The sequence below is a fragment of the Sorex fumeus genome, unplaced genomic scaffold, assembly GCF_029834395.1.
Source record: "Sorex fumeus unplaced genomic scaffold, SorFum_2.1 ptg000015l, whole genome shotgun sequence".
Lineage (NCBI taxonomy): Eukaryota > Metazoa > Chordata > Mammalia > Eulipotyphla > Soricidae > Sorex > Sorex fumeus.
In genome coordinates this window covers 17,324,614-17,385,561 of record NW_026606072.1, presented here as the reverse complement: position 1 = coordinate 17,385,561, position 60,948 = coordinate 17,324,614, and the positions used below count along the sequence as shown (strand labels likewise).

The 60,948-nt window shown below is 42.3% G+C and overlaps 2 protein-coding genes across 4 annotated transcripts; one reads left to right on the top strand and one right to left on the bottom strand.

Annotated features, from left to right (window-relative positions):
* The first annotated feature begins 1,383 nt into the window (after positions 1 to 1,383).
* Positions 1,384 to 11,608, top strand: SETD9 (SET domain containing 9). Of its 2 annotated transcripts, XM_056112127.1 has the most exons (6): positions 1,384 to 1,504; positions 2,863 to 3,230; positions 6,407 to 6,530; positions 6,760 to 6,875; positions 8,497 to 8,602; positions 10,480 to 11,608. In XM_056112127.1, the coding sequence occupies exons 1-6, from the start codon at positions 1,407 to 1,409 to the stop codon at positions 10,565 to 10,567; spliced, it is 900 nt and encodes a 299-aa protein (XP_055968102.1). In that variant the 5' UTR covers positions 1,384 to 1,406; the 3' UTR covers positions 10,568 to 11,608. The 2 variants fall into 2 exon arrangements, with proteins under 2 accessions (XP_055968102.1, XP_055968103.1); XM_056112128.1 differs by lacking the exon at positions 8,497 to 8,602.
* Positions 11,609 to 15,309: 3,701 nt separating this feature from the next.
* Positions 15,310 to 48,939, bottom strand: MIER3 (MIER family member 3). Of its 2 annotated transcripts, none has more exons than XM_056112084.1 (13): positions 48,892 to 48,939; positions 47,294 to 47,318; positions 43,213 to 43,358; positions 32,776 to 32,910; positions 31,685 to 31,805; positions 30,242 to 30,327; positions 29,999 to 30,071; positions 28,502 to 28,650; positions 25,698 to 25,779; positions 24,132 to 24,226; positions 19,626 to 19,753; positions 19,400 to 19,542; positions 15,310 to 19,294 (listed from the first exon to the last, which is right to left on the bottom strand). In XM_056112084.1, the coding sequence occupies exons 1-13, from the start codon at positions 48,898 to 48,900 to the stop codon at positions 18,837 to 18,839; spliced, it is 1,650 nt and encodes a 549-aa protein (XP_055968059.1). In that variant the 5' UTR covers positions 48,901 to 48,939; the 3' UTR covers positions 15,310 to 18,836. The 2 variants fall into 2 exon arrangements, with proteins under 2 accessions (XP_055968059.1, XP_055968060.1); XM_056112085.1 differs by having other exon boundaries at positions 24,132 to 24,223.
* Between the last annotated feature and the right edge of the window lie 12,009 nt (positions 48,940 to 60,948).

The following is a 60,948-nucleotide window of genomic DNA, read 5'->3' as shown; positions in this document are numbered from 1 at the left end:
GGCGTAGTCCGTATGCCAAAAACAGTAACAAGTCTCACAATGGAGATGTTACTGGTGCCTGCTTGAGCAAATTGAACAACCAGAGGACAGTGCTACAGTGCTAATTTCAGTGGATTATACCTTGAGGACCACAAGGTGTGTCCCCCAAACTAAAAATCTCCCAAAAGAAAAAAGAAATTAAATTCTTACTAAAAACAAACAAACAAACCTGTAAGTACAGACAATTTCACTGGGGATTTCTATCACAATTCAAGAATATGGAATAACACTAATCTCATCTTTATATCTACACACATTTTGGGTAATAGAGTAGAATGGAAGCTTTCTCAGTTTGCCATATGAAGTCGATATAGCCTTAATACCAAATCTTGGAATAATACTATAAACAAGTCACAGGCCCCCAGACTTAAAAACACTTCAAAAATAAAGGGGTCATGACAACAAAAGCATGTAGAAACCTAGTGAGCATGGCCAAAGTGGGAATTATAAATGAGTAGGGTTATCAGAAATCCCAGGGATGGTGTAACACCGTTGAAAATCCAAAGAATGGGGGTGCAGAAAGAAAGGACACTTTCCTTCTCCTCTGGAGCCGGGCATCATCTCTTCTTTTTTTTTTTTTTTGGCTTTTTGGGTCACACCTGGCGATGCACAGGGGTTACTCCTGGCTCTGCACTCAGGAGTTACTCCTGGAGGTGCTCAGGGGACCATAATGGGATGCTGGGAATCGAACCCAGGTCGGCCGCATGCAAGACAAACGCCCTACCCGCTGTGCTATTGCTCCAGCCCCTGGCATCAGCTCTTAAATGTTTCTGCTAACTTGCTGCTGGCTGTGAGAATGGGGAATAAAAGTGACTTGTTCTGAAAGAACAAGAAAGCAGACTCTGCAGCCTCAGCAAGTAGAATCCGTGGTTCTGTTTTGGGGGTGATGAGGGGGTGACACACCTCAAGATGCCAGGTCGAGGGCAGCAGGGGCGGCTATGCGGTGTCAGGGAAGGACCCGGGGCATGGCAGGACAGCATGGCAGGGACAGCATGTGCTTCCAGCCCACGGAACCGTCTCCCGGGTCCCACCTGGACTGGGACAGACTTGGAGACTGGAAGGCGGTTCGTGGACTCTTAGCAATTTGGCCCCACTGGAACCGAGCATGGTCTCAGGAAGCCCGGGAAGCCTGCGCTAAAAGGGGAGACGGGAACCGGGAGCCTCCTCGATTCCGCGCGCCCACCGACTCTGCTAGCCACGGCCAAGCGGGAGAAGGCACGGAAGCCACGGAGGGCGGGGGCGAGGGGCGTCCGGAGGAGGGCGGAGCCGGGGCAGGGGCGGGCCGGCGCGGCCGGCGTCCCTCCCCGGGCAGGGGCGGGCCCCACGCCGGCCCCGCCACTCGCCCGCGTTCCCCTGCGGACCGCGCTATGCCGGGTCGCCTGCTGCGGGACCTGCGGCAGCGATGGCTCCGTTACAGGTACCGCTTCGTACCCTGGATCGCGTTGAACCTAAGCCACAATCCGAGGTGAGAGCGCCAGTCGGCGGTCCAAGGGGCGCCTATCCGCGGCCCAGGCGCGCCGGCGGCGGAACTCGGGGCCAGGAGGCCCCGGGCTGGGCGGAGCCGCGGGCCGGTGACGCCGAAAAGGCCAGAGAGGCCGGCTCAGGAGGGCGGCGAGCGTGGGAGGGGCCTGCGCTGACTCGGACCAATGGGAGCTGTACCTGGGCGGGCGGCACCCTTGGTGGGCGGAGCCAGAGACAGGCGGGGCCTCCGGTGGGCGTGGCGAGGCAAGTGGCATTTAACACCGGGGGCTGGGGGCGCCGCGATTGGGCGCGGGGCCTGTGGTGGGCGGGGCCAGGGCCTGTTTCCCATAGTTCTCCACGCTGCGAGGTCAGCGGGGCCCCGGGGTCTTCTGGCCCCCGCGGTGCGGTTTGGCGTGTTTCGCTGCGTTCATTTCAGAACGGAAAGTCGCCCTGCGTGGGGTTCCGTGGCCTGTACAGCAGGGGCCGACGTCGAAATACCCGCGACCCCCCTTAGAAAAAAAAAGCCCAATGTACTTTTTTTTTTTTTCCACAGTTCCTTGCTTTAATTTTTAGTTAGCAGCCCTTCAGTGCCGAGGGGTCGTTTTAGTTTGCCGACGCATAAAAACGGATGAAAAGTCACCGAAAGCGCTCGGAAATGTTGTCTGTGTTCATGCGAGGAGAGAGGGAGATAGTTGGGTGGGTCACGGGGGTGCAGGTTCCAGCGGGCTCTGGGTAAGAGATGTGCTAACCGGGTTTTGGAAGAAATAAACCAGTCGAAAGCTGACGGTCGAGCTCAGTGGAAGCCCATGCAGGAGCTCTCCCGAAGTTTTGTAAGGCAGAAGCGAAAATTAAGATGCATCGCTGTTTTAGAATTGTGAGATGTGGATTTCTTTTCCCAAGTACTGAAAACAGTACTGTTTTGGAAATTAAAGATGTACTCTGGGGCGAGAAGGCGGCAGAGACACACAATGTCATTGAATGGCACGAAACTGCAGGGAGCCTTTGCGATCTGGAGGGTCTCAGGAGGGACTCGGAGTGGCTGTGAATGTGGAGGGAGGAGAGCAGCTTCTCTTGGGTCTTTTTGTTTCTCCCATTTAGCAGCTTTAGGACGTTGGGCAGATTTCCTGATTCTAAAATCCTCATTTTTCTTGTCTGCAAATAGGACTTGAGGCGTTCAATAACAATTTATATAGGACGGACCTTTCTGTTTAGGCGCTTGTTAACTTTTTTTGACAGAAAATCCCTGCCTAGCAGCTCTGGTAAACTTAATTTTTATGTCCTTCCCAAGACCAGTAACCCAAAGGGATTAAAAAAACTTGTGTAAGATGAAGCATAGTGAATAGAAACTTTTCCCGTTTTCAGGACCCTTCGATATGTTCCAGAGGATTCCAAAGACAAAGTTATCTCAGATGAAGATGTCCTAGGAACATTACTGACAGTTTTCCAGGCTCTGTTTATTAATGATTTCAATAAGCAATCAGATATTTTGACTCGGCTTCCAGAATCCGTTAAATCAAAATACCAAGACTTACTGTCAGTTCAGCAGCCAAAGGTGAAACTGCTTGAATACAGACATCAACAACCAAACACCTTTAAACCAGAAGAAATTCTTTATAAGACATTGGGTTTCAGTGTTGCACTAGCAACTAGCTCGTTGATTTCTGCTGGAAAAGGGGTCTTCGTTACTAAAGGACTGATACCAAAAGGAGCGGTTGTTTCTATGTATCCTGGTAATGGCACAGTTAGTACAAGAGTTTCTTTAATGCTGCAATATATAAATGCAACAAAATGTCTAGTTCTGCAATCTTTAGAGTAAGAGGCTTGTTAGAAACTCAGATTTTTAGATTTTTTTAAAAAACTGACATGGAAATTAACTGTAAATCATTTTATGTGTTGGTATTCTTTAGTATTTTGGGAATTAGATAAATTTTGAGGAAAAAAATTCTAGTTTATAAATTTAGGAGAATATAGTATGGTCTACTTTAATAAAGATTACAAGTAAATTCTCATTTAACACAGATTCTTGGAAACTGACTTTAAACCACGCTGTATATAATGAAATCAAGTCCTTGAATGAGTTGTTTTATTCCATGTGGCAAGAATTTTAAAATATTAATCTTGAGCGCTGGAGTTATAGTACAATGGGTAGGGTGTTTGCCTTTCGTGCAGTTGGCCAGGTTTCAATAACCCCTGCATCCCATATAGTCTCCTGAGCCTGCCAGGAGTGATTCCTGAGCATAGAGCCAGGTGTAAGCTCTGAGCACCGCCAGGTGTGACTTAAACAACCGAACCGAACTCACCCTCCCCTCCCCCCCAAAAAAAACCCTTAATTTTTATTTATTTTTGTTTTGGAGCTGTATGTGACTTGGCTCTGGGTTTCTCCTTGCTCTACTCTCAGGGATCACTGGAGGTGCAGGAGAACCATCTCTCGGAGTCAAACCAGGTGGAACACATGCCAGGCAAACACCCTACCCTCTGTACTGTTCTCTTTGGTCCTAAAAATGTTTCTTTTTAATCCGAGTCAAAATACAAAAGAAATTTAAACAAAATGTCTATATTTGAGGGCCTTTGTACTTAAAAGCTAATTAAAGAATAAATTAGTTTATCTTAGGCAATTGATAACTGAAGGTAAATGGTAAGGGTTAAAACATTTTAGCACTATAGCACTGTCCTCCCTTGTTCATTGATTTGCTCCAGCGGGCCCAGTAAGGACTCCATTGTGAGACTTGTTGTTACTGTGTTTGGCATATCCAATACGTGCAGGGTAGCTTGCCAGGCTTTACCGTGCAGGGGAGATACTCTCGGTAGCTTGCCGAGCTCTCCAAGAGGGGCGAAGGAATCAAACTCGCGTCAGCCAGGTGGGCCGCATGCAAGTGTGTGCTATTGAAAAGATAGAATTTAAGCGTCCAAGGCATGAATAAGTACTTTCATGTCATTTCTCACCCCGTCCCTGCCACCTTTTTAGAATTTGTCTATAAATTATGAATAAATATCTTTTCATTTCCCGTGCTGCCCTGCTTTGTTTTTGTTTTTGCTGATGCTGAGGATCAAACTAGGGGCCTTACATGTGGAAGGTTATACTGCTGAACCATATCATTCACCGCTTCTTCCCATATCTATACTTACAAAGTACAACATCTCTTTGCAACATCTTTGATTAAAGTGCTCAATGAATATGTTACTTGTTAAATAATAATATTTGGTGTACTGAAAAAGTATACATATATATTTTTATATATACATATATATGGATGTTTAAATCACGAAGACTTAGGTTTTGGTGACTGGAGAGGTAGTATAGCAGATAAAGTGCTTGCTGGCCTTGGACACACAGGACTGTTTTAGTCCCTGGCATCCCATTCCTGGGCAGTATTCAGGAGTAATTCCTGAGTGCAGATCTGGGGTTATTTCTGAACGTTGCTGGATGTGACCCAAAAACTGAAAAAATGAAAGACTTAGATGTTGAAAATCATTCTGCTAGTTTTGTAATCTTAAATTCCTGAGTATGGTGTCTCAGTTTCTTCTCACACAACAACCAGATTCAGTAAAGACTAGAGGAAGCCAACAACAAACACATTAATGCTAATTTAAATGTAATAAATAGATTAACTTGTCTAGCATATAGGAAAATCACTATCACTATCATCCCGTTGTTTATCGATTTGCTCAAGCGGGCACCAGTAACGGTTCCATTCATCCCTGTCATGTGCTAGTGTAGTCCGGTGGCATATTGGGGGCTCTTTCAGGGTCAGGGGAATGAGAACTATCATTGTTACTGGTTTTGGCATATCGAGTACGCCACAGGTAGCTTGCCAGGCTCTGCAAGGAAATAATATTTATTTTCTACTCCTATTGCTAGTGAAAGGAGAAACAACCTGGTAGGTCAAACTCATCCATCATATAACTACACCATTTACTTAATTGGTTATTATTATAGATATATCCAGTGTCAGAATTAGATCGAGGTCTAATACATTTATGCATACAGTACACACATTTAGTCCACTGAAGCATATCCCCAGCCTAATAAACAACTTTACTTAAAAATGTCAATTCTCGGGAGCTGATAGTTCAGTGGTAGATTGTTTGCCTTGCACATGGCCAACTTCAGTTTGATCGGCACCTCATGTGGTCCTCCATGCCGCACCAGGAGTGATCCTTGAGCACAGAGTAAGCCCTGAGCACTGCTAGGTGTGGCCCAAACATCAAAAAGAAAGTAAAAAGTCAAACACATCTCTCTCTCTCTCTCTCTCTCTCTCTCTCTTTCTCTTTCCCACAGTCTCACTAGGCCCCCCCCCCCAATACACACAGACACACAGACACAAATTGAACTTAAATGTCATGTTCACAGTTTATGTTTAGTAATAGTTTGGTTAAAAAAATGGTACTGTGCTTCATCTGTGGTTGGAAATTCTTTTGGAAGGAGATGGATTTGGGTCACACCAGCAGTGCTCAGGTACTATTCCTGACTCTGTGCTCTGGTGACCAGGTGCTGTGCCAGGGATAGACCTGAGGTCAGCTGCTTGCCAGGCAAGTACCCTAACACACTGAATTATATCTGTGACTGGACCCTCTTCAAAAATGGAAATTAGGGGCTGGAAATTAGGGCATTTGCCTTGCACGCGGCCGACCCGGGTTCGATTCCCAGCATCCCATATGGTCCCCTGAGCACCGCCAGAAGTAATTCCTGAGTCCATGAGCCAGGATGGTCCCCTGAGCACCGCCAGGAGTAATTTCTGAGTGCATGAGCCAGGAGTAACCCCTGTGCATTGCCGGGTGTGTCCCAAAAAGCAAAAAAAAAAAAAAAAAAAAAAGGAAATTAGCCCTATAAAAACATGATAGTCTAGATTGGTGGTGAGATCTTAAGAAAGCTTTTTCATGTTATTGTTTTTGTCTTATGTAATAGGTACAGTGTATCAGAAGTATGAGCCAATATTTTTCCAGTCCATTGGAAATCCATTTATATTCAGATGCCTAGATGGGGTACTCATTGATGGAAATGACAAAGGAATATCAAAAGTTGTGTACAGGTAAGTTAGTGCCCATACTAAAATTTAAATATAGCAGACTTACAACAGTGACAAAGCTAAAGGCATCTGTGCTTTAAATAAAATTCTATTTAGGCAGCTGCTGTGTAGCAACTATTGATTAGACAAAATATTTTTAAGAGAAATTGTTCAATTTTATGGTTGATTTTGTATTTTTGAATTTTAAGTCACAGAAGAACAGTCCCTAAACACATGCGTTCACCTGTTTTAGATCTTGCAATGGGAGAGATCAACTTGGCCCTTTTAAAATGAGTGATAGTACATGGCTGACATCAGAAATTCATAATCCCTTGGCTATAGGACAGTATGTCAACAATTGTTCAAATGGTAAGTTGGCATCATGGGGCTGACACAAATACACCATAATGACACTCATTGCATTATGATCGAATGTCAGAGACATCTCAGCTATTCAAAATTCTTAAGTAAACTATATGTAAAGTATGCACGTGCTAGGCTAGTGCTTTATTGCTGAACCACTTTGTGAATGGATCACATCCCGGCCTGTAAGCTATTACTTTTTGGGGACAGGTATCATGTGAATTTGAAGAAATAATGTTAATAATAATAATGTCATTAATTGGAATTCTTTTATTTACCACTTTCCTAATTTTGTAATATAAGTGATACCAGCTACCCTTTTGAGCATTACTATGTTAGCTTTTTGTAGTTATTTTGTCAGTGCCTCAATATATCCTAAAAGATGACCAAATTGGTAAGCCCTTCTTTTCTTGTTTACCTTTCTTCAAAGTACAAGTGTTGTCGATGATCAGGGAGTATAGGCTTTGGCGTCAGGAAGACCAGACTCTTCTGTGAATCTGAATCCCTTCTCAGCCTGATCTTTAAAAAGAGACTGATAAGGGGATGGAGAGATGGTACCGCGGGTGAGGGCACTTGCCTTGCATGCAGCCAATCTGGCTTCGATCCTTGGCATCCCGTATAGTTGCCCTAATATGCCAGGTGCCAGGAGTTATTCCTGAGTGCAGAGCCAGGAGAAACCCCTGAGCATTGCTGGATGTGGCCTATCCAGCATGTCCTCCAACTCAGGCATTTTATTAATTATAACATTGTTTTATTATAAATTTAATTATAACATTCTTTAATTTTAACATCGATGAGAAAAAAAACAAGACTGGAAGTTGAGTGAAGCTGTATTATTTAAGGACCTAATTTTGTTTATAGGTTGTTTCACTTAAAGTTGCAGCTTTCAAGAATCAACTATATTAAGTGAAGGTCTTTACTTAATTGGGGGTGAGAGAGATAGTACAGTGGATAAGGCGCTTGCCTTTCATGCGGCCAATCCCCGGCACCTTCTATGGTCTCCTGGGCACCAAATATGGTCCGAACCACCAGCAGTGAACCCTCAGCAGAGGGCCAGGAGTAGCCCCTGAGCACTGACCAACCACCACCACCCCACCCCCAGCAAAAAAAAAGAAAAAGAGGAAGCATATATATATGTATTTTTAAATTAGCATATATAAATATAAATACAAGTTTATAAAAAGTTATGGGCTGGAGCGATAGCACAGCAGTAGGGCGTTTGCCTTGCACGCAGCCAACGTGGCCGACCTGAGTTCGATTCCTCCGCCCCTCTCGGAGAGCCCGGCAAGCTACCGAGAGTATCTCGCCCGCACGGCAGAGCCTGGCAAGCTCCCCGTGCCGTATTTGATATGCCAAACACAGTAACAACAAAGTCTCCAATGGAGACGTTACTGGGCCCGCTCGAGCAAATCGACGATCAACGGGAGGGCCTTTACCTACCTTTTATAAAAAGTTATGTATAAGTATACATTTCTAATGTAAGTTAGAAATGCCCAGAACATAATAGTGATTAGTAATTTGAGTGTATTTCGATGTTTGAAAATGATATATTAAGAAATACAACTCAGGGATAATTTCCATGATCTTATAAAATGGCAGTTTCTGAAAATTACGTATCTGTTCCTAGACAGAGCAGCTAATGTCTGTTATCAGGAATTTGATGTGCCTGCAGTTTTCCCTGTAGAACTGAAGCAGTATCTTCCAAACATTGCCTACAGCTCTGACAAACAAAGGTTGGTCTACTCGAAGTTTTTCTGTTCTTCTCTTATGCTAATATAACTTTAAAAGTGTATTTTCTAAAGAGAAGCTTTTTAAAATTTGGTAAAAGTTTTAGTAAAAAATTATAGGTTAGTAGCTGGAGCAATAGCACAGTGGGTAGGATGTTTGCCTTGCATGTGGCCAACCCGGGTTCAATTCCCAGCATCCCATATGGTCCCCTGAGCACCGCCAGGGTAATTCCTGAGTGCAAAGCCAGGAGTAACCCCTGTGCATCGCCAGGTGTGACCCAAAACAAAAAAATTATAGCTTTTTTTTTTAATTAAACACATACTTTTTAAAGTGTTAGTATGGGCTTAATTGAAATCCTAAAATATTCATTAGCTTCACTGTCACTGTCTTCCCGTTGTTCATCGATTTGCTTGAGCGGGCCCAGTAACGTCTCCATCGTGAGACTGTTGTTACTGTGTTTGGCATATCGAACACGTCATGGGTAGCTTGCCAGGCTTTGCCGTATGGGCGAGATCCTCTCGGTAGCTTGCCAGGCTCTCCAAGAGGGGCAGAGGAATCCAACATGGTTCGACCATGTTGGCTGCATGCAAGGCAAATGCCCTACCCGCTGTGCTCCAGCCCATTCATTAGCTTATTCTGCTTATTATTACTCCTTTTGGGCTGGAGCGATAGCACAGTGTTAGGGAGTTTGTCTTGCAAGCAGTCTACAGGGCCGACCCGGGGATCCATTCCTCCACTCCTCTCGGAGAGTCCGACAAGCCACCGAGAGTATCCCGCCCCCACGGCAGAGCCTGGCAAGCTCCCCGTGGCGTATTCCATCTGCCAAACACAGTAACAACAAGTCTCACAATGGAGACGTTATTGATGCCCGCTCGAGCAAACTGATGGACAACAGGAGGACAGTGCTACAGTGCAGTGCTCCAGAATCTTCAGCTCCGTTTTTAATCATTTCAAGGGTCACGTTCTCGGTCTCACATGAAAGCATCCAGTTAAAGACTACCTTGTCTTTTTTTTTTTTTTTAACTTTTAAAGACACTGAGAAAAAGGGAAATATCCAGAAGATAACATGCTTAATGAAACATTTGCACTTCACTCTATGGCAAACCATTGATATTGTTCAATTCAAAATTGTTTTTTATGGGGGTGGAAAGGCGGGTTGGGCCAGACCCAGTTTATTCCTGGCTCTTTGCTCAGGGATCACTCTCCGTGGTGCTGGGGATTGGACCAAGTGCTTTACTCAGTATCCTATTTCTGTAGCTCCAACTCAAAATTCTAAATCGAAGTCATTCTGTAGAACTTGATGTTTCTATTAACAATTTTGTCGGAATATGTAATTTCTCTCAACAGCTTCTTGCTAACTAAACTTCATATGGGCCCAACTAAATATCCCTTTTAATATGAGTAGCATTTAAAAAACTTAAACTATTTTCTGTACTTAAAAAACTTAGTAACTTTTGGCTATATATGTATACGTAACAATTGGGTTTTTGGCCATAACATTGAGCCTTTATATCATTACTGTTCAGTAACTACTGGAAAAGTCTAGAGTAGTAACACTGATTTGTTCATGCCTTAGAATTCCAGTTTATAGAATACAAAAATACAGATTAATTTTTAGAGGGGAAACTATCATGAGTGTAATTTTAAAAAATACTTTTTGTGATACAAGGTTTGGGAGCCTAAACTTATAAATAGTATCTTATAAGGCACATAAACTTAATCATTCGTCATCTTTTTATAAAGACCTTGGGGAAATCAAGTACATAAACTAAGATTGGAGTGAGGAATCTGAATAAAACTATGCCTGTAAGATCAGATATTGTATATTGAAAGTATGAGCATGCTAATATTTCTAAACTTTTGTCTCTCTTTTCGTTTTCAGCCCACTTCGATGTGTTGTTCTTGTTGCACTCAGGGATATCAAACAAGGGGAAGAGCTTTTTTCAAATTACTACACAATTGTCACCTAAGTTTGAATTGGGAAGTTTGTACTCAGCTCTGAAATTAATTCTGAATATTTTTTGTTAATCATTCTCCAAGTTCCACCATAGACAAGTATTTGGGAACCTAATTGAAGTGGGAGTTGTTTTGTTTTTATTGACATTATATTTATTTTAGTTCCAGGATAAAATCTGCTTCCATTGCAATTCCAGTTCAATTGATTTTTCACCTAAATGCACTATACCTAATTAAAATCTGTCAGAATATTTGTAATTTCAGATTTTCTTCCCTTTGTGTATGCTTCCCCTGGATATCCCATGATAACCACACTGTTGAAAAGTGTCCCCAGCCCAACTTTCAGATCACGTGGTATCTCCCATTGAAGAGATCTCCAATTTTCACAAGATGGTAACCTCCTTTACAGTAATCAATAGGATCTTCTTGTTCGTCATCATCAGATCCCAAAATCTCCTCCTCTTGCTCTGGTGGATCACTCTCAGAATGGGGCGCAGAGCCTCTGTGCTGACTTTCAGGTTTCCTTTGGGCTTTGTCCTTCGTGGCCTTGGTCCTCTTTTTGCAGGCCTGGAGCGCGAGCACTTTCTGCTCCATGGCGAGACCGGTAACCGCCCGGCGCCTGCACACTTGAGTGCCGCGGGTGGGGAAAGATCAGGAACGATCGGTTTGAGGCTCTTCGTGTTCCTAGAGTAAACAGACGCCATTGGGCTACACTCGCATGCGACAGGGACAGATGGAGACGTTACTGGCGCCCGCTCGAGCAAATCGACGATTAACAGGAAGTCAAGTGATCAAGTGATTGTATATGCTAGTTTATAAAACTTAAGCTAAATAATTACTAATTCCTATAAAGTTGATGTGTGCACACTTAGGCAAAAACTTTTAGATAGTACAGGTGTTAAGGCACTTTGCCTTGCTTCCAGCAAGATATGGCTGTGAGCACCGAGCCAAGAATCACCCTGCCAGGTGTGGCCCAATCCCATAATCCTATTTTTCTTATTTTATATATTACCTATATGTTACTCTTATTTTTCCCAAATAAAGCTACAATTTATATTGTACTGATATGCACGGTAGTGTATTTCTGTGTGTATGATTTAAATACTGTTCTAGCTGGGTAAGACATGGGGCCACTATATTTTCTCTACCTTCAGTATTAACTTAAGTGTTTATAAAGTGTGAGAGATTGCTGTAGTTTGAGAATGTTGTTTAAAAAGTGATACGAAAAAGAACACTATCCTGATCTCTCTCCATTAGAGGGACAATGATTTTTCTGGTATTCGTTTATTTATTTTTGGTTTGGGGACCATACCTGGCGATGCTCAGAAGTTGCTCCTGGCTCTGCACTCAAGAATTACTCTTGACTCTGCTTGGACCCTATGTGATGCCAGAATTGAACCTACCCATGTACAATCGCTCCGGCCCCAATTTTCTAATAACTTAAAAAAATTTGAGATTCTGGGTTTCAAATACTGTTAATAATGGTTTCTTATAATTTCAAAACCATACCCATCACCAGTGTAGATTCCTCTCTACACCAAGGATCCCAATGCCCCTGTTAGTGTCCCTCCCCCAGCTAAATTATGTGGATCAATTCTCCCTTTGTTGATCTATGAAAAGTCTAGTCATCAGAGACCCCAAAGAGATCATATAGGAGACCGGGCATGCTTTGCATGTAGGTGACCTGGGTTCTATCCCCAGCACTGAATGTAGTCCCTTAACCACACCACAGCTAGTGGTGCAACTCCCCCTACCCTCCCCAAAAGAACTAGACATCCAGATGCCTCTAGAACCTTCTCTGCTCTAGCAATGAATTTCTGTCCCTGTTTTATTAGGAGTGGATCCCAGAACCCCAATCACTGCTTCAGAGCCCCCCTCAAAAACAAAAAAAAAAAATATGTCTTCATACACATGTATTTATGTAGAACATGGAAACTCTTGCAGACTAGTTGGGCTAAATTATTTAAATCAGAAAAAATGCATGTTATATAGTATCCTTTTAACTTTTTTACACCTGTGGACCAGGAAAAATAGGAATATTTGGGGGAACTGGCTGATGGCCAATGTAGATAGTATTTTATCCAATTCAGTGTTATAAAATTAGTTTTTAGCTAGTGCGATATCTGATGCTGAACATGACTGGAGGAAAGTTTTGGTGGAAATGTCCACGGTCTGTCATGGGCCTGTGGCCACTGGTTGAAAAACAGAGTTATGTTCTGTTCTTTTTACTTCTGATAGTTTGATTTTTTTTTTCTAAAAATGAAGTTGGGAATGTCACCAGTAGCTGACAATCATCTATCTTACTACATGAAGGCTTCAAAGATTCACAATTTCTGCTCATAAACTGCTCATAAATGGAGTTCGTATAGTACCAAGACTTTTTTTTTTTTAAAGTAAAATACTTAGGTTGGAGAGATAGTAAAGTAAGTAAAGGCCCTCCCGTTGATCATCGATTTGCTCGAGTGGGCCCAGTAACGTCTCCATTGGAGACTTTGTTGTTGTTACTGTGTCTGGCATATCCAATACTCTCGGTAGCTTGCCGGGCTCTCCGAGAGGGGCGGGGGAATCGAACTCGGGTCGGCCATGTTGGCTGTGTCCAAGGCAAACGCCCCACCGCTGTGCTATTGCTCCAGCCCGGAGAGATAGTAAAGGGGTTAAGACCTTGCATGCAGTTGACCTGGGTTCAATCCTTGGCACTTGTGGTCCCCTGAGCACACTAGGTATGCTGTCCATCCTTCCACTCCCCCCATCTCCCCTCATCCCAGTCTCCACACACATATCTGTTGGTGTCTGGAGAATTACTATGAGTGTTAAAGCATTTGGTTTACGTCAGTCTACAAATTTTGATTCCCTGTACTGAATGGTTCCCCAAAGAGCTAGGAGTAGCCAGGAGTACTACCATGTGTGGTCAAAACCTGGCCACATCCCAACACCCAACCCTCAATTTAAGAACCATCCCTTATGAAACTGTAGAATGAAACAAGCATCAAGCAGAGCCAGGATTAGCCCTAACCCTCTCCCTGAACAAAACAAAATCCAAATACTTATCATTGAAAGTAATATTAATTACTTTCAATTAATTAATTCAAGTAATTAATTACTTTCAATTAATCCATATTAATTTGGGGGATTGGGGGGTCACACTCGGCAGTGCGCAGGGATATGTTACTCCTGGTGGGCTTGAGGGACCATATAGGATGCCGGAGATTGAACCTAGGTCACCCATGTGTACTCCAGCCTACACCATATTTTCTTCCTTTTAGATTGTTTTTTGGGGAGAACTGGGCTGTACACACGGCTGTCCTGGTTCTGAGCTTGAGATCTTGGTTTTACGGTGCTGGGCACTGAAACAGGGTGCTTACCCAGTGCTGTCTCCACACATACACCCGTTTTCTTTTTTAAAGTCTGATTTCATTTCTAACATGTAAAATGAATGTGCTTTTATGAATTCTGGAGATGACTTTCTGGCAGCATTGGAACTGTAAAGTATAGAGTATCAGAATGAAGGAACACACAGCCCATGGCTCATATGAAATCCAGCTAAGCCTAGAAAACTGGCACTTCTGGCCTAAGATCACAAACCCCTACAGATCCAGGACAGTGGAAGAGATTAAGGCACTCTTTTTTTTGGGGGGGGGGGTCATACTCGGTGATGCAGAGAGGTTAGTCCTGGCTCATGCACTCAGGAATTTCTGCTGGGGGGAGGGGGCATAGAGGATGCTGGGAATTGAACCCGGGTCGGCCGCAAGCAAGGCAAATGCCCTACCCACTGTGCTATTGCTCCAGCCCCTCAGGTACTCTTAAGCGACTGAGAAATCGACAACATTACAGCCACAGGGACAAGTTTAAATTAATATCCAAGTCTATGTGATGAAATGCCCAGGTTTAGATACTATAAGGCCTTTGAGAAATAGAGAAGCAGCATGTTCAAAAGTATACTCTTAATAAAAATTATGACCAAACAGGATCCTGTTATTAGAAATTCTTCTAATGGCCACTTCTCCCTGCCGCTTCCAATAGCTCCCATATAGCACTTAGCAGTACTCTCGGCTGCATTCAAAACACATGTATGTGTTTTGAAACACGTATGTGTGCTCATGTGTCCACCAGGGAGCCTGAACACTAAGGCACTCTGACGACTGAATGAATGTGGTTTTGCATAAAAATCCAAAGCAGCAAAGCCAAGGTACTTGCTTATATTTTTATCTTCTTCCTAATTTAAAAATCTATGCAGGTACCTGTAATCTGATAACTACGCATTACAAATGGAACTAGAAATAGAAAGGCTTTGGTCACTGCAGATGAACTATGGGGAGACAGATGCTCCGGGAAACAAAGTGGAAAAAACCGTATGGTTTTTAGCTGAAAAAGCCACGGGGTTGGGAGGTGTAACTAGAACCTGTGAAAAATCACAAATATTCAGACTAGTTTACCCTAAAGTACAGGCAACGGTAATATTAGATCAATTTTCAGATCTCAGACCTTACTCGAGTGGTGTTTGACATGTACTGGACATTAAATAAATATTCCCTAAATTAAACTATGATTCTTTGGGAGGGCTAGAATTTCATTATTGATGAAATTTTATTAGAAGGGTTAAAGGATAGCTACCTCGTCTATTATCTCCATGACTTATCTATCAAAGTTTATTACATCTAAAACCAATTCAAGAATGGTTAACTACCCATTTGTTTATGGCATATGATTCATTAAAAATCTACTTTGTAGCAAATACTCACACGAACCAAGAAAAAAAAAAGATTTCCAGATTTTTATTTCTGGAACTGTACACCAGGTATTAAAGTACAACAAATACAAAATAATGCTCAAAAAAATCAGTGTTTATGTACAAATATTAAAATCAATGCAACAATAGCAACTTCCTCTTGAACATCTGATACTAAATCTTGTTCTGATTGTCACTAATTAATCTCATACTCACAGGGTACTTATTTCAAACTGGGACAACTGGAATCACTGCTCATCTAAGAGGAATTTAAATATCTACCATATTAACAATAAAACTAATAGTTTCCTCCTTTTAGTGAAAAAATTAAAAACTTCTTACAAAACATAGTAATGTCAATATTTTTTATAAATTATCTCAATTTCCATTTGTAGACAATGTGCTTTGAAACTCTGGGCAAACAATCTCCTTGGTGGTCAGGTTTATTCATTAGTTTACATTCAAAGTTGAAATATTCACTAGACTTTGGTTAAATTAAATAGTATCACTATGCTCTATTAGCTCTAACGTTCTCAAATACCTATGACCCTCAATTTCAAAAATTAAAAAGGAAATAATTGCACAATTCTTTGACCTAATTGTATACACTTTAGTATTGTTTAAACAGTATTCTACATCCTTCAAGTAAATTCAGCAGTTGACCATGACAAGAGGAAAACTAAACATTTATAAGCTAGCATGAAAGAGATGGAAGAACTAACGAAGTAAAGTATTGCTATAATCACAGCACCAGTTACACTTCTAAATGAATCCGCTGTCCTCTTCAAATTCCCTGTACATAAAAGATAAATCAGCCAACACTGCAACTGCTCACCATGGATTTTTGGTTTGTTCATACAAAAATAATTCAGCAAAGAAAAAAAAAACCACAAAGAATTTATCACAGTTTGTTATAAGAATTGTGCTTAACACTTGATAATAAAGGCATTATTATTTTCTCATATTCTTGCAAACCAGTTATTTTCATGCTCTCAAACGCAATTCTTCTAATAAACAGTAACAAATTCTGTTTAAGATGCCTAAATAGAAGGGAAAAAACAGTAAATCCAGCTTTAAAACAAAATTCAATAAATAGCTATTTTACATGGATAAAGTCATGGTGGTACAATTATGAATGTCACATCAAGCATGCACAAAAATGGTATTATACATGGCAAAAGCAGTCAGAAAATATTGAATTAGATCTAAAAAGATGTGAAGAATTTACATATATATACAAAAATCTTGCAAATTATTGCCTCATTTTAACAAGGAATTAAAAGTAAACGTTACCAGCTAGTTAGCGCTCTGAGAGGCTAAAACCAGATTAGTATTAAAAAATCTATTAAACTAGCTGGAATTAATTTTTCTCTCATATCATTTTCTGGATTTTGGTCAAAAATCTTTATTTAAATAACTAAAGTGTCCATTCAACTTGCTGATAATCAAAACTTCAGATAAGAAACACTGTTTCCATCTTATATCAAGATCCCAGCAATGCATAGATAAACTGAATATATTACTGCATCAGCTACTAGAGAATGGGCATGTTCATTTAAGTGCAACTGGTATTAGCATTCAGTCATCTTTGTGTATATTACTTTTACAGACCAGCCACTGTAAACCCAGAGTGAAAATTAAAAAGTTACAACAATGGAAGATTATGGCCAGTATCTTTCTAAATTATAGATGTACTGTTTTATAACAAAAAAAGTAACGTTCCAAGTTTAGCACAACACCACAGCAATCAGAAGCTGACACTTGGATAAGAACTATTGTTAGCAACAGAATTCAGGCTACCCATTATTTACTGTGTGCATACAGGAATGCTAGACTTTTGATGTATAAATTAGAGACTGGTTTTAAGTTATTAATTTAACTACTTTCGTCCACTATGCTAAACTAAGTTTTATAGTGAATGTGCTATTGCGTAAACACTTTGAAAGCAATCTTCATTAAAATGCTGCAAAGAAAAACAAGAATACATATCATCCAAAATTAAGGATGACATTGCAGTTCACAGTTTGTATAATAAATACCCTCCCTTTCCATCACTACTAAGGTCACTACATCTTACCTACTCATCAGCACAACCTTGAAGCAACTTATACTTACAAATATCAGCAATGCAGTCAAACATCTAAGCTTTCTGCAAAGCAACACAACTAGCAGAAATCGAAAATTTTAATTAAGACGGTGCAAAAAATAAAAAAGTAAAATTCTATGTTTTAACTGAATTCTAAAAGTAAAGCTTATTATATCCTAATACTGTATTACATCTTGTTTGAATTCACCTTATAACTTAAAGATGCATGTCAATAGAGCAAAAATGGCCAAAGTTTATGACAGTGGCCTCTCATTCACAATATTCTGAATAAAGACAAAACTACGCTGAGATGTATTTGAATGTCTATCACTTTTTAAACTTAAAAGTGGTAACGTACCATTCTATTTCAGATAGGAACTCACATTTTTTTCCTTGCCAACTCTTCAGGCTAAATAAAAAGTTTAAATATACTTCAAGGTTCTACTGCATTATGTGTAAAATCTAGAAGGCCCTCTGAAATATCAACACTTTGAACTGCAGTGCTACAAATAACTTAAGAGGTGTCCCAAAATGTCATCACTGAGTGGCAACCTCCTAGGCCTGGCAGACTGTGGCCTGCAAGTAACCATCTCAGGTTTAACAAATTATCAACAACTGGTATGGGTTTCACAATTACAATTTTGACATGGTGGACAAAACCCCAACTGAATACTACATCTTCAGATGTCAAATTTTTTAACCAATGAATGAAGTTACACAGAAATCTTCCTTCTGGCGAAATGACCAACTCTATGTAAGGTAGCCTTGGTCTAAAATCTTGAAGCAGGATCCAAGAAAACTCTGACTTTGTAATTCCCACGCAGCTCCTCGTGCTGGCTTCCATCAAGATGGACTTGCTGTTTTGTAAACTGAAGTGCTCTAGTTGAATAACATGAGAGAAGATTCCATTTGGAAGAAAAAAAAATCCTTGCATGTTTGTGCAGTTTAAAGAAACCTACCCCTGCTTTTAATTAAGAAAATAAACCCAAAAATGCTACATAGAGCAGGGACTGGGATCGGTACCTGTAAACATTGTTATTCCACTGCATCCATTACGGCAAAAGGAACTTACATGAAAAGAAGCCACTCCATTCAGTTCAGAACATCTGTGCTGGTTTTGAGCCGGTGGCCTCTGTCTACAGGTTTTAAAATGGGGAGCGGGGAACAGAAAATAGAAAAGGAAGGGACCAGGGGAAGAGGTATTGGGGGCGAGGAAGAGATAAGCAGAGCTTAAAGCTGCACCACAGAGTTCAATCCTAGTTCCCAACTCTGCTGATCATAGTTCATTTCCACATTTATGGATTGAAAAATGAAAATACTCTTGATAAATCAAGATATAGTTCTATACATACTGACATCACTGATGTCATAGTGAAAGAGGTTCAAACTTCCAGTGAAAGACTAAGCAAACCTGATACCCTCCTCAAGTTTACTGGGACCGCACGCCCACCGCCGGGGCCACTCAGGCACATCACTCGGAGTGAAGGGCAGCATGCTGATGCAGAGTGTGGGCACTGATGAAGCCGTTAGTCTCGCTGGTGGACAGGCTGCCAAAGTCAGCCACAGAGACTGCCATTTTGGCACTGGTGATGTGATGTGTGTGATTTTCAAAGTCCACACCCAAGTTATTTACAGAAACCTCATTCATAAAAGATTCAGGAACGGCAATGCCCATTTTCAATCTTTTTGCTGGTCGCTCTGATTCTTCACTGCACATGTTCATGGAGTTTAGCTCCGAGTGGTAGAATCCAGTCTCGAATAAATTAAAACAATCACTTTCCCCATTGCTAGGCAGGGTAAGTAACTCCTCCGTTACGACAGGCACATGATTGACTTGTCCACGGGGCGTGTTACCCAGTGGAGGAAAGCTATCATCCAAGCAATTCACATCAGTGGGGTTGCAGGCTGTTGCCACACTGTTGGTCAAAGCTGAGGGAAAAGGGAAAAGTTAGTTTAAGGAAGTGACTTGCGCCATAAAACGAAGAAGACACTATGTGCCTCACGGTCCATCGTGCAGAACGAGATCTAATTTACCTGTCAAATCACTGGCAGTGAACGAGTTGAGAATGTTCAGCTGTTGATCAGGAATGGGCTCAGGGCGGTTAGAAGTTAAGGCTGAAGAATTTACTGTCCCACCCAGAGCTTCTGTTTCATCTACCAAACGATCCATATAGTCCCTGAAAAACACATCGTGCTCATATGAGGACTGTATTTCACAATAAAGGATCAAAGTCCCTGAAGTGAGGCCCACACGACTTACGTCACTCCAGGATGATGGTTGTATCGCTTCTTTCCAAATCTTGTCTGTTGAGCGAAGTAATCGTAACGTTCAGATTTCTTCCACATATAGTAGAATGCTACACATTCAGCAACTGTCCTAGTTCTCACCTAACAACAACAGAAAACCCATTTTAAAAACAAGCCAACAACCACAACTCGCTTTCCAAGATTCACTGTCACTATCCTGTTCACTGATTTGCTCGAGCGGGCCCAGTAACATCTCCATTGTGACACTTGTTACTGTGTTTGGCATATCGAATACGTCATAAGTAGCTTGCCAGGCTCTCTGAGAGGGTAGGAGAAATCAAACCTGGGTCAGCCACATCAGCCCGTGTGCAAGGCAAATGCCCTATCGCTCCAGCCTACTTTACAAGAGTATTTTTATTAATTTATATATATTTTTTGGGCCACATCTGGATGTGCTTAGGGCTTCCTCCTAGCTCTGTGTTCAGAGATCACTCATGGAAGGGCTCAGGAATCCTGGGATGAAACCCAGCCACATTCAAGGCAAATACCCCAATGACTGTACGACTAGTCTAGCTCCTACATAATTATTTTAAAACAACATCCTAACTTCAAGTCATAGTCTTATTTTTTAATCTTTCCAATATAATACCCTGAAGATTTTACTAGTGAAATCTCTTTACATTTACACTATTTAATAATAAAACCTTAAAAAGCCTTACTTGGTAAGGAATTATCAGTTTATCTCTAGCTTGAGGAGTGGCCATGTTATGATACAGGACTACAATATTAAGTTTTTAAAAGAAACCAAGCTCTCCTCTCAATCAACAGTTTAACCTAAAACCTTGCTATTTAAACTGCTAGTTCTACTCCATAACCCGAATGCAAAACTGAAGTCAGGATTTCAGAAGCTTTGACAACAGTGAAACAACGGGCTGGAGCAATAGCACAGCAAGTAGGGCATTTCCCTTGCATGCGGCCAACCCAGGTTCGATTCCTCGCCCCCCCTCGGAGAGCCTGGCAAGCTACTGAGAGTATCCTGCCCGCATGGCAGATTCTGGCAGGCTCCCTGTGGCATATTCGATATGCCAAAAACAGTAACAAGTCTCACAATGGAGATGTTACTGGTGCCCATTTGAGCAAATCAATGAACAGCAGGAGGACAGTGTTACAGCGCTACAACAATCAAAATTTAATTCAAACGCTTAATGAACCAAGATGTTTCTGGGGATCCACATCCCCTTTTGCATTTCTCAGCTGAGAAGCTGTTGGATAAAGTTGAAAGCAGCCTGTCCTAGTGAGGATGGGTTTTCTTGTCCAAATCATATCTCTTATGTGTAAAAAAAAATCTCTGTAAGTGACAGCACTTAATTATTTATGAAATGAATGTATAAATTTAAGTCATTAAACAAAATTAAGTCATTATAAATGTAATGTTTTATTTTGACTTTAAAGAGTCAGAATAAAACATTCCGAGTCTTTTAAAGAGTCAGCCCAAACTTATAGTTCATCTCATCTTTGAGATAATACTAGGCTTTCATATACAAAAAAGCATGAGGGATTGGAGAGACCAGATAGCTCAATGCGCTGGGAGCCGAGGCAAACGCTTTGCACGAAGAGACCCACTTCCAACCCTGAGCCCCACGTGGTCCCTAAGCATCACAGGGGTGTAGCCCCAGAGCGCACAAGCACAAGGCCCAACCAGTACTGCATCATCAGGCCGTTGCATTCAACCACCAGCTGAATTGACTGAGCATCACTGGTAGGGGCCTCCGGAGCAAAACTTGGGGGGTCTCAATCACCCTCCAAAATACTAACCTATGAAATATTTGAGCATAAATCAAACAAAATACATGAAAGATCTACGAGAAAAATTGCAAAATTCTGAGTAAATATATCAATTAAAATATTTTATATTCATCAAGAGATCCTTTCTGTTAAGATGTCAGTTCTTCCCAATTCAATCTATAGATTTAAATCCCAATCAAAACACCAGCTATTTTGTAAATTATGAAAACTAAAGTTCATATGGAAAGATAAAAGAATCCAAAAAGCAGTACAGTATTTGTGGGGTGGGAAGAGGCCATACTCAAAGATGTCCAGGGATCACTTCTGGTTCTGTACTGGCTGTTCTCAGGGGAGCATATAGGATGCCAAGGATCAAACCAGGCAGGGTTCACCACATGCAAACTAAGTGTCTAACACTGTACAGTATTTTTGTTCGTTTTTGCTTTTGGACCACAACTGACATGCTTGGGATTACTCCTGGCTCTGCACTCAGGCTCTGCATTCCTGGTGAGACTCAGGGAACCATATGGGATGCTGGGGAGGGAACCCAGGTTAACCACATACAAGGCAGAGGCCCTACTTTCTTTACTATCTATTGCTCTGGCCCCTCTTGTATACAATATTTAAGAACAAAGCTAAAGGACTAACAAAACTGCAGAATTCAAAACTTACTATATAAAGCTACAGCGATTCAAAGAATGTGGTACTGAAAAGAACAGATAAATGAAACAGAATAGAGAGCCTGGAAATATATCCACACATAGTCTACTAATGTTTGACAAGAGAACAAAGACAATTTAGTGAAGGAAGGATAGTTTCAACAAAGAGAGCTAGAATAATAACATAGACTTGCAAAAATAAAAACCCAGAAAATCTAAACAGATTTTATCTTTTACAAAATCAACACTATCGGATTATAAACTCAGATGTAGAATGCAAAAATTTGTAGATTTCACATTGCTCTGATTTAATATGCACTAAAATTTCTTTCACGTCACTCTAAAAAGTTGTTTCTTTGGGAGGGCTGGGGTGGTGAGTTCTGGGCCACATCTAGTGATGTTCAGGGCTTACTCGTGATTCTGTGCTCAGAGGACCATATGGGATGCGGGGATTAAGCTGGGTCTGCCACATGCAATGCAAACGCCCTATCCGCTGTATTATGGCTCTGAACCCTTGTTTACTTATTTATTTATTTATTTATTTTTTGACTTAACAATATTGCACATTTGCATGATCTATCAGTTGGTTTATCCATTCAACTACTGGAAGGACCCTAGGCTACTTTCAAATTTTGGCATTATGAATAAAAACTGCTGTATATAAACTTCCACGTTGCAGGTCTTTCTGTAGATGCAAGTTCTCAGTTCCTTTAGGTGATGTTGACAAGTATAATCTCTGGGTTGTATGGCAAAAGTACATTCTCTTCTGGGTGACACCTGGTGATGATCAGGGGTTACTCCTGGCTCTGCACTCAGGAATTACTCCTGGTGGTGTTTGAGGGACCATATGGGATGTCAGGGACCAAATGCGGGTCAGCTGCGGGGCAGGCAAGAGTCCTCCCCACTGTGCTCTCTCCCTAGCCCCAGTGTATTCACTTCTATAAACATACGCCACATGTCATTCAAAAGTGGCTATATTATTTTGCATTGCCACCAGCAGTGATTCCCTGCTGCCACCAGCAGAGTCCCTACTGCTCTACATCTTCAATATTTGATGGTGTTAGATTATTTTTAGTAAATTTACTGATCCTTCTTTTGTGACTGCAGTTCTTACAGTGAGCAGTGATTTTTGAGGCCACAAACCTCTAAAAAGCTTTGGAATGAAATGAGTCAGGAAAAAAGTGAAAACTGAAATATTTTTTTAAAAAAACAGATTAAATCTAGGGTTGCAGAGATACTCAATAAAAGGCTGAGTGACGCTCTGCATGCAGGAGGTCCAGCTCAATACCCTGCACCGCATGGTCCCCTGTAACTACCAGGGGTGCAGTGTGACCCAAAAGCACTCAGCAGGGAGAAGCCACTGAGCAACACTACAGAGTGCAACCACCGCCCTCCCAAATACATAATGCATTTTCTGCACAAAAATAGTTATGTCAAAGGATGTGTATAGAACATCAGTTAACCCATGAGCAAGCTCTATTTAATAAGCACATCTGAGTTGTGTTTAGAGCAATTCTTTGCTGGAAATCCTAAAGGTGGACAAGAAAAAGATGTTCTTTTTAAAACCCTAACTGACTTAAAAATTAGTTGCTTTTAAGCTGGAGATGGTTCAGAGGCAGGTCCCATCCACAGCACGTTTCCCCCATGCACTGCACTGCTAGGAGTGACTTCCAAGCATGGAGCTGGAAGTACTTCCAAGAGCAGCCCTCAAACAAACGAACAGTTGCTTCCAGTCATTTTATTTATATTTAGAGGCAGACCACACCCAGCGGCGCTGGGGGACCATAGAGGATGTCAGGGACCCAGATCAGCCATGTGCAAGGAAAGCACCCTACCCACTGTACCATTGCTCTGGCCCCATGTTGTCATTTAAAATTTTTTGTTTGTTTTTGTTCCACAGATCTGGCAAAGCTCAGGAACTACTCCTGCTGGTGCTCAAGAGACCATATGGGATGCTGGATATTGAATCCAGGTCAGCCATGTGCAAGGCAAACGCGCTACCTGCTGAACTACTGCACTGGCCTCTAGTCATTTTAATTATTAAACAACTTTTCTGTACAATTTGCCTAATTTACCTTATTCTTCTGTATAAGATGAAAATCTTTTCCAAAAAGCATAAGTGCATGTTCAAAACTCCGGCATTCTTCTTCTGTCCACGCTGTCATTCCTTCTAAGGAAATTTTAAGATAAAATTCACCGGCTTTCAAATATAAATAAATTACAACTATGTTCAGTCTGTTTTCCCTATAAAAAGTCACACAGTCTCTCTCTCTCTCTCTCTCTCTCTCTCTCTCTCTCTCTCACACACACACACACATACATACACACACACACACACACACACACACACACAGTGTATGAAGGAAACTTTGATAAGGATCACCAAACATATGCATACCCTGTCTTAAAAATCTAGAATACTAAAATATAAATATTAAAAAATTTTTTCATTGCATGGTGGATTAATAACTGAATGTTTTGTTATAATTTAGACATTGCTTTTCTGAGTTTTTAAACACCAAACATATGTATTTTTTTCATATAAAATAAAGGCTATTCCCTGATGAGGAAAAAAAACTAACAAAAACCCTCACATTAAAATCCTAAGTCCTCCAACTAGAAACCATAACAACCTGTATTTACTTTAAATTGGTTTGTAGACTATACACTTGTATACTCTGGGAAAAGAAAGGGAACGAGAAAGAGCCCAGACTTTGAGAGACTAAATCCCACACAGCTTTCTGGCAAACCTGCCTGGTGCAAAGAAGTGTAGTGTCTCATACTGATGGCCAGATGCCCAGAGCCATTCAGAGTCCACCATAAAGATGAAAAATAGCTTAAGATACCAGGCACTTAGAATTCTGAGACCTGAAGATATTTTTTTCAATGGAGCTGGGATAAGGGGATCAAACTCAGTTGCAGAACATCATGCCCTGTATATGTGAGGCCTGAGGTCCAATCCCTGGCACCACAAAAATATATTTTTTTCCTAAAGGAAACATTTCAATAAATTATTTCAATCTTTAAGTTTAGATGTACTGCTTTCAACTTTTATATTTCCCCCTATTGACTATAATTTCTCCCTACACAGACTCAATGAAAGTTATTCTATGCAGCATGCAATCTAGTTATATCACAAAAAACACCGAAATTAAAGTTAACCATTTTCCTAGGCATGAAAACAAAACATGACTACTAAAAATTTCTCTTGCAATAAATTCAATGGAATACATCATACATGTTTCCTTTTTAAAAAAATCTTTAATCTCCTTTTCATTTTTCTGGTCCATTTTTTTAAAAAGCAAAAAGAAAAAAACAACTATTTTTTTTTCAATGAAATCATAAAATCATTCTTTTTAATTACTTTGGATATATTGTCATCTCTGGGGCTGCTTTGTTCTGTAACTATTTCTTCAAGAAAGTGGAGGTGACTGGGGGTTAACTAATTTGTATCTGAACAATCTCTGGTACGTCTAAAATAGAGGGTAAGAAAAGGAAAAAAATTATTTGCTATGAAGAGGAACATACATCTTACCAAAAAATATGCTACAGGATTCTCCATTCTTTATACTTTGTTTACTCTAAGGTTTATTCTAAGCCCCCAAAGACAATATCCCCCTGTGATCACAAGTCTTTCTCACCTTGAGAAGCCTTTCCATTGCAGCAGTACCTTTCGATCGCTTCCTTTGTATTATGGTTACACTTGAGAAGTTCATATAGTGCCTACAGCAGAGGGGAAAAGGAAGCTATTGAATAAAAATTACTGAACATTTAACTTAACAACATGTATTATAATTTAAACAATATGTTTTTCAAAAGATCCTGAGAAATACCAGTTCAGGACATCTGGAAGATTTCTTTTTTCCCTTTTTGGGTCACACCCGGCGATGCACAGGGGTTATTCCTGGCTTTGCTTGCACTCAGGAATTACTCCTGGCGGTTCTCACGGGACCATATGAGATGCTGGGAATTGAACCCGGGTTCACAGCAGGTAGGTTCAAATGCCCTCCCCGCTGTGCTATTGCTCCAGCCCCTGGAAGATTGTTGCCAGACACTTGATCTCTCTGACAATCTGCAGATTGACTCAACTCCAACTAGCATCTCTTTTTCTTTTTGGGTCACACCCAGTGATACTCCTGTTGTTTCTGGCTCTGCGCTCAGGAATTATTCCTGGAAGTACTTGGGGGACCATACAGGATGCCAAGGATCAAACCCGGGTCGGTCACATGCAAGGCAAATGCCCTACCTGCTGTACTACCTCTCCAGCCCACTTGAATGTGCTCCAGCTCTTTGAACTATCTTCCCTATACAGAGGGTTTCTAGTTAAAGTTGTTGAATTTCTTCCTGCTATACGTCTTACTGCACTAGCCGTAATTCTCAGGGGCACTGGGAGTAATAGTTTGAGGCCTGCTTTTCATGAAAGATACTGTATCTCGGCTTCTTTATTCCCATTCTACCTCTTAGAAGTCATGTACCAGGGGCCAGAGACAGTACAGTGGGTAGGGCAATTGACTCACTTGTGGCTGTCCCTGGAATCCATATAGTCCCCTGAGCACCGCCAGGAGCAGTCTCTGAACACCATCAGGCGTCCTGTCTGCATCCCCACCCCTCAACCCCACCACCCAGTTCCGCAAAACAAAGGATGGTAATAGTTCTAAGGCGATAAACACTTCCTTACCAATTTTAGTCCCTGCTTTGATACAGCCTTCTCAAAGATAACCTATATCAAACCAGGGCCTGAAATTATTCTTTTGAAAGGTGCAAAGGTATTTGGGCCATGCCCTGCAGTGCTCTGGGACTTTGTAGTGCCAGGGATAAATCCTGAGTTTGGCTACGCACAAGCACCTTATAACCCCTGTACTCTCTCTCTCTCCAGTCCTGAAACTACTCTTTTTTTCCCTTCCCTTTTCTTTTTCCTTTCTTCTTCTATTTTCTTGGGTGTTTTTTTGTTTGTTTTGGGGGGTTTTGTTGTTGGGAATTGAACTCACACAGCATGCGATCACTGAGCTATATTCCGGGTCTCAAGTTACTCTTCATGTGAAAACTTTGGATCTTTCATCAAAAGCAGGTCTCAAACTATTACTTCCAGTGCCTCTGAGAATGATGGCTAGTGCAGTAAGATGTACAGCAGGAATATAATTCAACAATGACTTTAACTAGAAACCCTAGGCGTAGGGAGGATGGTTCAAAGAGCTGGAGCACACAACCTGCTCGCTCAACTCCAGAGTTTTAATCCCAGGCAGTACATGCCCTCAGACACCCCCACTCCGGCCCCCCACCAGCCCCGCCACAGGACCTAGCCCTGGTGGCCCCCAGCACCACTGAGGCTGGTTAGCACTTCACTGCTAAGCCCCAAACCTTTGGGCAAAGGGACTGCTGTGTGGCCCCCAGGCCCCAGCACTGCGGGGAGGGACCCACCACCAGAAAAACAATCAACTAGAAAACCTAAGAGAAAAAATTGAAAAATGATTAGCTTTAATAACATATTTTTACTGATACTTCTCTACAGTACACAATTATAACAGTTCCCACGTATACTACTAAGTCCAGTGGAATTTCTCTGACAAAATTACTCTGAAGTTCAGCTGGTCAGATTTCTCTCAGATACTCAATTTCTCAGTGTGAGTCTACCTGTCTCTGGCTTCCATGAGTCAGGATCACCTAGGCTGAAGCTATCGAGTGTAAGAGCAGAGTCTCAGCAGGGCAAGAAGTTCATTTCAAAAACGCTTCCCAAGATCTCACACCTCCCACCCCAACCCTGTCAGGAGCACTGTGGAGCTGCAGTGTACAGCCCCGGCCAAAGCTCCCAACCAGGGTCTTATGACACATTACCTTTCATTACTTCCCAAATAAAATTCAAGAATCCATAGATCTTTATCATAAAATCTAAAAACCCAACCTTAGAAAAATGAAGAAGTAGTTAAGTATTCCAACGATAGGACAAAGTACATATACAACCATCAACTCTAATGGCAAACAGAAATATGAGGAATGGGAGAGACAGAAGAGCACGCTCTGCATGCTCACCTGGGTGATATTCCTAGCCTGACACCTGGTTCCCTAAATACCACCAGGAGTGTTCCCTGAGCACTGCAGGGTGTGACCCACCACGCATTCTCCTGGAGAAAGAAGACTAGAAGAGAGCCAGAGTGGCTATGTGGTGAAGTGTATGCCTGCAGATGTGAGATCCTGGGTTAAATCACTAGCGCTGCAAAAACCAAAGAGACAAACACAAAGCAATCTAAAAGGACCATAAGAAAAGACACAAAGCTCTATAGAATTGGCTCTGAGTAGGTCTTGGGATTTTTTTTTTTAAATCAAATTTGCCAAATTTAAGAACAAACCAAAAAAACCATCCGGTTCACATTTATGAAATACCTGCACTAGATCGAAGATACACTTGTTTCTTAGATAATGTTGGGATACTGAACAAGCTGAAACGTACCTGTTCGTTGTCCCTTGTAATCGTTCCTGCAGAAGTCCGGTCGGGCTTTTCATTTCCAGTTCTCAGTGAGGCCTCAACAAGGTACTCTTTCACTTTGCTCTCCACAACCACACCAGGACGCCAAAGTAACTGGTCCTCATTTTCATACACTGAGAATTCCAACATCATATTACAATTAACAAGCAACTCAAAGATATAAACTGTCCTTCCTCTTCTTTAATAAGAACAGACACTAGGCAAGCAACTACCTTTAAGGACACTGGTAATCTGGTTATCTGACAAGTTGAGATAGTCACAGTAAAAGCTTAAAGACTTGTTTCAGGCCATACCCAGTGGTCCTCAGGGATCACTCTAGAGCAAGGCACAGGGGACCCTATGTGACATCGGGGATCGACCCCAGGCTGGCTGTGTGTAAGGCAAACGCCCTACCCACTGTACTATAGCTTAGGTGCCCTCAAAAGACTGACTCTTAAAGGAAGTTTCTAGAACCACTTTCTGTACTCTTTTGGTCAAAACTGAAATAGGGAAAACAGTTTGGACTTCCTTCTCCAAAAGATAAACTTTCTTCAAAAGGTTCTTTCTTCCTGTCTGAATGTACAGAACTCAAGAGTTTGTCTTAGGGCCAGAGCGACAGTAATGTGGGTCTATCTTTGTATGCAGCTTGTATTCGGCTGACACAGATTCAATCCCTGGCACCCAATGTGGTCCCACAAACCTGCAGAGATAATCCCTAAGAGCACTGCAAGGTGTAGCACCAAAACCAAAAAAAGAGTCTATCTCTATCAAGTTCAATCTAAGCACAGACACGGCTGTTTGTGTGTACATGATTAAGGTCACGTGTGGTACTGGGATGGGGGTGCAAAGTTGGAGGCGTCTGAATACAACCACTTTTGTATTTGCTTGCTTGGGACAACCGTCTTCCAAAACTCTGAAAGCAATTTAGAAAACAGTGGCTAGAACTGCCAAGGCTGAAGATGGCAGGAAAGTCTGTCTTCCCTTCCTTTCCTTCCTTAAATGGTGACTAGCCTGACAGAGAGAAAAAGAATTCAAGAAGTATTGTGTCACCGTGCTGCTTTTTCCCCCCGTATTTCACAGGGATGAATCAACTCTTCAGTGAATTTTAGTCTCTCCTCCTCAGAATGTCTCTTTCTAAGAGTATCATATCCCGAACACTAACACTCTCTAAGGTGACAAGGTTCTATCCACTTCTGTCCTCCGGAGGACAGAGCTCAGCAGTCACGCCTTCAGAAAGAGGCCCTCCATTATTCTAACAGTCAATTAGCACATTTTCCTCAAAAGAAGCACTTGATGGGAAACAGGTAGCTCCCAGAGTATGCTGTGATACATTTTTTCCTAAGTCAGGCCTAAATATTTTGACACTGGAACTTTCACTCCAAGTTGAACTGCCAAGACTGGTACAGAAGCCGATATTTAAAAGACGATATTAAGAGGCAACTTGGCCTACCTGATATTATCAAAACCAATACTCTTCCTCACCTTTCTCGTCACTATCACACTCTCCGAGATACGCGGGAATCTCTGCCTGGTATTGCAAACCGATCATTATTTCCTACGGGAAAATTTAGAAGTTAACAACTTATTAAAAAATCAGTTTAAGAAGTCCAATTCTATCAGAAATGTCACTTACAACAATAAAATTACCAAACTATTTCTGAAATGTTTTTAAAAGCTGCTAAAATCTAAATTACAATGCTAAGTTATGATAATAATGCCGTTTACCTTCCTCAAATCTTCAGGTGAGTTACCACTGTCTGTTTCAACATCTTCAACCTCTGATTCCTTATCCCCGTCACATATAGTATTTGCTTTAAAAAAAAAATTAAATTTTAAGAAATGTCTTCATTGCCTATTTTTGCAGCACCTGGAAGAACGCCTAGTATATGGTATTTTAAAAATATTGTTGAATAAATTAGATCAGCACAAATACACTGAACCTCTTATACTACTGGGAGAACATTTATGTGAGAACTATATGAGAACATTTGGACAATAGTTAAAATAAGACACTGAAACACTAATAAATAAATAATATTCACATAATTATTTGATGTACACGTAGTCAATTTGGAAAGGCAAGAAGAAAATACTAGGATCACCTTAACTAAAAGAAAAAAAAAAAGCAAAGCACTGGTGTTTGGATAACACTAGTCCAGAATGAGACACACAAAGAATGAGACACTCAGTCCACCAAAATCATGCTTTTGGCACAGGATCTTCTATGTGTTTTTGAACTTGCTCTTTTTTTTTTTTTTGGGGGGGGGGGTGGTCCACACCTGGCAATGCTCAGGGGTTACTCCTGGCTCCACACTCAGGAATCACTCCTGGCAGTGCTCAGGAGACCATATGGGATGATGCTGGGGATCAAACCTGGGTTGGCCATGTGTAAGGCAAACGCCCTCTCTGCTGCCCTATCACTCCAGTCCCTATATCTGAACTTGTTAACTAAATATTTCTACCATAAAAATACCTGAATAATAAACATGACTGCATATAAGAAATCATTTCTATTCAAAGACCCTTTAAATATTATTGATATACATTATGGAATATTATAAGTTCTAAAGAAAAAGAACTATGCCACTAAAAATTAAAAAAAATACTTTCTGAGCAACTGACAGTTTTCAAAAGCAGGGAAACAGGGAATTGTTATTTATTTTTATTTTTAATTTTTACTTATTTGCTTTTTGAGTCACACCCTGCGATGCTAAGGGTTACTCCTGGCTCCACACTCAGGAATCATTCCTGGCAGTGCTCAAGGGACCATATGGGATGCTGGGAATCGAACCCGGGTCGGCCGCGTGCAAGGCAAACGCCCTACCCGCTGTGCTATCTCTCCAGCCCCGAAACAGGGAATTTTTAAAGAAAGCAAAAAAGTCTATAAAACTTCACAGATGAATAAAGGCTCCCAAAGCAACGAATGAGTCTTAATAAATGAAATGGCTTTGAAAAACTAACAAATTTTTCATTTCAAACAGCATTATTAACCTCTATATCAAATTTTAAAGAAGGCTAAGATCTTGTTCAAATTAAAACAATATTTCAAGTGCCTAAGTAAAAGCTTTCACTCAGAATATCTTGATAATAAACTACCAGATGTGTTAAAATGTTCTCAAGCTACAGCAGAGATGCTGTTATGTTAGTACTATGGGGTTGGTTTCTTACATCGTAAAGGCCGAGGGAAGAAATCAGAAGTTTCATGGGAAGTCACAGAGGGTGTCAGATCATCTGCGGAAGACTGAGTTTCCTCATCATCACCTGACAACAGGTCTTTTGCTATTTCCTCCTGTAAGAACAGAAATACAGTGTGACTATTGAAACAACCACCTATCACTGATTTGTAACATATCCTTTCATAAATTAACAGTATTAAGCCATCACTAGTTAAAATGCCTTTAGTTTTAAGAGAAGTAAATTTAAAATTCTCCTAGAATTGATTTCATGTATATATTTAATAGCATAAGTTATTTTAAAAGCTATTATAAAATACTTATAATAATTCTACTTTATCAAGAGGCAGAGATTGTATCTGACCAAGTGGCAGCAATGAAACTCACTTTCTACCAAGATCATTGAAACAAAAAAGTTTACAAACACCATTCTTTTGATAATTAAAGGTCCAGCTAATCAATAGTTCTAACTAGTGATATGATTTTAAAACAAACTGGCCTTAAATTTTATACTAATGTACAGTCATCCTTAGAGGCACTCAATATTCACTCAATGACTAGAACTGTTAAGATTTATGATACTATTACCATCACATTTGACTGAAAGGTAGGAAGAGTGTAATTTGTTCCTCTCCCTAGCTGAGATCTGCAAGGTGAGGACGGCTTCCTACAGATGTTGGCAGAGTAATTTCTTTCTTCTGCAGCCACCAGACTGCCTTCACAGCCAGTGCATGTGAAAACGGGTTACTGGAGATGTGGCTGTTAAGGCCACTGACTCTCCCAGAGCTCGAGAACATACAACTTCTCTCTACCCATACTACATCTAAGCAAACTTGGAAGGATCCTGAGAGACTGATCAGTCAACACATTCAAATCGTCACAATTTACAAGTAACTTCAAAATTTGTGGGAAATACTCAAGCCAAGTTTTGAGGAGCGACAGTACTTTTTAAGTAATATGGTCAAAGCTAAATATGCAATCTCACCAAAATGATAAGCACAAGTTCACATTTCAGAATTGTGAACAGTTTTAAACTGAAGACACCAACAGAAACAGTCAACAGAATCTGGAAATGTTTGTACTCACTTTGTCTAGTGTCATATCTGGTAGTTCATCAGCAAGTTCACTTGGGGAGCTATTTGCACTAGAATTTGCAACGGCTGGAATTGTGGGTTCATAGCCATAGAATGCCAGTAAATCTTCTAGAGGCATGTTTCCTTCCTATGTAAGCCAGGGCACAAACACAGACTCAGTAGATGTCACAATACTAAAGTGCAGGTTAACTGTGATACCCATACTGCCATCAAATGATCAAAACAACCATATCGAATCAAAGCCGGATTTTAGTTTTGACTTTTTTTTGTACTATTATCAGAAAACAGGATCACACATCTAGAGCTACTTTTAACACGTTAATAAAAATCTAACAATTGATACCTTAGTTTTAATTTTCCAGCATCATTTACTTTTTAAAACGCTGCATACTGAAAAAAAAAATTGCACACTTTTCTGGGGGGGTGGGGGGAAGCCTTCATAAAAAAAAAGACATGCCTTTAAAACACTTCCGATGAATCAATGACCTCATGTCATTTTCATCTTGCTCCCCTGCAGTTAACAGTTGACCGCTTTGACTATTCCCTTTCTAGGGGCTGGGGAGCTCCTTCCACTCCAGCTCACTGGGATGGAGAGGGCCAAAGGATGCAGCACTGCTCATGCTGTACAATGCCAAGGACTGCCAGGACCACTTCTGAAGCTCAGGGGCTTCAGGGCCATCCCTAGTTCTCAGGGGTCATCAGTTGCTGGAGATCACACATGTGTTGCCCGCTCCTGTGCTACCCCCAGTCTCTTGGTTTATCGGGAGACATCTAATGGGAACTCTTGCTGAATACACAGTACCGTAACACTGATACATTCACCTTCAAACATGGCTGATCTTTCATTTTCCTCTGCCCCCACTCCCGCCATATTTTTGAGTAAATCTCCATCACTCCCCTCTGTCTTAAAGGTGAGAAAGCTAAAGATGAGTTTCGGGTTCAAACCCCACAGGCAGCACCACTTTGATACAATCACATACTCTGGCTGCAGTTCTGCCTGTGTTATATATGAAAACCTGTGTCATGCCACACGGGAGTGCCCAGTCTCTGCTTTTTACTTCCTTTTATGATCTTTATGGGTCTAGGAACTAAACCCAGGGCCTCACACAGGTAAGGTAAGCACTGTACTGCTCTTATTTTCTTTCTAAAATTATTTTTAGGACTGGAGAAGTGAGCAGATGATTTGCATGCAGAAGGTCTGTATTTGATCCCTGGCACTGCTTGGTACCCTGAGCATGAACAGACCCCAAGCACAGAGCTGGGAATAGCCCAAAACCCAACAAAAATATTTTAAGCTACCAAAGGACAGTTAAATTATTCAAATAAATATCTTCAGGGGCCAGGGATGTTAAGAGGTAGAGCACAGGCCTTGCCTGTGTTAAGATTCTGAGCTTGATGCCCCGCAAAGCATGTCCCTTCCACAGCACCAATGAAGTCCCACAATAATAAATAATTTCAATGAGTATGACCAGAGACTACCAGGGAGTAGATACAAAACAGCAGGTAGGGCATTTTTCTTGCATACTGCTGACCTGGGTCCAATCCTTATCATCATTTATGGTGCCCCAAAGTCCCACAAGGAGTCACTCTCTAAGCATACAGATGTGGCCCCCAAAAAGGCAAAAAACAAGATGCTAGTTTATTTGTGAAACTTTTTTTTTTTTTTTGCTTTTTTAGGCCACACCTGGCAATTCTCAGGGGCTACTCATGGCTCTGCACTCAGGAATTACTCCTGGCGGTGCTCAGGGAACCATATGGAATGCCAGGGATCAAACCCAGGTCGGCCACATACAAGGCAAACATCCTACCCGATGTACTATCACTCCAGCCCCTTGTGAAACATTTTAAAGATGGATATTGTATACATCCAGTAAGTGATGCTTTCTGGCTTATTTGTTTGGTTTGCCCTTTAAGAACTAGGTCATGAAACAAACGGCATGAAAATGCCAAAGGAGAAAGTGTGAAACATGACTACAAACGATCACTAACTCAGTTGAAAGGATTCAGGATTCAGTGAGGAGTCTGAAAAAGCCAGATGGCTATCAGTCAGTGCCACATGGGATCCAGGTGCTACTACGTGAGCATGGATGGGGTGTCCCCAAGAAATCTGCTTATCACCTCTGCAGGCATGAAAATTACATTTTCACTATTTTGGAGAGATCCCAGCTAAATGAACCTAGAAGAGGGTTGTCAGAATGCTACTGTCCCAGTCTTCAGGAGGAGACAGACACTTTCCCATCAGGCTACCCATGAAAATCCTGACTGACTGGGACTGAAATTGCTCAAAAGTTACTAGGAGAGGATGGAGTCAGCACAAACAGTTGGGAGGTTAGGAGGACTTGATTTTACCCACACTATGGGGTAACCTCACAATTCTTCTTGTAAACCCAAGAACCCCTTGAAGGTACTCAGTAGCAGATTTAGACTCTGGTCCTGTTCTATGCAGAGTCCCTGTTGCCTGCTCCCTTTGCTTCAAGCTGGTACAGGAGAGTGACTTCAGATTCAAATTCAAATTCAAATTCCCACCTTTCCATCAATACAGCATTGATCATTAAGCGCTAGGCAGTATGCAGAGAGCGACCAGTGTTGGAAATTTACTGAAAAATCCCTACTTTCAATAAGTTCAGCCTTGGTGGAAGAAAAGTATCAATTAACAGTGTACCACCATGTGAGGCCTGTGATAATAAATTTTGGAACTGGCACTATAAACTGTGGCTTAGAGGGATGGGAAGCCAGGCATTGCAGAACTACTGCTATTAGATAGAAGGTGCCACTGGCAGGTCCCAGGAGGAGCTAAAAATAGGAAGATGAGGGTGTTTGACAGATGAGGGTCCATCAGTCATCCCAAGTGGCCGTGTGTCAGGATGACACTGCCAGATGCTGGGATGAGGTAAGGTCTTAACTCTTCTACACTTCACAAACCAGAGGGGTAAATACTGACGACACACAAAAACAGAACCACCAACTACGATGACTACAAAGGCAAACAAACAGAGTCTGAAGAGACAAAAGAAGAGAGAGGGCCTCGTTACTTGAGGAGGGCATTTGAGAAGGTAGTGAGCCATCTTCAGTAGAACCCTGAAGTTTGAGAAAAGACCAATTCTGTGAGGCGCGCAGGCAAACACTGCAATGTACTTGAGGCCTGGAGGTGATTCCCCACTAAGCCCCTGGCTAGTCTGGGGAGTACAATCACGAGTAGAACAAGAGCAGACTAGAAAGAGATAGAGCTGGTCACAAAAAACCTCGCGGGACAGGACCATGGACAGACGAAGCACAAGAAAAAGCCCCAGGAGAATTCCAATAAGAAAGTGATGCATGTGGCTGGAGCAGTAGCACAGCGGGTAGGGCGTTTGCCTTGCATGCAGCCAACATGGCCGACACAGGTTCGATTCCCAGCATCCCATATGGTCCCCCGAGCACTGCCAGGAGTGATTCCTGAGTGCATGAGCCAGGAGTAACCCCTGAGCAACGCTGGGTGTAACCCAAAAAGCATGATGCGTTAATTTCTTCTTAAAGGCTGGACAGCTGCCGGAAGAAAAGTGGGGGAGAAATGGAGAGATGAAGCAGGGAGCATACTTAGGATTCTCCCCAGTGGGTTCTACTGGTGAAGCAGACATGGAGAAGTTAAATGAGATATATTCTAAGGAAGAATCTAACGGCTCACTAGATGCGGGAAAGAGAGGGCTTGTAAGATTCCTAATTGAGCAACTGCCTATATGCTATGAACATTAGACAGAAAAGACAAAAACGAAAGGTTTCTGCAGAACAAAAAAAAAAAAATGAGTTCTGCAGAGGACACATATTAAGTTTGAAGACTATAAAAGATCCAAGTGGAAAAGTAAGGTTGGCCAGGAGCCTGGATCTCAGAGGATCAGACAGGGCTAAAGATATAAATCTGGCATTCATTAGCATCTAGAATCTAAATGATATTTAAAGCCACAGGAGTTAGTTGAATGAGCTCACTCAGGGAGAGGATAGAGAGAAAGGGGGTCTATGCTTCTTTAGGGGAACTTTCAGATACAATAATCCACAGGCTATGGGACACGTCCAGAGAATTTTAAACATGATTTGTATTTTGGAAATAGCTTTCCAGAGGGAATGGAATAAGAGCCAGAACGAAGGAGGAATTAGCTAAGCAAAATAAGGAAAAGAATTTCCCCTCTCCTCTGTTCTCAGAGGACCCCTGACTGGGGGCTGTAACGTTCACCTCAGCCACCTAGAAGTTAAACCCACAGCCTCGTTTTAGTGTTTGGCAAACTCTGAGCCATATTCTCAGACCCAAAAATCAGTTTCTTGCCTTACTTAAGAGTATGAAAGTAACACAGAAAGCTAAACGGGCTGCCCATTTCTGGCCTAAGAAGTTTAAATAGCCACAGCACCTTTATGAGACAGAAGCAAAGAAAAATGAGGGCAAAGGGTAAATGGGAGATGATCAAGACTTACAGTCAAAGTTAAAACAAGACGTTTAAATAAGATTATTGAGAGAAAAAAAAGAGAACACAAAAGCTACAACCCTGGGGAATGCCATCAATTAAAATATGGTGAGGGAGATAAGCCCATAAATACAACTGAGGGAGCTATCAGAGAACTGGGAGAAGCAGAGTGTGTAAGTTATGAAGAAGGAAGAATGCAGAACCCAGGGATGGTCACCTAGGTCAAAGAGCAAACAGCTGGATCAAGTGCGAAAAAGACAGATGGAGTCTTAGCATCTGCCAATAGAGAATTCTTGGTAGCCTTACAGTCTATGAGGAGAAGTTGAATGGGAACGGACCCAATAAACACAAAAGGAGAAGGATTAAGTGCACCACAGGACCAGAGAGAATCTGTTGCAAACATGGGGAATGTTAAGAGGAGGATTCTATGCCAAAATTAAAAAATTAAGTAATGAAATGAGAGCTGAGGGGGGTGGGGACGGGGATGGAATCTAGGGGTAAGCCAGGGATATGTCAGATAAGACAGACTTTGGGGACAGAAGGTAAGAAGGAAGACTGAGAATGAAAGTCAATTCTGCGTGTGTGGGAACCTCAAAATAAAAGGTTCTGAGTGATCATTCAAGAAAACCCTACTTACCCTCAAAAGTCAAAAGCATGATCACTGGCTGAAGGAGGTGACCATCTTAGTGGAAACTTTATAAGCATATTGAGGAAATGATCCAAAAAGGGCCTGGATGCTAAAATGGAGCAATTATCTGACCCAAACCAAACTTTCTTTCTGTGTGGTGCTAGGGATCAAATCCAAGATCTCACACATGCAAGCAAAATAGTCTATTGATAAGCTACATTCCTGGCCCCTGTACTAGAACATTAAAAAAAAAAAAAAAAAAACCAGAAAATGCTGAAGCATTTCACAAGTGGCTTTTCTATCAGAGCCAATTAATAAGGCACTTAGCCCTCCCCTCCGAAGCATACATTTTTTCAAAATTATGTTAGCAAATCTCAAAGTCTCCAGGATCTGTGGTGATTAGATATTTTGAATCAACACCTTATTTCAATTATAAGGGCTTTTCTTTTTCACAAGTATTTTTTTTTGTTGAAGAAAGGGACACATTTGAGTCAGATTGCTCTTTTAAGTGAAAAGCTTTATAAACTGAAGGATTTGTAACAGAAAAACTATTAAGGGACTAGCTGTTTACTACTAGCATGAGCAAATCACCTCCGCTTACTCATCCAACAAGAGTGTGTGTGTGTGTGTGTGTGTGTGTGTATGTATATATATGTATATATATATATATACACACATATGTATATATATACATATTATACAGGTGCCAAGGCATTTGCCTTACATACACCCAACTCCGGTTTAATCCCCAGGACTACTGGCTATGACTCCAATCCCACTAACACCCCACGCAATATTCATCTACAAATAGAAAAATAGCATGAATTCTCTTAATCCCATGATACATTATCTTCACATATCAGAAAACCATTACTTCACAGAGTAATGCTCTTCCCTGTCCTCACACTCTATTTCTAAATCTATGGAACATCTTATAACCAATCAATAAGGCTTGAGAGCCCCAATGCAGGTAATTGTACTAGTAATCAAGAGAAAAAGCTGATGAAAATAAAAAGAAGAGAAAAAAGCCAACACGCAGCACGCTGGAGTGCTGTGGAGTGTTCCTGTGAAAATAAACAGTAAAGTGCCTTTTGGGACAAGGAAATAATCCCAATATTCTTCTAACACAACGAATGAGGTCGGATGTACTGAACAAAACGGTCTAAGTGAGGGGCTGGAGAGAGCAACATGCTGCAGCCTGCGCCTTCCGCGTGCAGGAGGCCCAGGTTCAGTCCCAGCTCATGGTCCTTCAAGCACCTCTGAGGAGCCTCCTACACTGCAAGCCAAACACACCGAGGTGTAGCCAAAAGAACAAGGGGGAGAAGAGGGAAAAAAATTGTCCAAGTGAGTCTGATTCTAATACCAGTCTGCTTATCTTAAATTTCAGGTAGCAGAGCTGGAGAGATAGCTCCGTGGGCTGAGCACATTCTTGCATGTGGGAGGCCCAGATTCAATCCTCAGTCAGCAACATGGGGTCCTCCAAGCACCACTAAGAGGGACCCTAGTGAGCTTGGAGTAGCCCCTGAGCATTGCCAGGTGTACCAAAAAACAAAATCCAGGTAGCAATAAGGTAGATATAACTTTTATTTGCTCGAGCAGGCCCAGTAACGTCTCCACTGGAGACTTTGTTGTTACTGTGTCTGGCATATCGAATACTCTCGGTAGCTTGCCGGCTCTCCGAGAGGGGCGGAGGAATCGAACTCGGGTCGGCCATGTTGGCTGCGTGCAAGGCAAACGCCCTACCGCTGTGCTACCGCTCCAGCCCATAGAAGGGGGGGGGGGGGGGCGCGGAGAAGAAAGGAAGCAGTTACTTCATCAGTCTAAGTGGCAGAAAGATTATTTCTATTTCTCATTTCACCATAAACATCAGGTAGAAATTTTATTTTAAAAAAGCAGATATAGGGCCAGGAAAATAGACCCAATGGGTTAGAACAAATATTTTACATGCAGGAGCTCCTGGGTCTATGAGCTAGGAGTAGACCCGAGCACCGTTAGGTATGGCCCAAAAGTCAATTTGGAAAAAAAAAAAGGCAGATGTATAAAGACCTCTTAAAAAGGTATAGTTCAAAAAGATTACTAAACTGAAATCTCACAGGCAACAATAACATGATTAAGTTAAAATAAAGGCATCACATAAAACCACTTTAATGTTTAATAATGAAAAATAAGTGACATAATCTATTCTCTATATTTTTACCCAAGTACTGCAGTAAGAAACCGATTTGTTCCCCTCTTATTCTCCACAACATATGTGCTAAAATTTTAAGTACCAAAATAGAGGGCACATTTATAAGCTATCAAGTTTATTATAAGTATAAAAATTTATTCAAGGTCTTTTGGGGTCTAGACTTGCAGTATTTAGGGGCTATTCCCAGTGCCGTGCTGGCCCAGGCACTGAACCCAGGGAATCCCGCATGCAAAGCACACATACCAACCCTTTGACCATCAAGCCCCTAAGACAACTAACACGCACCAATCATAAGCAATTCAGTAAAATATATTATTTTAAAATATTTAAAATTTTCTTCTGAAAGTTAAATGGTCCTTGAAGCCAGGAATATGGCTCAAGTGGTAAAGACCCTGACACGCATCCACAGTACCAAATAACCCTCCATCCTCAGCACTTCGGGAAGTAGTCCTGGGCACCTTGGCAGTGCTGGGAATGGCTATACTTTAAAAAATAATTACTATTCTATCAGTTTCTCTATTTTATATTTCACTAAATGTCACCAGAGACTAGAGATCACATCTGCACAGTTATACATTGCTATAGATAAGACATCACTACAAAACCTGAAAATACAGCATTTACTAAAAAAAATGAAAATCACAGAAATGGGGTCTAATCATTTCTACGAAAAGCTAATTGAGAGATGTTTGATCATTGTCTTAAGTCCTGCTTAAACTACAATGCCTAGCTTAAGTCAAAGGAGACCGAGGAGGTCCACTGCAACTGCAGCCTATTTAACAGACAACAGAAATGTCTATTCTGAAAAGCCGTCTATGAACTCCACAGACGGCTAAACACCTTTGAGAAATATATTAACCCTGTTTCTCACAGCTCTCACTGGTTATCACTTTCACAGTTCATAGCACATCATTAAATATCTTTAATCCTATTTGTCTAACCCCACATTAAAAGTTCCTGGAGGGGTTGGAGCAATAGCACAGTGGGCAGGGCATTTGCCTTGCATGCAGCCGACATGGGTTCAATTCCCAGCATCCCACATGGTCCCTCGAGCACCACCAGGAGTAACTCCTGAGTGCATGAGCCAGGAGTAACCCCTGAGCATCGCCGGGTGTGACCCAGAAATTAAAAAAAAAAAAAGTTCCTAGTGTTCAAGAACATTGAAAAACTGCTCATTTTTCGCAATCCCAGGGCTTACCCTGGTCCTTGGCTAAGCAGTAATGTTAGCTGGATTACAGATATTATTCTATGCAATCTACTCATACAGGGCTGGAGCGATAGCACAGCGGTTGGGCGTTTGCCTTCAACGCAACCAACATGGCTGACCCGGGTTCAATTCCTTCACCCCTCTCGGAGAGCCTGGCAAGCTACCGAGAGTATCTCGCCCGCACGGCAGAGCCTGGCAAGCTACCCATGATGTACTCGATATGCCAAACACAGTAACAACAAGTCTCATGATGGAGATGTTACTGGGCCCGCTCAAGCAAATCGATGATCAACGGGAGGGCCTTTTTTTTTAGTGCCTACTCATACAAGTAGAAAGAAATAGTTTGAATAAAGCCAAGACAGAATATAAAACATTGAATATTTTCTCTCATTAACAGGTAACATTTTATCATCACCCTTTAAAAGAAGAATGTTATACCTTCTTTCTTGAATACTTCCTAATTTCAATTTTATCTCTAAACCCAAATCTGTTCAATCTTTTTAGAATGCATTTTTAAAAAATGACTAACTGTAATTGTGTGTGTTTGATCAATTTGCGAAAGATATGTGTTCATAAAAGTTCAGGTTTACAAGAGCAAGCCAGAAGCCTACAGAGTGTGTCTTTTGTTTTCTGTGTAGTAATATGAGGAAGATGTTCCTTTCAAAGAAAATTTGACAATCTTAAAAATGAAATACTACTGAATATTATTTTGGAAAATTCCTGTTATTCTGGGCTAACTGGATATTCAGAATATGGCTAATTTATAGTTAAGTACAGTCCTCCATACTGTTAAAAGATGACACCTATAGAGACCTTTTCTGTAGTGGTGATATAAATACGTTTAAAATTCACTTCATTTGAATTTATATTGGTTTGGATTTAAAAAGGTATGAACTATTTATTCCTGACAGAAAACTGGGGGATACAGGGAATAGGAATAGGATATTACGAATTTACATTTTAAAAGAGTAGAATGTTTTCTCTCTCAACTTTCTTATAGGATTCACCAGAATACGTTATTTGAAGGAAGAGATTAGACTCTGTATCTACCTCAGCACTCAGTTAAAGTTCAATGTGACTTTCAGCAGAATAGCATAACATGATATGAAGAGGGCTGGGACCGAATTAAGAGCTCAGTTAGGTTTTCTCCGTCTCAATATTCTTTGTGTGTGTGTGTGTGTGTGAATATTCTTTTCTCTAAGATGAAAAGTGAAGGTGCGTCTTCTTCACTGTGATGATATAAACTTAAAAATTAGGTTAACAGGTATAAAATAATTTTGGAAAAGCAAATGAAAATACGTTGGGCTGAACTGAGAGAGCTGTACAAGTTATAACGCTCGCAGGAGGACCAATGTTCAATCCTTGGCATGGCTTCATCCCCTGAGCACCTGAGGGAGTATCCCTCAGCAAGCACTGACCGTATGGTCCACCTCTCCCCACACAAACCTATATATATATTTTGTATGTTTATTTAGCAACTCTTCAAAATAATGGGAATAAAAATCAGTGGCACTCCTTAAAAGTTTGGTCAAAATGAGGGGCAAGGAAATGGTTCAAGGGGCAGGGGCAAATGTTCTGCATACGGGAGCTCTTAGTTTCCTTGTCCTCACATCATACGTAAGTAGTGCTGGGAGTGGCCCTGGAGCACTGCCAGTTATAACCCCCAAAACCAGGGGGTAAAAGTTAAGTCAAAAATAAAGATGCTGAAGGCCAGAGAGATAGTACAATGGGTAGGGCATTGGCCTTGCACACAGCTGACCCAGGTTCGATTCCCAGCACCACCTATGGGCTCCCAAGCCCACCAGGAGTGACCCCTGAGCACAGAGAAGGAGACCTGAGCAAGGCCAGGTATGAGCCAAAAGTCGAAAAAATAAAGATGCTGATCCTAATTTCAGACAAATTGCAAAATACGTTACAACAGAATCTGTCTTTACTATAAGTCTGTATTAAAATGTTAAAGAAAAATTCTTTACCTTTTCTAAGTCTTCAATTTCAGAACTGAAGTTTTTTCCTTCATCCATCATTTCCTCTTCTTCAAGAGTTCTTTCATCATCATAGTCATGGACCAACATCTCAGCAGTGGGGTCAAAATCATGATCCTCAGAAGATAAAGACCCAACTGGAATGAAACAAATGAAATAATTTTGCATAACAACTTCATTTAAAAAATGGCTTTGCATGTCTATATGAACTTTATTAAATGCATTTACTATATATACTTTACAGAATAAAGACCACAGTTCTAAAAAGGTATCTAATCAGCAGAAAAAATAAAAGTATGTAATTTACAAACTTTCATGAGGATACAGTTCATGAGAACACAATTTATAATAGCAGAAGAAGGGTGATTTAAATGGAGTAGCCCTAAAAAAATTTCTAGAGGCCGGAGAGTCCAGCAGTTATGATACTGCCTGGCATGGCTGACCCAGGCAGAAGATCCAGAACCCAAGCACTGCTAGGAGTGAGCCCTGACCACAGAGCCAGGAGCAAGCCCAGAGCAATGCCAGGTGTGGCCCCCAAACCACCCAATTCCACACACACAAAAAAAAGTTCCAACATAAAGTCAAGCTTATTTATCAGCTTAATACATTTGTCTAAAAATTGAGGCTGGAGGATGGCTCAAAGGGTTGGAGTAAAGGTTCTGCAAGCAGGAGCCTCAGGTCCCATTACCACCTCAGAAACACTAGATCCCAAAAACATAAAAGTAAAATTAAAAAAAAAAAAGACCCACATTTGTTTAGAAACAGAAAAAAATCTGAAGATTCACAAATGGTGGCTTTCACAAGACTGTTACATACTAAAACTAAACACTTCAGAAGAAGCAAACAGATTTTATAAATTTCTAATTGTCAATTATAGTTGTAAAATGTAAGAAAAATCTGGTATAAAATAAACAAATTTCTGTGAGGCAATTACATAATAATTCAATCTTTAAAAGCACTATTTTAGTGGCTTGAGAGATAGTACAGTGGGTCGATGGAAGGGTGCGTGCCTTGCACATGGCCGACCTGAGACTGTTATCCGGCATCCCATATGGTCTCCTGAGCACTGACAGGAGTAATTCCTGAGCGCAGAGCCAGGAGTAACCCCTGAGCATCACTGGGTGTGGCCCGCCAAATAAATAAAAATAAAAGCAGTATATTACTTTCACATATATGACTGCACTAACAGTACTCCTCTGTAAGAAGCAAGCATCAAACCATAGAGCATAACAATTCTTGGATTACCAATAAAGTTCTTAAGATTATAATGAATGGATTTACAAAATCATTTGCTCGAGCGGGCCCAGTAACGTCTCCATTGGAGACTTTGTTGTTACTGTGTCTGGCATATCGAATACTCTCGGTAGCTTGCCGGGCTCTCCGAGAGGGGCGGAGGAATCGAACTCGGGTCGGCCATGTTGGCCGCTTGTAAGGTGAACGCCCTACCCGCTGTGCTATCGGGCTCGAGCAAATCGACGATCAACGGGAGGGCCTTTACCTTTACCTTACAAAATCATCTGTAAAGGCTTTGGAAGATAAAATCCCATTTGCAGCTTGATTTAACCAAAATTTATTGCTAGTTTTTTAATAGCAAATATGACATCAATAGGACATTTAAAAGAACAAGAGGAGGGGCTGGAACGATAGCACAGAGGGTAGGGTGTTTGCCTTGCACGCAGCCGACCCGGGTTCGATTCCCAGCATCCCATATGGTCCCCCGAGCACCGCCAGGAGTAATTCCTGAGTGCATGAGCCAGGAATAACCCCTGTGCATCGCCGGGTGTGACCCAAAAAGTAAAAAAAAAAACCAAACAAGTGGGAAAATTAAATCCATAATTTCAGACAAATCAATATTTTGAAAAATAGGATTTTCCCATTTTAAAAATTAAGGCATCAATTTCCATCAGATCAGTGTTTCTCAAAGTACGGAAGGAAAGATCAGGATTTTGGGAGTAGAGGAATGAAGTAGAAAGAAGCATCTGCAACATAAGTCTGATTCGGGTTTTTGATCAAGCTATTTGATATTTAAAATTCCAAATAGCTAAGAATAATGTAAGAAAAAAAAAAAGAATGTAGGATCATTAACTAGGTCAAAGACTTTTCACCATTGAAAATACCTCAAATACAATTCAATTTTTCAGGCTATGACTTTTAGGAAACCTAATCATTAGTTCTAAAAAAAAAAAAATTGTATGGAACTTGATTTCTTTAACGCTGAAAGACATTTATTCATCTGAAAACCTGTTGAAATATTACGGTTTCAATTTAATTTTTAAAGAGAAAGATGCATGCCTGTCAAATTGCTCAAAAGCACACATCCACCATCCCAGTTTTTTGGGGAAACAGGGAAGAAATTTCTGGAAGCCTCTGTAGCATGCTTCAAATGCCAAGGAGGAAACAGATGCAACCTTTCTACCTTTTCTGAGGGCAAAGCTCTTGCATTCTGTAACCCTCTTACCACCTCACAGAGCAGACAAGAATCATCCAGAGCACATAAGTTATTCAATAAGGGACAAAAATCGTATGGCCCAAACCAACTAATCCTGGCTCTATCCCAGGTATCTGAGACCTGACAGAAGTTTTGTTAACTTTCTGACCTGAAGTTTAATTTTTCATTTGTAAATGAAAAATTACAGAGTTGGCTCAGACAGCCTCTAAAATTTCTCCTAGCTCTAAAATGCTCTAATAGATCAGCTAAGTAACTAAAAACCAGTTAAAAGTCTGTTTAAACACCAAAACGTAGCTATCTTTCTGCTTCCCCTTTCCCCCCCATTCCATGGATGACTTCTTAAAAGCAGACTGATGAAACATGGAAAATTTCCATTATCATCCAGATGTTTGGCATCACATACATAAATATTCTTTTCCTGGAACCAGCTAATAACAACAACAATTGACTCAATTAGTTTTTAAAAACAAAATTTCAATATAAAGATGTTGCTAGCTTTTTTGTTTTATTTTTATTTTTTTGCCATTTGGGGTCATACCCAGCGATGCTAAGGGGTTACTCACGGCTCTGTGCTCAGGAATAACTCCTGGCGGTGCTCGGAGGTCCATGTAGGATGCCGCAGATCGAACCTGGGTTGGCCACGACTTGCAAATGTCCCACCCGATCCCACCCCATTGCTATTTTTAATACAATGAATTGTTCACAATTGGGCACCAAGTTCTAAGACCTGGGAGCCCACCCAGGCTCTGCTTGGATGGACTTCAGATGTGTGGCTCTCTATAAAGTCTCCTCAAATATAAAATAAATTGGGTTCATTCAGGGGACCTTTTCTGGGGTTTTGGGAGGGAGAACAGGCAGCCAAGAGAGACATGCTTCAGAAATTCTATATTAGGGACAGCGGGGAGGGGCCTACCTTGTACTCATAGACCCAGGTTCTGTCCCCAACATTTCATATGGTCTCTGAAGCCCCGCCAGGAGTGATCTGTGCAGGGCCAGGAGTAAGCACTGGGCACTGCCGTATGTGGCCCAAAACCAAAAACAATTCTTTTTTAATTGCTGCTTGCCTGTGCCAAACTTGAAGACTGTACTTTTTTTAAAGACATCTTTACCTAACTTTCCATTTAGAAGTAATCTACTGGGCGGCTGTTGGTTATGAAAAACGTGTAAGACAAGGCTGAACCGGGGAATCATGATCAACAATTGGTATAAGCAACATCAAAGTTCGGACAAAGAACCGACTTCTCAAGAAAGCAAAATTAAAACTCTAAATCGCTAGCGAGGGCAAAGTTGCTCAGGGATTGGCTGGTTCAGGCTTGGAGAAAAAAGAAAAAGACGTGTCCGAATTAAAGGCACTAAACAAGTCTGCCAGCAGCATTGTAAAATAAATAAATAGATATTTTTCAACGTGCATACAAGGCGGGGGGGGGGGGGGGGGGGGGGAGTAGACTATTTCTTCCTGGGAAACCTTAATTACCAAATGCACATATGCACATTCAAACTCTTCAAACCAAGTGATGAAAAAACTCGCAGGCCTGATTTTGGTGAGAAAAACCTTTAGCAACAGCTTTTTGGAAAGCCCGTTACCCTCCGGGGGCCCACTGGAGGTGAGAAAACAGGACAAACCTGGGCTCGAACTTCCAAAAGAAGCCTAAGGGGGGGAGAGGGAGAGAGAGAAAAGAACGTGGGTTAGGTTAGATCGCTGGGCGGGCGGCGGGGCGCAGAGGAGGCGGAGTCCCGCGCGCCACCGCAGCTGCCAAAAGTGCAGAGACGCAGCTCGGCTCCGGGCGCTCCGGGCCCCGCTCCCGGCCCCGCTCGGGCCCCCCTTGGCCGTCCCGCTCCCTCCCCGGGTCCCCCGCGTGCGAACTCGCAGCGCCCGGGACACGGCGCCCCGGAGCCCGCCGCGCAACTCCGAACCGCCCCCTTTGGAGCGCCGCAAGTTGCACCGCGGAGCGGCAGAACCCAGACGTCGACTCGCAGCATCGGCGCCGGATCCCCGCCAGCTCGGGGGGCGGGGGGCTCCCTGCCATCGCCGCCCCCCCGGCCCCCCGCCAAATCCCACCCGGCTTTTCGAGGCGGTCCCCAAGCACACCTCGTCACGCAACGCTCCCCGAAGGGGCTCGACCACCGAGCCCCCCTCTCGACCATGGAATCGCCGGGAGCCCCCCTTCCCCAGCGCTCTCCGGGGCCCCCCCAACCCCACCCCCCACCCCGAGCGCGGGCGGGCTCGCAGTCCGACACCCGCCCCGAAGCCAAAGCGCGCGTCGCACCCCCCACCCCCACCCCCGCCCCGGCCTTTCCCGCCCCCTCTCCCGGTCCGAAGACGCGGGCCACCGGTCCCCCCCCCCCAGAAGCTACTTCTTTCCGAGGTGCTCAGTCCTTCCCCGGGGTCCTCCAGAACCCCCCGGCCCGGCGAGCCCGGGGGCTTCGATGGCGCCCCCGCCTCCCACCATCCCCCCCCCCCACACACACACGCACCGCCACCTCGACCACCCGTCCCGGGGACCGGGGGGCGCTCGGCCCGCGTAGCTCCACCAGCCCGACCTCCCACCTCCACGCCGGGGGGAAAGCGGGGCCGACGGGGAGCCCCTGCAAAGAGCAAGAGCGTCGACGGCCCGCGGCGGCTCCCCGACGTCCGCGCGGCTCCCGCACCTCCAGGGCTGCGGGACGGGGCGTCCCGCTCGCCTCCCGCGCAGCCCGGCGGCCGCGCATCTCGCCCGCACCGCGCCCGCCGCCAAGTGGAGCGCGGACTCGGCGGCGCCGCAGCCGGGGTCCGCGGGGCCGGGGCGGCCGAGTCCCCCTCCCGCAGGGCAGTGGCGCAGCCCGCTCCCCGCCGGGCAATTCGGCCGCGGCGGGGGGCTCGGCCGGTGTCCACCCACCCGGCCCGGGGAGGCGGCGCGGAGGGCGCCGGCGGCCCGCGGCGGCCACCCGGGCCGCGACGCCGCGCCCCGCCCCGGAGCCGGGCTCCGCGGCGCCGGCCACCCGCTCCCGGCCGGCTCGGGGCCGGAGCCGCCGCGGCCTAGTCCCGGAGGGAGCCCGCGCCCGCGCCCGCTCCCGCCCCCCGGCCGGCCCCGCCGCCCGCCGCCGCCCCGCGCCCCCGCGCCGCCCCGCCGCCCGCCGCGGGGCCGCGAGCGGCGCCCCGGGTGCCCCAGGCGGCTGCGGAACTGCGGGGGGCCCCGGCCGCCCGCCCCGGCCCGCCGCTCCCGCCCGGTTCCTCCGCTCACCTCCGCCATATTGGTACCTTTAGGGCGAACGAGCAGCGCCGAGCCCAGTCCCCGGATGGGGCGCCTGAGCCAATCGCAGCCGCCGCCGCCGGCCGCCCGGCACCCGCCCGGCGGCGGAGGCGGCTCGGCCCCTTATAGGGCAGGGCGGCCCGCGACGCCCCCGGCCCCGCTCGCACGCCCACCCCGCCGGGGCCCCGGCGCGGTCCGCTGCGCCCGGCGCCGCCACCCGCCGGCCGCGCTCAGGGGCCGCCTTCGCCCCGGCGGGCTCCGAAGTTCCAGCGGGACCCGGACTAGCGGAGCGGACGCCGGGCGCGCGGGCGCGGGACACGTCCACGTCGCGACGGCCGCGGCCCGCGGAGGCTCGGGGCCGAGGGGCCGGGCTGGAGGTGCCCGGGGACCAGTCGGCGGATTGCACCGCCCCCGCCCCCGCCAAAGAAGGGGCGTCGACGGAGCGGGGTGCAGACCCACGAAGGGACGAGCGGCCGCTGGACGGCGCGGCCCCACTGGAAGCCACCCGGCACTTTGCCGTGGAGACCCGCGGGCACGAGGCTTGCAGACCGCCGACGCTGGCTCTGGGAGTGGACGGTGCCGGTGCCCCGACAGGCTCTGGGAAGTTGTGATGGTACCCAAGAGAAGGCAAGCCACTCACGGCCAGGAAGGGATGATTAAAAGATGCGCCTTGTAAAATGCAAAGTACACATACCAAAAAAAAATTTTTTTTTCCAGATGACTTAGGTTATCACCAAGCAGTCCAGGAGATGACCCCGAGGACCTTGGGAAGGACGGAAATACAAATCAAAAACCCTGAACCGAATCTCAAAAATGCCCCAGACGTCTACCCTTCCCCAAACAGTTAACGTCTGCTTAGGGTTAGGGAAAGGAAACTAGCTCCGTGGGTTGTGGGGGTGTGAGGGTGAGTGGGGGAGCAGGAGGACAAGGTTAACTGGCTTAATGTGCTTCTGTCCACACCTGACGGCTGCTTGCACGCCACTGGAGAAAGGAGAAAGTAAGCTAACTCTAGATAGGCGCATTGAACAACTCTGAGCAAAGTACTCCAAAAACTATTCTCCAGTATTCTCCAATCACTGTTAGCCTCCACAGAGGTAGATCCTACAAGAAGTTCCAGTCGACTTGCCTGGAACAGGATTGTGCTGAGACCAGAAATAATGTATATGAAAGAGAAAACTTTTGCAAAAGTTAAGTCTGCCCCAAGGTCCATTGATAAGGTTCAAACCAAATCAAAATAGTGTGTTAGGGTCCTCAGGAGACTTGGAGAGCAGCTTCAGACAATATGCCTCTTCTCCAACTGTTAAACTGTATATGGTAAGTGATGGAGTTGACCGCTTAATATCACAAATGAAGAGATTTTTAAGAAGCCGAAAGCTTTCATATTTTTATTCCAAACATGGATGATCTGACTTTAAACCCAGGGTGGCCTTCCTTCTCCCTCTAAGGGCACAAATGTAGGAGGATGAGGCAAGAGTCTGGATCTTGGACAAGAGGGGCGACCGCTCTGTTGCACATTTTTGCCAAGGCATTTCAAAATGAAATTCACTCCGCTGGTAAAAGTTATTTATGTATGGAAATTTTAGGGGAAGATCACTTCACCATTTCAAAACATCATAAAGCCATGGAAAATTACACTTTCCCTGCTGTGAAAGATATCTTTCGACCTTTTGTCCAGTCAAATAACTCAAAAACAGCTGAACTTTGAAACCAGAGGCTTGTTGGCACACATCATATGCACAGTCCTCACTCAGGCGTAAGAGTTTTCATAGTAAAAAGAGACTTGAAAATTGAGTTCAAACGATTAGCTTTGGAAATGGGGTCACGAGCATGCCCTGTGGACAGAGCCCTTAAATAGTACTATGAGCCACTTGACCATAGACTGGCTGTGAATCCAAGTCAAGACGAAAGCATCTCCAATAATCAGCCCCAGGTATTGAAGACTCGGAGCAACTGTCACTTCCTAGCAAATGCAGCTATAATTGTAGCCCTTGGTTCCATTTTGCCATGCCAGAAATGTACGGACGCCTCCACTTGCATGAAATTAGCTTCAGCAGAATCTCTATTAAATTGTAAAGGTTTTGTGTGCATGTTTGCTTATCTGCACTTGATCACAGTAAAATGTTTATGTCATCCTTGTGTAAAGAAAGATTCATACAAATGTGATGCTTAATTAATTCACTGAGCTTAGGACACACAGTTTTCTTTTGATATACTATCCAGTCTTGCATCCCATATTCCTTTTATAATAAAATGTGTATATACATGCATCTTTATTCTTATTGTTGACAAAACTTCCAGAAGTTGGTACAAATAAAAAGTTTCCTGTTCCAGAAAAGTTGAAATTAAAGATCACATTTTATTGCTATTATCCTGTCACCTACACAACAGGCGTCATTATATAAAAAGTGAATCCCATGCTGGATGCTGGGGATGAAAGGGATCACCAGGAACATTTCTATACCTCAAAATTTTAGGATGGAGGGTGGGGAGATAGTACAGTGGGTAAGGCACTGGCCTAGCATGAGGCTCGCACAGGTTTGATCCCCAGCACTGCAGATGATCTCTTGAGCTTTGCTGGGAGTAAACCCTGAGCACTGCCAGACATGTCCAAAAGCAAACAAAAAAATTCTTTAAGTTATTATTATACAGGTGTATGGGAACCAGACCAATGAGAGTGCAAAACAAACCAATCTCCTTTGGAGAAAAAAATAAAATGAGTCCTCCAACCATTTTTTGGGGGGGGACGGGGAACCCACCCAGAAAGGATTATGAATGTGTTTGCAGTAAAATATACAAAAAAGGAAATATAAAAAATTAGGATGAGTGAAACTAATTAGACTGGGGGTTATCACTTGAAAGGAAAACATAGAATAAGAGTATGGCAGGTAATGATATGTAGCACAGTCACAGTCACAGTCTTCCGGTTGTTCATCGATTTGCTCGAGCGGGGCCAGTAACATCTCCATCGTGAGACTTGTTGTTACTGTGTTTGGCGTGTTTGGCATATTGAATATGTTATAGGTAGCTTGCCAGGCTTTGCCATGCAGGCAAGCTACTCTTGGTAGCTTGCCAGGCTCTCCGAGAGGGGCGTAGGAATTGAATCCAGCTCGGCCGGGCCAGCTGCGCACAAGGCAAACGCCCTACCGCTGTGCTATAGCTCCAGCCCATATGTAACACACACTCTGAGAATTCAACTATAGATTTGACTATAGCTCGAGAGAGTCGAAGCAAAGGCATGAGATAGCAGAACAAAAGAAAATACAATCCCTTGTTATTCTCATTGCCTTTGGGGAGAAATAGGAAAATTTCTCAGTAGAAACATGATTCTTGGGACATCCTTTTTTTTTTTAACTTTCTTAATTTTATTTTTATAAAGTCGCTCACAATAATTTATTACATTCAATATTCTGACACCAGTCCCACTACCATTACACCTTACCATCACCATTATTTCTAATTTTCCCACCATCGCTCTTGTAGACATCTTGAAGCAATGTATCTGCACTGGTTGTGAAAAAGGAACGAAGTAGCTTCACACTCTAACAGATTTCCAACACGGTCTGTTTTGGTACCCGTCCATGACAGCTTATAACTCTCTAAAGTTAATATTTCTTTTTTGTTTTTTCTTTTTGGGTTCACACTCGGAGATGCTCAGGGCTTACTCCTGGCTTTGCACTCAGGAAGTACTCCTGGTGGTGTTCGGGGGACCATATGGGATGCTGGGAATCAAACCCTGGTCGGCCGCGTGCGAGGCAAACGCCCTACCCGCTGTACTATCACTCCAGCCCCTAAAGTTAATATTTCAAACCCAAGTATCTATGGTAGGCAACGCGATGAAGGGGTGAAACAAAAGCAGAGACAAGAGTAAACCACTAGACAGTAATTCTCTAAATGGAACAGATGCTGTTTACTTGCATCAAACTGACATTTTTGGGTTGTATTTTGCTTTTGTTTTGGGGCCACAGCTGGCAATGCTCAGGGCTTATTCCTGACTCCGCACTCAGGGATCACTCCTGACAGGCTCTGAGGACCATATAGAGTGCCAGGGATCAAACGTGGGGCAGGCTCGTGCAAGAGAAGTGCCCTACCCACTATCCTATCACTAAAACTCAGTTTTGCATCAAAATGTGAACCCACAAGACTTCCAGGTAGTCTGATTTTCCAAGAACCACATGAAAGTTTTTATATGGAAAAATTTTATATAAAATCTGGTTTTCAAGCTTGTCGATTAATTTTAAAAATAATACAATGGATAGGAAATAAATCAAGTTGAACATACTAACTGTGTGCTTCCAGTTTGCAGAAATCTAGAACTGTCTTTTAATATTTTTTCTAAACATGACTTTGGACTACGATGATTTTAAGTCCTCTCTCTATGAGATCAAACTATTTACAGTTTTGCAAATACTTTTCCTGTTTGACACTCTAGTATTTTTGTTGTTATAATAAATGACTATTGAGAAAGCTAATCATTATAATAAGCTTTACCTAGATAAAAATTATTTATTGAAGGGAGACAGTCTGCATGGTGACTGAAAAAAAAAAAAAGAACATTCGGAGTTGAATTAAGTGAATCCTCACTTTGTTATTTTAAAAATTAAGGAAATATGATCCTTAGACATGAGAATCTACCTAACCCTTAAGTCAAGGATGCGTTTTATAACATATCTTTGTAAAGAAACCCAAATAGATTTTCTAAGTCAGTTGCTTACATTTAAGAGATATTTTCCAAAGAATATTGAATAACGGAATACCTTCCACTTACCCATGTTGATACCTAATTTTTAAATTTTAAGCTTAATTTTTAATATATATAATTTTTTATATATCCAAATATAATGCAGTGGTAGTTATTTTTTGAGGGATTTTGGTTTGGTTGGGTTTGGGGGCCACATCCAGCATTGCTAAGGACTTATTCCTGGCTCTGTGCTCAGGGATCACTCCTGGCAGGCTTAGGGGGCCTGTCAAATACTGGGGATCAAACCCTGGTCAGCTGTGTGTAAGACAAACACCCTTATATCACGCATGTGGTTATTTTTTTTTAATTTTTGAGGTGCTGGAGTAATAGTATAGCAGGTAGGGCTTTACATACAGCCAATCTGAGCTTGATCCCGGGCACCACATATGGTCCCCTGAGCATTACCAAAAGTGATTCCTGAGTACAGAGTGGGAATAAGCACTGAGCACCACTGGTGTGGCTCCCAAACCAGAGACAAACAAAAAGACCCTTGGGCCAGAGAGAGACAGCAATAGGGCTAACAGGCATATTTTGCAAGCAGGATGCCTAGGCTCAGTTTGGTTTCCACATGTTCCCAGAGCAACAATGGGAAGGACCCCTGAGCACAGAACTGAGAGTAGATCCTTCCTGAACACTACCACAAATGGCGTCCAAAGTAAAATAAAGAGATATAACTCAGTGTATGAAATGCTTAAGACCAGGGTTTGACCTCAACACTACAAACTTACTACACACGTAAAAATCTTGTGATAACACTTAAAAATGTGTAAGATGAAACCTATATACCACATGGATCATGGATCCATGGATCCATCATTCTTAGACAAAAAGAAACATTGTAAAAAAAAAAAGTATTTGTTTATTTTATTTTAGTTTTGGGGCCACACCTGGCTGTGCTCAGGACCTACTCTTGTTTATGCACTCAGGAATTACTCCTGGCAGTGCTCAGGATGTCGGGAAGTGAACCCAGGCCAGCTGTGTGCAAGGCAAACACCCTAATTGCTGTACTATCATTTTGACCCTAAACAAACTTTTTTATTTAACAATAGGAATTTTAGATTCCCTTTTCTCCTTCAACTTATATTTTCATTCTATTTTCTCCAAAGGATTTTATTTCAGTGTGTGCTTTACACCCAGAGTCTTTTGTTGATACCCCATCTTCCTCTGCAACAAAAGTATTGCTATAGGGGCTGGAACAATAGCACAGCAGGTAGGGCGTTTGTCTTGCACTTGGCCAACCCAGGTTCGATTCCCAGCATCCCATATGGTCCCCCGAGCACCGCCAGGAGTGACTCCTGAGTGCATGAACCAGCAGCAACTCCTGTGCGTCACCTGGTGTGACCCAAAAAAGCAAAAAAAAAAAAAAAAAGTATTGCTATAATTTGACATTCAAAATTAATAAATTTTCTTTCCATTATCAGTCCACTTGTTATTCATTCACAATTCAAAATAATATACCTTAATTAACATTTTGATTGAGATTTATAGAATAAAAATGAAATTACATTTAAATTGCTTTCTTTTTTTTTGTTTTTGGGCCACACTTGCTTTGCTGGGGATGGGATGACTATACTGTGATCAAATCTAAAGCTTCCATGTCCAAAGCATATGCTCCAACCCTTTGTTACATCTTCTGGGCTCCTGGAATTTCAGAATTAGACAAATGGGAACTATAATATTCTCAGATTAAGATGAATGGAAACTTTAAAAAAAATAGTTCCTTATACCTGCTGATGAATTTTATTTTATATTTGGGAATGAGTCTAACATCTTTTTTATTCTTATTCATAAAATATAAAGGACCCAAAGATAGAGCTTCAAGTATAAGCCTATCTAATCTTTGACAAAGAACTACGAATTTAAAGTGGAATGAAAAATCCTCTTCAGAAAATTGTAGTAGGTCAGTCACATGTGAAAACTGGTCAGTCACATGTGAAAAAAAGAATGAGCTAGACCCTTTTCTCATAACATGCACAAAAATCAACTCAAAATGGACTAAGATCTCAATATCAGACCTGACTCCATAAAGCATACTGAGGAAAACATAGGAGAATCCTTCATGACATTGAATCTAGAGGTATCTTTAATGATTCCATGCTATTAGCCAAGCAAATAAAATCAAACTTAAGCAAAAGAGACTACATCAAATTAAGAAGCTCCTGAACCACAAAAGAAATGATGACAAGGATAAAAAGACACCACACAGACTAAGAGAAAATGTTTTCCCACCATTTTCCCACCAGTCAGCTGACAAAGGGTTAACATCTAGGATCTATAAAGTAATTGTCAATATTAACAAAAAAAATCAGTTCCATTAAAAGTTAGGAAGAAATTAATAGACACTTCCCAAAGAAGACAGACGGCCAAAATGATGGGTGGAAGCAGACATTCTGGCTAGGGCGTATGTATTGGAATATTGTATTCATGAAATCCTAGCATTTATAATTGCATAGCACAGTGGGTAGGGCGTTAGCCTTGCACGCAGCCGACATGGCCGACCCGAGTTCGATTCCTCCGCCCCTCTTGGAGAGCCCGGCAAGCTACCGAGAGTATTCGATATGCCAGACACAGTAACAACAAAGTCTCCAATGGAGACGTTACTGGGCCTGCTTGAGCAAATCGACGATCAACGGGAGGGCCTTTACCATTTACAATATAGTAAAATTGTAAACGATGGTGGTTAAAATTCTTTGAATGATAGGAATTAAGTGACTTTATTATTAAACTGCCATTCAGTTATTTGACTCTATATAATAGTTCATGTTGTGATCTTCTAATAAAATTGATTATGTTGGGGGGTCAAGAAGGGTCATACATGGAGATGCTAGGGGCTACTCCTGGCACTATGCTTGGGGATTGCTCCTGTTGGTGTCTGGGGACCATATGGCGTAGGGGATCAGACTAGAGTCAGCTACATGCAGGACAAATGCCTTAATCCTGGTCCCTAATTAACATTATTTTTATGATCTTATACTGATATTTTGATCAACTTCTTTCAGTTTTGGTTTAAAAACAATAGAATTAAAAGCTGCCTGACCTGCAAAAGATTTGCATGAGCCAACCTTTATAGCCCTGAATTATAATCCATTTCAAACTTGCTGAAGGCTAAAAAGACTTGGCTAAAATTTACCAATGACTATTCACTGTATTAGGTTGTTTCTTTTTTTTTTTTTCACTTAGCGGTACATGTTTAACCCACCCCAATATAGTCAACCCAAAATAGAGGAAAAATGAAAATATTCTCAATTTGAATTCTTTCTTGCCAATAAAGTATTTTAAAATAAAATGATTCAGGGCTGGAGCAATAGCACAGCGGGTAAGACGTTTGCTTTGCATGCGGCCAACCCGGGTTCAATTCCCAGCTTCCCATATGGTACCCTGATCACTACCAGGAGTAATTCCTGAGTGCATGAACCAGGAGTAACACCTGTGCATCACCAGATATGACCCAAAAAGTGAAAAAAAATTATCTTATTACCCATATTAAATATACTTTTGAAAAAACCTTAAAGCCATGGATTTAGCCCTTAAAGTTTAATTTATGGGAAATGTCTAAGACATAGCCCAAACTAGCAATGCTTGGCCTCTTCTTCCAACTGAATTGTCAAGTGATACTTTCTTTCAGGAAAAGTCTGACTTCATTTTTCATTACAATGAACCTGTGTAATCTTATTATAAAACACATTAAGGGCTGAAAAGATAATACAGGAGGTAAGTTGCTGCTGTGCATGCAGCTAACACCGGTTTAGTACTGCATATGGTCTTCCCGCACCACTAGGAGTGAGCACTGAGCCAGGAGTCAGTCCTGAGCACTGCTGTTGTAGCCCAGCACCCCCCATGCCCAATCTTTGAAGATAAATTACAAACCATGTACTCTAAGATAGAATACAAAAAAAACAGATAATTCAATATTTTAGAAAATTTTATTTGTGTTTTTGAGCTGTACCTTGCACTACTCAGCCTCTGTAACAAGCATGACTCCTGGTGGGACTTGGGTAACCATATGTAGTGCTGGTGATTGATCCCACATAGGCTGCGTGCAATTAGCAATTAGCACACTAATTGCTGTTCTATGACTCTATCTCCCTCAAAATATTTAAGACCTAATAGAATTATTAGTTCATTTTAAAGTAAAGTATAAAAACAAGAGTAACCAAAATGGGGGCTGGAGTGATAGCACAGAGTGGGTAGGGTGTTTGCCTAGCATGTCGCCAATCCGGGCTCGGTTCTCAGCATCCCATATGGTCCCCCGAGCACGGCCAAGAGCCAGAAGTAACCCCTATGCATTGCTGGGTGTGACCCAAAAAGCAAAAAAAAAAAAAGTAATCAAAATGCAGTTCCTTAATATTTTTATTATTCAATAATGTGGAGCTAAAATTGATTAGCTATTTATATCACAAAGAATATGGAAAAAGTCACATTATTCTTTTGTTAGTATGTACATGTATGTATTAAATGCTATATTTGCTGTGGGAATAAAAATAATTAAGTTATGTATATATTAAAGTTAAATACTTTGTTAATTTCATTCACTATCAAAAACTTTTAAATGTATTTGATGACAGAAAACTGCTCAAATAATCAGGAGTTAGCCTATTATTTTTTCATTTTTTCATTTTGATATTTTATTTAGTGGGCAAGGGAGGTAGGGCAAAGGTCCAAGTGCATCCTGCGTATGTAGGAGCCCTAAATTCAGTCCCTGACATTGCTAGTTTCCATCAAGCACTATTAGAAGCATTCCCCAAGTTGGAGATTGCTTCTAAACCTCTGGGTATGACCCCAATACAAACAAAATAATTTTTTTGCTGTTCTAGGTAGAGAACCCTTGTCTTATTTTATTTAAATCGCAAGTAAAAAATATTATAAAATAAACTCAAAACAGGATATTTATGAGGCTAGATAAATAGTGCTCATAGAAATGTTGATGCTTCTCAAAACATTTGTTTTCTCCCAAAGACTTAATGTATAGGCGATTATCAAGATTGAGATAGATTGATTACTTGATTAAATTTATTTTTTTTACTAAATTTAAATAGTTTTTAATATTTCCTACCAGGGCTGAATTTTGACTTGTCTTTTCTAGAACTTCCCTTGAAGAGCAATGCATTCTTAGACATGATCAAGAGAGAAAGAAGAAAGCTATTAAATGAAAATTGCTCTCCTGTTCATAACCTACACTCCACAATATTCTATATTTGATCTCAAAAAAATTCCAATAATGACCAAAATACTTCACTCCTCACACTACACTTATTAAACTTTAATAAAATATATGACAGGAAGATTTAATATTTATTTAATATGCCACAATTTTAATTTTAATGTGACTTCTTTTTCTCTGTGGATGAGGCACTTGATCCCCCCAATCAATGCTTTATTTGACATTCTTTTATACAGAAATTGGCTTTATAACTGAGACTCAAAGTATCTGTAGGACTGTAAGGTTATGATAAACAAAATTCATTTTCTTGCCCAATAATTTACATCCAATGGGGGGAAAGGCATTAAAATCAGCTGTTTCGGCCATCATGTCTGCCCGGAGGGGAAAGGGTGTTGGTCCCTTCCGCCCTCCTCCCTCTGGAAAGAAAGATGGCGACCACATGGGAGCCTTGTGGACAGCAGGTATGAGCCGGGGGTGTGGGGGCGACTAAAACCTCATGGGAAGGGGGGCGTTCCAGTCCGTCCTTCACGCCCTACCGAGGTCACCAGTTGCCCCCCACGAGCAGCTCTCCAGCATGGCCACAGCCCCAGAAGCACAAGGACTTAATGCAGAACCCAGCAGCTTGGAGCAGAAAAGTGAACGGACTATGCGTTAATCCAGGCCATCATGTCTGTCCGGAGGGGAAAGGGTGTTGCCCCAGTCGCCTTCTCCTCTCTGGATAGAAAGATGGCGGCCGCATGGGAGCCTTGTGGACAGCAGGTATGAGCCGGGGGAGTGGGGGCGACTAAAACCTCATGGGAAGGGGGGCGTTTCGGTCCGCCCTTCACGCCCTACCGAGGCCACCAGTTGCCCCCCACGAGCGGCTCTCCAGCACGGCCACGACTCCAGAGCACAGAAACCAATTTCTTAACTATCTGACTTTCAGTAGAAATACTTCCAGGGTCAATAAGTAAAATAGCAGAAATCCAAAACCAACATTTAATTCTTGAACCCAGCTGTAGAAAGCAAATCACTTCACAATGCTTTTTCAGCATGTCTGATTTGGGGGGGGGGGGGGTAAACTCTAAATAATAGTGGTGAATCTTTTATTGAAACAATGAATCTAATCAAAGCAGATAGAGTGTTAACTAGAATTCATCTGCCCCACAGGGACTGGGAGGGGTGGGGGGTGGGGTTTTATTGGGGTTCTTCATGGTAAAAAATAAGTATTGGTAAAGGGAAATGTGTTTGATATTTGCATGACTGAGACCTAAACCTGAAAGCTTTGTAACCTTTCCCACGGTGATTCAATAAATAAATAAATAAATTAAAATAAAATAAAATCAGCTGTTTCCTTTAAGAGCATGTTTAGGTTATAAATAAACCTGCGGAACAGAGAAATAAGTGAATGCTTTGCGTGCTGGAGGTTCTGATTCTATCCTTAGCATGGTTCCCTGAGCACTGGAGAGAGTGAACCCCAAGCACCGATCTGAGAGTAGCCTTCAAGCATGGGCAGGTGTGGTCTAAACCTCTAACCCCAAAAGAATGAACCCTGAGGTACTAGGACATGTTGATGAAAGTGATCACTTAGTTGACACTTCTTTAGGAGTGGAGCTAAGCTCAGTAGAGGGATCAGGGATGAAATACAAAGAGACAGAGCACAAGGCTACTGTGTGCAAGATCCTGTCCCTGATCCCTGAAAACTTCTGAATGTGGCCCAGGTGACTCCTGAACACCTTGGTGAAACCATTCCCCAAAGTGCTTTCAATGTGTAGGATCTGTGCTGTCATGTCACAAACGTAAATTTTCCAAGGAGGTCTGTTAAATACAATCTAAAATCTATTATATTTCATTTATTTGAATGTGGAGTTCTAAGAACATACCATGAAGCTTTCTTATACTAATTCTAATTATATATCTAAAAAAGACATTCTCTTAAGACTGACCAAAACAGAAAAAAAATGACCAGTATAAATGCTGACAATTGCTTCATAATTTTATGTTGTCCTAAATTCTTATGGAAGTTAGAGAGAACTTTGATAACACTTGAGCTGAATTGAAGAATTTTAGCAGTTCTGGTGCAGTCAGTTTGGAGAAGTGGATAGGAGATGAAATGTACAGAGGAAGGATATGCAGGCTCTTTTCTTAATGGATGATCATGCCAGTATTA

Excerpts from the sequence above, each read along its gene's own strand:
- SETD9 (XM_056112127.1), top strand. The coding sequence starts at position 1,407 with ATGCCGGGTCGCCTGCTGCGGGACCTGCGGCAGCGATGGCTCCGTTAC. Across the intron at positions 1,505-2,862 it reads AACCTAAGCCACAATCCGAG|GACCCTTCGATATGTTCCAG; the intron begins GTGAGAGCGCCA and ends TCCCGTTTTCAG. Across the intron at positions 8,603-10,479 it reads TACAGCTCTGACAAACAAAG|CCCACTTCGATGTGTTGTTC; the intron begins GTTGGTCTACTC and ends TTTCGTTTTCAG.
- MIER3 (XM_056112084.1), bottom strand. Across the intron at positions 24,227-25,697 it reads CAATGGAAAGGCTTCTCAAG|AAGGAATGACAGCGTGGACA; the intron begins GTGAGAAAGACT and ends AAATTTCCTTAG. Across the intron at positions 19,754-24,131 it reads ATCTTATACAGAAGAATAAG|GTGAGAACTAGGACAGTTGC; the intron begins GTAAATTAGGCA and ends TGTTGTTGTTAG.